Raw genomic sequence first — 72,089 nt, 5'->3', positions numbered from 1 at the left:
CGGGGTAGTAAGTAAGGAAGTAAGTATTGTTGAATAAGGCGGACTTAGCCTTGCATAGCTGCCGGCAATTGCTCCGCCTAATCGTCCCCAATACCATATCAAAACTCCCAAAGTCATCACACCTCACTTAGTCCTAAAATAACAGACACACAATGTCACCGCACCTCAATTAGTCCTGTGGACTGCAAGAATCCGAGTAGGAGATGAGACACCTCTCTCCGAACAATCCAGTGGTCCCTAGGAAAAATAATGTCCTCCAATGTAGCATGGGGTACTCTTAACTTCTGGAGATCACGAAAAAATCACGCCATATACACGGAATGAATGATGATAAGTGGGGCGAAGCTCGAGAGGGGGAGATCATCGGTAACCGTAACTCTCCCGTGAAAGTTCGCCCATTACATCATTAAGAAAGACGTAAGACTGTGTGCGTACATTGTACAAATCAACTTTTATTTTGTTCTTGTTCGTTTGTTGTTGTTGTTGTAGGGTTCGTGAGGCTGCAAGCAAGCGCTCGTATCGGCAGGCAAACCCCGATGCAGTGAGAGCTCGCGAGGCGGCTGCAAAACGCATCAAGCGAGCTCAGCCCGAAGCTGCCGACGCGCGGTTTAAGCGCGACTTTCTAGACGAGATGCTTCGGCCTCTCTTTCGCGCACGGTGGGATCCTGTCGGCGAGCGCGCGCTGCCGCCGCCCTGCGCGCCCTCCGCTCCGCAGCCTTGTCAACAACCACCTCCCCCATCCAGTGACTCGTTGCGAAAGAGGAAGCGCGTCAACAGCGATTGCCTTTTATAGTGTCAGTCACGTGCGAGTGACGTCATCATGACGTCACTCACACCAGCGCCACCTGCGAGTGAGTCATCGAACTAGGCGGTCACGTAGCGCCACCTGCGAGTGAGTCATCGAACTAGGCGGTCACGTAGCGCCACTTGCGAGTGAGTCATCGAACTAGGCGGTCACGTAACACGAGACACAAGGGATGGACCGGGATGGACAGACCAACGGCTTTAGGAGCTTCGCCCCTAAAAAGTTCGTCCGCTCAGTGTTGGTTTTGGAGCAGTTCATAATGAAGTGATCAATGGTGCAGGAGTTTGCCACAGTAATGTGTTGCCCGCCCTGCACTGCGGCAACAGGCCGGCTTCCCTGCCAGACAGCCAAGTCTTCACATTTCTTTCTTTTAAAAGCGGAGCTGTTTTACCAGCCGTACGTTCACCGTTGCAGGGAAAAATACCAAGAAAATGCGGAGCGCTCGTGAGCGCTTGCCTCGCGGCGACCGCCAAGCATCTGCGCGCAGTAGATTTAGCAAAAAAACAAGAACAAAACAGGAGCGACAAAATGCCAAGCGCTCGTGAGCGCGTGCTTCGCGGCGACGCCGGAAGCGTGTTTCCAAATGCTTCGCTGCAAAATAGCACCCACGTGACATGTGTGATGTCACTGCGCGCGATATCCTTTTAAGCGTCTGATACCAGCCCACCGTTTGGGCTCTGTCGCCTTGATGTAGAGTTCTGATTACTGCCGCTGACGGCTTGGGTTCGAACCCCAGCAGGTTTAGATGTTAGGTTTTTTTTTCGTTGCTTAATTTGTTTTACTAAAGTTATTTTTTTATAGTTTATTTTTTTAATTATGTTTTATTTTTTTATATTTGTAAGTAATGGTCATTTGGTATGTTTTAGGTCGCTTTAGGTTTGGGGTGCAGCCAATGACCGCATTAATGTTCTCCATCGCACGAACAGACATGTCACGTGGGTGCTCTGTGCAGCGAGGCGTTCGCACCCCGGAATCCCCAGCTCACGCAGTGTTTTTAACAAAAAGAAAAAGAAAAAGAAAAACCTCTACCGCTCTTGTCAAGCCCTACCGCGCATGTAATGCTTGGCATGAGGAACACGACGATATATATATTTTTATATATCGCGGTAGCTTTCTACTCAGCATAAAAACTATATATACGTATAGGCTCCGGATTCTCGAAGAAACCGAATTTCAAACTTGAAGAAATGCGTCGTGATGTGTCCTTCAGTGCTCACGTATAAAGGAATCCTGCAGCTTCGCTGTGGCTCGAGTCTTGCGTGACTATAGACCCTTTGCAAAATGGCCAAATCGTTGGCGGAAAAGCAGCAAGCCACTCTGGCAACACTGTGCACCCGCTGCGCCGCCATTAGAAAGGAAGCGAAAAGGCTGCGAGCACAAAGTTTCTATGGAGTAGCTACCGTCCACGCAATTGCATACTCGTCGTGGGGCAACAGACTCCTGAAGCCGTGGGCGGAAACGTGCCACCGCAACGGCATTGCTACGACCTGCTTCCTTTCTAATGGCGTCGTCACGTTCACCACCAGTGTTACCACCGCTGAATTCTCAGTGTTGACCGCCTTTTTGCAAAGGGTCTATAGCGCAAGCCTCGCTAGTTGAGCTGGTGAAAGTCTACAATCCTGAGGATGACTTTGCATCCACCACTCTCCGCGAAGACGATGACCTCTTTGATGCATGTGACGGCAATCACTAGCACCGCAACTACGCAAATTAACCATGGTACTGAAACATAACAATGCTATCCCACAACAGCTCCGCCATTAATCTTGCGCGTGGGTGCTAGCTTCGCTGATTTTTTTTAGAGCGAAAGCTCTGCTACGCCTCATATTTCAAGGTCATCCATCGCGTCGCAGTGACCTTCAGCAGCCGTCGCACAAGGTGTGCCTTTCTTATTGCCTCGATGTTGACTCACTGGTACACTTGACTAGGCTAGCGAAAACGGGTGTTTCACCTGTCCGTATACTGCCCACGGGCGGCTGGGCCACCTGCGCATGTTGTCAGCGCAAGAGATCCACGCGTATAGCGAATGTTTAACGGCCGATCTAGAAAAACACTGGGCTGACCGAGTTTAACACATGATACACGCATACGAAAGCGTTGCTGTGCCGGTGATTGGTTCCTCACTCTTGTATTCGTTCAAGGGACCCTGCAACACTTCCGATAAACGCTTTGCCTGTTTCCTTCGCGAGAGGAAGCGCAGCGAAATCTATATTTATCGCCAGCACGGAGTGGCACTGCGTCATTTGATCGTCGCAGCAGATACGCCTTCCGCTTCTTCCGCCTCTGCTTTGCTTTCGTGGCTTTCTTCAACAATTTTATTCAACAATACTAACCCCTCAAATATTTTGTCACAATTTCACACACACGCAGAAACAAAGTCAGCGGCAAATAACGCCATAATAACTTTTAGATCATTTGTATTTATCATTTTTCTGTAGTGAGTCATTTTCTGCGTAATTATCTTGTTTTATTACCTTTTTACATTGTTCTTATTTAAAATCCAAACACCCACTTTCAATTTATTTACTTTACCCGTTATACCTCATGTAACAGGAAGGGTTTCAGTTCATGAGAACGTTTAATAAAGTAGGTATCGTTGCACGGCGGGCTGCGAAATCTCAAGGAAAGGAAAACTTTTAGGAAACAGCATGCGCGTAGTCTGCTTTCGCTCGTACGAGGACGCAGGTTAGGTTCCCGGCCACGGCTGCCACTTTTATGATGGAGGGGAAATGCAACAACGCCCGTGTGTACGAGATTTCAGCGCACGTCACGACGGAGAACCCCTCTCTTTTTGGCCCGCGGGAGCCGCTCACGCGACCGGTTTTAGGCTGCGCCCCTCGGTGGGGATCGCCCGCGGATGCTCCGGGAAAGAAAATGCCACCGCATGTTTTCGCTCGGCGGCGGCGGCCCTCCGTAGGGAATGGAACCAGTTTTTGGCACATAGGGCGAGGCTCGCGGGGAGGAAGCGAGCCTCGCCCTCGCTTTCTCCGCGCTGTCGTCTGCTAGTCACTCCGCGCAGCTCCGCACGTGTGGATGCGCCACCAAGACGGAAAATCCGGTCACGTGGTGTTGACGTCACATATCCGTCCGCCTCCGTGAGAGGGTTCCTCCGTCGTGTGAACCCCGCTTAACGATCCCTAGGTGGTCAAAATTAATCCGGGGCCCTCCACTACGGCGCGCCTCATCGCCTGCGTTGCGTCAGCGCTTTAAACGCTACAATCAATCAATCAATCAATAAATAAATCAATCAATCAACCAATCAATCAATCAATGCTTTCGCTCGTGATAACTAGGTTTATATGCGTTAAACCTGAGATACTTTTCTCCCTCCTGACTCTAATTTACATTCTAAAATTTTATTTTGTTTTTTTTTTCTTATTTTGGCATCTAAAATATGCAGTGTCTAGAGATCCGTCCGATGGCACTGTAGCTGATCGCTGCAGGCATCGCTAGAATGCGGTCCGACGACATTCGAATATTTAATACTAAACTAGCACCGCCCAAAGCGTCCGTTGTTGTGATGTCGAGGATCTGTCTTTGCTCCTTTATATCACGGACGGCGGTTGGAGACCGGATTTTGCGTCGGTTTTTTTTTTTTCATCTATAAATTGAACTATAATTTTTGCGTTAGGTTAGATTTCGTGTTTTAAATTATTTATTTGAGTGCGTTAGGCCATGTTATCTTATGTTTGGGTTTGGTTGCCTAGCTTTACGCTATCTAGAGCGATGTAGTGCCAGACGCAGCAATTTTCTTACAAGACGCGGTTGGCCGTCGACGTAATGGAGCGTCCAACGGTATTATAATATAATACCTTTGGACGGCACTCTATACTTGCCTTCTAAAATAATCTAGCCAACTCCCCATCTGGTGGGCCATTCATCCCTAGAAGGAAATGAGGCGGATCACGCCGCGGCCCGCGCCCTTCCACACCGGGCATTTCCCTCACGGTCAGAACCCATGGCCCAGCCTCCTCCACCTCCGGCTGTTCCATCACGCTACTACGACATCCTCCAGCAGCAGTATCGCAACCTTCGCCTCACTTTGCCTCAACCTCACCCTCAACTAACCAAGGAGGAAACAATTATCCGGCGCCGATTACGAACAAACACTATTTCTTCTACCGAATAAACCCTCACCTGTCACTTCTGCCCCTCTCTTAATACTACCTACCACATGCGGGCCTGCCCAAACACCCAATCGCTTACCCCCAATCCCGACCCTTCCCCAGAGCAGTGGGAGTGTCTTCTGACCAGCTCTCGTCGCACCGGCCAGATCTTTCTGGTCACCCGTGCCAGGGCTGCAGCCACGGCCCAAGGGCACCTGGACTGAGGCGAACCCACCCCACCGAGTGACGACTCAACGACCACCATTTGCTCTATTAAACTTTCATTCTCTCTCTACTCAAGTGACAGACAGCTTCTCGGTCAATCCCTCGCGCGGGTATTTTTCATGGCCTGAGGCTACCGGCAAACCCACCAACCATGCACAACGGAACTACTATAAACGACGACGTTGATCGCCATACGACCATTTTGTTAGCATCCGACTCAGCGGCAAGAACAAGCAGATGCAAGCTATTTTGCCAGCAGCAGTTCTACAGAATGAGAGAGAAAGAGCTAGAGAGAGAGAATATATTTAATGTAAAACGGCGTTCGAGGACATTTGGCAGAAGCGGAACCTTGAGCTGGCTAGCTACGCCAAGTGATAATAAAAAAACAACGAAAGAAGTGTCATTGCAAACATGAAAAGATGCCGGACTATGCATACGGTCTAAATTTTGTCCCCATACTCGTCAGTTTTTGATGAGATTCTGTGCAGTCTTACAGCTGTTCTCTGACGAAACACCATAAGAGCTTTGGCTGCACGTGGAGCCTGTCTTGGGCACGACCATCGAGCCGAAGCAGTGCTCAACTTCCTGTAGATATTGTCAAAAGCTCAATGTGATGTGTCAAAAATGTTCGTGATACCTACACTCAAGGAACTGCCTTATGCGTTTGTAGTCATGGCAGCAAAAAAAAAAACACACACACACACGCCCTCCAACAAGAATACGGTGTTTGAAGAAAGTAAACGGAGGTGTGGAGCAGTTAGGACATTCGGCAAGCGGTCCTTACGGCGACCAATACAAGTCAAAAAGACAACGATGAGGCGGACCTAAACAAAAGATTTAAAAAATTCAGAAGCTATGCGACAAAACCAAATCAACATGGGTGCATCGAGCGCGATCAAGGCAAATTAAAGACATACTATGTGAACAACGGTAAGCTAATCTAAATGTAAATGCAGAGGTCCAAGGTGGTATAACCTGAGCTTATGTGCTTCCGGACCCTGAACAGGCACGCAACAGGTCTTCGTGCGGTACGGACACGTATGTTTGGCGCACCCTGCAGCCGCAATAAGGTGGCCCTTTCCGTCTGGCCGAGTGGCCCTCGACCAGACACAAACGCCTCTTGCGACACCATTGCCCTAGAGCGCCTGCAGCGTGCATGCGTCAGCCCCTCCGGCAGCAACCGTACGACCATTTCCACCCTGACCGCACAGCTCCGACTATATGGCTACGCAACTAGACACCCTTTGATCACAAGGACGCACCGATAGCTGGTCGCTGTGAGGTGGGGGCTGTAGCGGTAAGCCACATTGTCAGAGGCAGCAGCGTGACGTAGAACAATGAGCGTGCTCACCAGTGGGGAGGCTCGCGCGCCCCTGGCCTCAGCAGAGTGAGACCCCACTGCGTTCGGAACAAGCCTGCCTGTACACCGCGGTCTGCAGCCTCTCCTTCGACGTCTCCGTGACACGCGCTCTACAGAGAGGTTCACGGTCGGAGAACGTGTGCTCAAGACGAAGACATTGTTCGAAGGAAGGCCTGGGAGACGCCCAAACGGTGGAACCCGCGCTGCAGAAGCGGTGGGAGGCCCCGACGGCCTCGCTGTCCAGAGTCATACAGGCCCTGAGTATTCGCTTGGACCAGTTCGGGAGCGCGACCAACTCGCTCACTCCGGGCCCCAAAAAAGAACGGCCACCCCAACCGGGTGGCTGTAGAAGTCAAAAAACGCTGCTGACCCGCCACCAGTGCCACACTGCGCAACTTGAGACGCTGATGCGCATGCTCGACAGCGGCACCGGCGACGTCTCCAATATCAACGACATCAAGGAGGACGTCCAGCACTACATCGACTTCTGCCACGACTCGGGCCGCAAGAAGATCGTTTCCCCACACGGCAACGCTAGCTTGCGGCACTTACTGAGCTTCGTGACGAAGGCCGGCGTGTTCACCAACAGAGAGCACGTCAAAAACGACACTGTAAACGCCGCCGCCGTCACTAGCGACACCACCGGCGCGGAAGGAGACAGGCTTTCGGCGTCCACCAATCCCATTTCACTAGTGCCCACCGCTGTACTCAGGAGTCACTGGATGCTTGGCAAGGGCACTCAAGGCAACAAAAAAGCGCGGAGTGCGGCAAGACCTACAGTCAACGCAAGACCGATCGCCAAAAGCAAGACTGGAGCGCCTATGGCGGCTTGGAACAAACGTGCATCGTTAAAGGGCGGCAGTAACAGCTCGCCAGCCCCTTACCCTAATCAACGTCATGCAGTGGAGTCACCTCCTCTGACTTTTCATGCCGTCGCGGTGGCGGCTAATTCTAAGGACCCTGCCGGCTCTCCGTTGCTGACGGTGACGTGAACCAGTGAAAACACGGAAACCTGAGGAAGCCTCCAGGGGCAGGAGAAAAATGCACCCTTTTGAAGGAGAGAAAATGCACCGCCGACGATGTCTCGCTGAAACTGTGGACCGGTGGACCAGGGATGAACCGCGAAAGCTAAGCGCCAACGTACGCGGATGTCATTCTCCGTGGTCCGCCAGCCACCCCCGAAGATTGGCTCAGCTTGCAGGCGGCGCTGTCGTCACTAAGGTATAGCGACCCGCTGTGCGACAAGAGGGGTGACTCTGCGCCTCCATCGAAGTCGATAGCGGAGCAGGCGATTCCAAACCAGGGGCTCCATGGTCACTTGCGCCCGTCGTCACCACAACGGCAGAGCCTACAGCAAACGCCAGGTCAACAGGCAACTCGGCAGGCACGACCGCCGCGGCAAAAGCAAGTGCAGACTTTGTGCGAAAGAGGCGCGTTTGTGTCCACGGAGGGCTCCAAGAAACGTGCTGCGGTCGCCTTCTCCAGCCCCAACAAAGGCTCACTGGGCAACTTTAACAGGAGTGACAATGAGAAGACCCGCCCCACACCATTCTAAGGAGTGCCACAACAGACGCGTGTTCTCGAGGCGGCGTCCATGCATTTGCTTCTTAATACGAGTGACTGATAACCTGATAACCCGAGATCAAGCAGACGCCCATGATAGTTCCCAGCTTGCTTGTATGGCTGCGGCACCGCGGGTTCCTTCGAGAAACTCTCCATTGTAAGTCTCTTTTTTGCATTCTACCAAATTGAGGGATCCAAGGCACAGTAACTGGCAGCCAAGGCGTTGAAGCTTCAAGTCACATTGGTTCCATATATCAAGAACAAAACTTCGTCCCCAAGGCACGAGGACCCCAAGGCGTTCGCGGAAGACTACGATCACAGGACGTACATCCACTTCGATTTTGAGAAGTGGCGCCAGAAGCGCGTGGACAGTTTCCCCCTGTGGTACATGTACTTGAAGTACAGGGACCTGGACTGAGTGGTGCGCGAAGCCTCCGCTTCGGCCCTCGCGCTCTCGCCTGTCTTGTTTGATTAATTTGGAATAAGGGTTGTTTTTCTACATAGATATCGTGCGTGCCCGCTTCGCGCCATACAATTGTGCATTCGGTTTCACCAATAAAAAAAAATTCCCCGCATTTACCCGAGGGGAAGAATGTGAAAGTGCGAATGCAGGAGTTGAATTTGCGCGGTTCGGTAATGTTCGCGAAAGAGAGATCACACACACACACACACACACACACACAACTACAAAGAAAGAAAGATGCATTTATTCACAGACACCTATTTGTGTTGTCGTTGTACTTGATTGCTAGAGCGTATCTCAGCTTTGAAATTTCGTGTCAGTACTCCTTTAAGCGGGTGCATTAGCCCTTCTCACGCCCGATTCCTGGCCAATCCCCCACGTGGGTATGTGCCATGTCAGCGGCCAGGCAGCGCACGCCCATCTCCCCCCGTTGCCAAGGGATACGAGGAGCGCGCGCACCCGCAGCTGTTGCTATGCGGACGGCGGCGGAATGCGGACGGCGGCGGACGCTTCAGGCTCGCTTAAGAAGTGCATTCGCACTTAAAAAAACAATCGTCGCTGCTGCATTGTGTATGAACCCTTCATTCTGGGAAGCCTCTGAGCACAACCGTCACTTTTAGCCCTGGCTACGCACAAGGCCAGTAATTTCGGTGAGAAGCCGCCGAGGTTCCATTTCCGGGAGCGTTTTGGAGATTGCCCATTATATCCCACTTTCGAATTTGAGCGCTCTCCTGTAAGCTTCTTTTGCAGTTAATGCAGAGTGCAAGGCCCTGTGACGAAGAGCCCAGATAGACAAAGGGGGAATTTTATCCAGTCGCAAAAATAACTAAATGCTTTCGCCAAAAGGCCAGAGAACGATCCTCACTGATCTGAAGTTGAGCCAGCGAGTGGTTTGTCCATTATAACAGCAGAGCTGTTTACGCTCATTATTGCGTCATGAATGAACAGAAATAAAGATACAAGGAAGTCGCCGAGCGCACTGGCAAAAAGAAAAGAAATAACGAGCGTACGTGGCAGTCAGGGTCGCCGAAAAAACGACATCCCCCTTTAAATGTTTATCTACACAAAGGTGGTCAGGCTTAATCTCCTCGATGTTCTTTCTGCAAGGCCCCCGAAGCGATAGAGCACTTTCTTTTTAATTGCCGCAGCTTTTCTTCGATCCAGCGCACGCACCTTGAATACACGGTTAATCGGGCCCGTTATCTTCCAACGTTGCTCTTTCCCTGGGTGCTTCCGTCCTGGGAGTTTGCCTTAGAGATTTGTGATCGCCTTTCACTCCTTTGTTGCGGCGACCGGCCGGATGCCCTGCTAGACAGTTACGTCTTCATTTGTGATTTTTTTTTCTGACCCTTTTGTTATATCCAAGTAGTAGTAGTAGTAATATAAACTTTTATTTCGCCCGTGATGGGATTAAAAAGGAAAGGGACGAAGGAGAAGGTGGTTGCCTCTACTCGCCTTCCTCCTCTCTTCCTCAGTCCTCAGCCAGAAGTCCTTGGACTCTGGCGGCTGTCTCGGCCATCCGGACGACCCGATCGTTCAGTTGCACTTCCGGGTCGGGGATGGGCAAAGTGGTCTCCCATTGCCCCATGTTCGCTACAGTGAACGAGTTGCTCCTAGCATTTGCTGCAGCATTTTGATTCTGTCTTGCGGGCCACGACCATAACATGTGCATGGTCGTAAGACCCGCACATAGCTGTAAGACCCGCACATTGTAAGACCCGCGCATAGCTTACAATCTCGAGTATATTTCGGAATAGCAGCGACTGCGCGCAACCGGGTTTCGACACGTGTCCGTCTGTAACTGCCTCCACCATACCGAGTCCCGTTTAGTGAGGCAGCGGTGCGCTGTGGGATACTTCCGTCTTGCCGTCTTGCCAGTCTTGCCAGATACTTCCGTCTTGCCGTCTTCCGTCTTGCCAGTCTGTAGATCTATGATTTCTCTGTACGACACCATGCGTGAGGTGATTTCTCCGTACGACACGAGGTGGGGTGAGGTGGGGTCGACGTCTGCCTCGCTGATTAAACCTCGGACGGCGTCGTGGGCCCTCTCGTTTCCTGTCAGACCCGTGTGCTGGCGTCCACGTTATTTGAGTTTTTCTTACTTTTTTCGCTTTCGCGAGTATGCTCGTGGTTATATCCAAAGATTTCTTTTTCTTATCTGAACATTTTTCACTTACTTTACTCTTTTTTTCTCTCTCTAAAATAAACCGGGTCACAGCCCAATCATTACAGGCAGCTTCTTAGCCAATTCCCCGCGGTGGTATGCCCCGTGATTTAAGGGTCCAACAACCAACCAAAACGACTTCTGCTCCTGACGTCACTCGCTCCGCGTTGCTAGGGGCAACCTCCTGTGCTCATAGAACTCGGAGCGACGCGGCGGCGGCAGAGTTCTCTGCGACTCTGTGCCGTGCGTGTGGGCAACCGAATGACCAAAGAAGATGATCCGGACGCCTGAAAAAAGGAAGCTTATCAGGAGACGCACGTGGTTCCAAGCGGGAATCCAATCGCCCAAAACAACAAGATAGGTCAACGGCGAGGGATTACTCGACAAAGACTTTGCGGCGGCGGAAGATGAAGTTGTACCGTCACCATCGCAGTCGATTTCATCAGCGCCATCATTATCACTAGCGGACTGGACTGGCGCATGATATTTTCCACGCAAGAGATCGAACATGACCGCGCACCTGGGCTGTCGCTCAACTCCAGCGCGGCAGCCACACGTATACAAGGACGGGACTTGCAGCCGAGAACGTCTCGCACGCCCACCAGTCACACCTCACCTCGTCCGTTTCTACTACGCCATGCGGGGGCTCCGCTGAGCGACTTTGCTCCAATCCTCCCAAACCTCGCCGCGCGCTGCGCCTGTGTTGCACGTCAAGTCCACCACGACGTTAACACAGTGCCCCGCTCCACTGCAGTCGCAGCATCACTCGGGTGAAACGCAGATCGTGGCACCATCCGCGGACACCGACCACACAGCTGCGACTATTGCTCCACATCCGACACCCCGAGATGGTGCCATCACCTGCGACGTGCACGATGACCAGACACAGCCCGACCCATTGGTGCCAAACGTCCTCCGTCATAGCTCGCCGATGTCGCCACCACTGGAGTCTGTTACTACAATTCGACGCCGACGCCGCCATCGACGTCGTAAGCACCCGTCACAAGGACAAGTGTCATCGCTAGCACAACGACAACGCACAGCGATGAGCCGTCAGTTTCGGCCTGCCCAACGTCTCCTCCACGCACGCTGTCGATGACTCCCGTTTAGGGCTTATACTCGTCGGCGTTTCACGACCCCAGCGTCTCGCAGTAGTCACGGCAATCATGGGAATCGTACCACGGGTACACCTCGAACATCCATAACGATGCTCCACCAGGCACTGCACTCAAACTGCCATCCGAGGACACCAATCGCAGTCTACACTTCGCGGAAGGATGCTTCAGAAAGGATCTTCTGTGTTCCTATCATATATATGCTTGTCCTTTTCGAATAAATTCAGTTGTTAGAAGCGCCTGTCTCGTCCACCACCGTACTCGCCTTCTTGCGCTAAGCTTCCCATTCAGAAACGATGCTCCTAAAGCTCGGGTCCTACGAGCATCGCCACACCTTCTACACCGTGGTTGTGGCGAGCACCCTTGTCACGTGGGGACTTATACCCCGTACTCATACTCGTCCCCTGCTCCACTCCCAGCCAAGGGCCCCGACGCCCTTCTACTTGCCGCACGCTCTCACCGGACGGACCAGGTCTGCTCACAGTCTTAAATCAAATGCGGACAAATCTTTACAATTGGCTGTTTTGCACATAACTGTACATAGTTTTAAATGCGGAGCATTTCTTAGGCTCGCCAGGTCCTGCGTCGTTGATGGCGGCGCCGTCCACACGCTCACTGCGCATGCGCAACTCTCCTCCTTACGCCCACAGCTCCGCGATACTACACTATAAAAAAAAGAAATAGTTAGCGGCACCCGGTTTCGATCCCGCGACTCTCTGGCCGCAACGGGAGGTACGCGGTGCTCTTCCCACTAGGCTACAAATCTGGGACAGGAGCAAGTGCTACGAACGCGCCTTATGTCCTTGACTCATTCAAACTACGTCAAGAAGCTACTGATACAACGAAGGCACGCGAAGCTGAACGTCAACGGAAACGACGAACTGAAAACTTTAGAGGGGGATGCTGAATTTCCCGTGGGAAAGCTGTGGCGGGAAGCGCCACGCGCCTTGCAGCTTGTGGGGATCGCGACTTTCACGCGAACCCCTTTTCTGGCTACCTTCCCGTTGCGGCCGGCGGGCACACGCGCCTCGCTCACGCGACGGGAACCATACGGGAGGGCGCCAGCGACCGGACGGTTTGTTTTCGCCCTGGTGGAAGCGTTGACCCTTTTCCCCTCTGCCTTACCCGAGAACCAGTTCTTCCTCGATACTAGCGCCACCGTAAGGCGAAGTCTGGTGGGACGTAGCATGACGAGGGGACGCTCTCTTGTCTTGGGGATCCGGTAGCGCGCGGACGTTTCGGCGCGCTTGTCCTGACTTTGGGAACGCGCCACAATGGGACGCGTCCGGACGAGCTTGGAGACTGCAACCGCGCTCGCACTCCGCAGCGCTCCGCTGCTCCGGTATGCCATCGGTGAGTCGAAACATCTCGATCTCTAGCGTTGTTTAATGCCTCGCTCCCAATGTTACCGTTATGGCCTACGATTATTCTGTATGCAGTGTATTTGATTTGCACTTTGCAATAAATGCTGCCATTGATGTTTTGCCCTCGCCGCCTCCTGCCTTTGTCTGTCTCCGCAAACAACGGACCCGTCCGCAGCCGGCGCTCGCAAGGCATGTTTGCTGAGCGCGGATGGCTGCGGGGTGGGAAATCACTAGTGTGTGAAATGTAGAATCCCACATCTGGCGCCCCAACGTGAGGCCTTGTTTGCGGAGACGAGCAGGAGGCACGGCAGCATCCTTTGTTCTGGCGTCGGACGATCCGAGCACAGACAACAGACTTCAGGCCTAACTGATTGGAGCGAGTTATTAGCAGAGGCGAACTTTCCTGAGAGTGAGGCGAATTATTTATTGCTGCGGCGTTTTTAATTTGTTAAGCGCCGAGTTTGCAGCAATCGTGTATATGGCAGGACATCGCTGCCAGTTAACACGTGGTCGCCGAATTTTTGTCGGGACGTTGTTGTTTATGGAAACGAGGGTTTCCGAGTTTGCATCCACGCGAGGCCGGGAGCCCGCGCCGTTGTGTCAGCCCGAAGTGAGTGTGTACGGAAGCTGCAATTTGGGTCCGAGTTTTCTTTCGTTTTGTCGACTCCGGGAGTCGAGGCTCTGGGAGCCGTGTGGCCGGGCCACGTGTGCCGCAAAAGGCTAGCTGGTATTGCAGCCTGGCACGGGCGCTCCGATACCGCTGAATGCGGTAGGCGCCGTTCGCTCATAAGCTGCTTGTGTTGCAGCGAGCGAGTAGGACCCTAACAAAGCAGATGTCTCCTCACGGCTGCACGTACGGGCACGTTCAGGGTTTCTTTCGTTTGGTCTTTTATTTTGGTGTGTTGTTGGATGCGGGTCGTTTGCCGAAGTGAGTGACCCGAAGGCTTTCGCAGCCGGTCCTCCCAGACGAAGGCACGACCTTGGGAACAATGCGAGGGCGCATGGAGCGTTCCCCCTCTTTTGTTGATCGCCTCGCGCGAGAGAAAGGAATCTCTCCCGCCTCAGGAAAGACTTGCTTTGACCCCTCGCTGCTTGAAAAACTGCTTTCCGCAGCGTAGTTGTTTTTGTTGTCGCGCCACGCGGGCGACGGGACTGAAGGGGGGCCTCATCCCTCTTCCACTGACGGGGAGAATTACGCGAGGCAAACTTTGCGCCCGCTGATTGTAACGTCGCAGGAGCCCTCTTGTTCGGCTCGAGAGACCAAGCTCTGTTCACGTAAACTAAGCGCCAGTGTGTTGAAACGTATTTCAGCATTTTTACGCAAGCGGCGTTCATGTGTGTGAACATAGGGCTGTCGTTGGGAGCAAGTACTGTTTCCGCGTTCATGTGTATGAACGAAGTGTTACTGATGCGAGCAAATACTGCTTTCGCATTTGTGTGGTTAAGCATCGCGCCGGGCGGTCGATGCGACCGTGTGTGTTCTTTGTGCCCTGTACCGTATAGGGTTAGAACAGGTTCTAGCTCTGTGGACATTTCCAGAGCCGTTGCATTGCTGAGAAACTTAGCAGCTGAACCATCGGATTGTGTCACGTTATCGATGCAATCGAGTTCGTATTTTCCCTACCCTGCACGCTGCAGCGTTAGGACAATTTGGCGTGCTTTGTTGACGCTAACAAGCTGGTAATTATGCCGAAGCCTTGGCAGTTGTGATATTCGACATCGAACCACATGATCGATGGGATCAAAGGGCTACTGCAGCCTGTTTTTTCCTACCCTATACATTGTAGGGTTTGGACTATTTATTGGGCTTTGTTGACATTAACAGAGCGATGGCAATGCTGACAACTCGGCAGTTGTCGTTAGGATCGCGCCACAAAGGCGGTGCGATCGGAGAGCTATTTTTTCTGCCGTACACTGAAGGTGCGGGGAGTTGCTTTGTGCAGCTAAGCCACCCCGGCTTGGACCACATGACGGAGCGTGTTTATGCTGCTGTCGACTGTTCCGGGCGAGCTGCCGAGCCTGCTGAAGGGGTGCGGTGCGGCATGCCGTCACCAGCCTGGCTGAGAGAGTCGGCAGTCTGGTCGCTCGGCGGCCACGGGCCATCACGGATGTGCCGCCACTTGAGCAACGCTTGCTTGGGTTGGCTGGTGCGATTCTTCCCGGAGCTACCCGCCTGCAGACATCAGCGGGTGACGACCGGGCCTGCTGGTACACTACCAGCGGTGGCATTGGACGAGTGGAAGCCGGCGTAGGCAACACGATGCAGTGACTAACGATTTAATCGACGAACGAACTTTTCGTCGCCTCTAGTCCTGTACTCAGCTCTCACCGGCGTACGCAAGGAATTTAGGAGGGAGGGATGTGGGGATCGCGACTTTCACGCGAACCCCTTTTCTGGCTACCTTCCCGTTGCGGCCGGCGGGCACACGCGCCTCGCTCACGCGACGGGAACCATACGGGAGGGCGCCAGCGACCGGACGGTTTGTTTTCGCCCTGGTGGAAGCGTTGACCCTTTTCCCCTCTGCCTTACCCGAGAACCAGTTCTTCCTCGATACTAGCGCCACCGTAAGGCGAAGTCTGGTGGGACGTAGCATGACGAGGGGACGCTCTCTTGTCTTGGGGATCCGGTAGCGCGCGGACGTTTCGGCGCGCTTGTCCTGACTTTGGGAACGCGCCACAATGGGACGCGTCCGGACGAGCTTGGAGACTGCAACCGCGCTCGCACTCCGCAGCGCTCCGCTGCTCCGGTATGCCATCGGTGAGTCGAAACATCTCGATCTCTAGCGTTGTTTAATGCCTCGCTCCCAATGTTACCGTTATGGCCTACGATTATTCTGTATGCAGTGTATTTGATTTGCACTTTGCAATAAATGCTGCCATTGATGTTTTGCCCTCGCCGCCTCCTGCCTTTGTCTGTCTCCGCAAACAACGGACCCGTCCGCAGCCGGCGCTCGCAAGGCATGTTTGCTGAGCGCGGATGGCTGCGGGGTGGGAAATCACTAGTGTGTGAAATGTAGAATCCCACAAGCTCAACCAGCCCCGTCCGCAGCGCCTCTGATGCTGATTGTGGCAGGATGCCCCTAGGGATTGGCCAACCAAAGAATCCATCACGAGATAGGTTCGCGTTCAACCACCGTCGTAATCTTCCCGTAGGGGAACCGCCGAAGAAGAAGAAGAACGAGAAGACAAAGCTGCGAAGAGGAGGGCGTGTACATTGCTCTCAGCCGGTGCACCAATGTCAACAACTTTTACCTCACCAAAGCTGACGGAGACTACCGATTCTACCACAGAGACAACATCGACAAGAACATGATGGACGAGTTTCGGCGCCTCGAGAACCACCGCCTACTCACCGTAATACAACAGCACTTGCGTGTCTTTGCCACCGGTGTGGACCCGGACGCGGAATTCCCTCTGGCGCTAGTAAAAACCAGATCCACTCTAAACTTTTTTTCCACCCATATACTCCCTAGAGGTTCTTTTTCGCCTGTCCTCTAGTGATCCTCCTTGTAGTTTTTTTACTACATGGAACAGGGAGGTTTTGTTTACCTCCTCAAAACAGGGTGTTTTTAGGTGATAGAAAGGAGGTAGTTAGGGAGTGTTAAGAAATGTTAGGGAGAATTTAAGGAGATCAAAATGGAGTATTCTTTACTTCCTCAAGGCGTTTTTAAGTGATGTTTATGGACTTTTTAGGCGGTTGAATAGGAGCCTATTATGGCTCCCTTGGGAAGTACTTATGTTATTTTAGGGGCGTTTTGAGGAGGTTCAAGGGAAGCATTTACTTCTTTTGCATGGAGTTTTACGTTTTGTAGGCCTCGCGAGGGAGTTTTTAGGAGGTTCAAGGGAAGCATATATTTCTTTTGAATGGAGTTTTGCAAAGTTGGGGCGGTTTTGTAGGCCTTCCGAAAGGAGTTTTTTCAAGGCCACAAGGGAGAGTTTCTAGTTCCCTGCGGGAGTACTGATTTCACACGGTTTTTCTCGGTTTCAGGTTTATTTCAAACGAACTTTCGCATACAAGTTTACATGGTACATGGTGTACACAAGGAGGCTCCGAAATAAAAACTTTGGGCGACCTCCTATAAGAAAGCAAAAATGGTAAATTGCTAAAAACACGCCAGTTAGGAATGGAAGACAGCAATAGAATGCTAGTTGAACAAACCGTAGAATTAATATTACTACAAGAACTGGAAATACGCGAAAAACAAAGATAGGCGCAAACACAACCACATCGTAAGTGAAATCATTATATAATAATAGCGGGTAGGGAACGCGTCAGCACTTATCAGAACGCATCAGCACTCAGTACAGAAAGTGAAAAAAATGGTTTCAGTGGTTTACAACAACAAAAAAATTTCAGTTGGTGGTGAAATGAGCGATCTGTGTGCTAGTTGAACAAACTGTAGAAACAATATTACTACAAGAACTGGAAATACGCGAAAAACATATAGGCACAAACACAACGGCATGGTAAGTGACATCATTATATAATACTAGAGGATTGAGAACGCGTGAGTACTTATCAGTGCGCATCAGTACTCAGTACACAAAGTGAAAAAAAATGGTTGCAGTGGTTTACAACAACAAAAAATTTTTTCAATTGGTGGTGAAATGAGCGAGAGCTGTGTAACGATTTGATATTGAAAGGTAACGAGCATTTTGTAGATGGTAAAGGCACAAGAGATAAATGATGTAGGAGACAGACAGCAATGAGATGGCTATGGATAAATGAGTAATATAAAGAACGAGAAATATGCTGCGGAAAATACCAGTGCGTTTTGATAAAGACACAAATGCGCTAAGAAAAGTGACCCAGTCTGAGGGGTTAATTGCAAGGGTATAGAACAGAATGCGTGGTTTTGCGACAGCTTCGTCAGAGTGAGAAGAAAAAGCCATGTAATTCGTGTTTTTCCGATAATTTTAAGTTGATTCATTTGGCACCAGTTGCCAACATTATTTAGATAATTGTTTCAAGTTATATTAGTTGGTTAATATTATTGCTCACTAAAAGATAGCTGTATTATCAGCATACTGAAGGGCCCATCAAATATCCCCTGTTCAGTAAAAAAAAAAAAAGAAAACGTCAGAAACATAATACGAAATTCTTTAAACTACTATCCAGGATTGAAAACAAATAAAATATTGGTGAGGGATATTGATGCGATAAAAGTTAATTAGTTCTAAATCCTTCACACGTGGTTTGGTGCTGGCAAGGTCCAAAAAGGCATGTTCCACAAACGTTAGAGCTCTGTGTGCCTTCTTGGGATATTGAATGTTGAAAACCCAGAACGATGCAAACAGACTACACAGTCCTCCCAGTAAAGATGATGCAGTCAAGACAATCTGGCCATCGATGCGGAGGCTAATTTCCCCGTTCGCGGAATGCAGGCAGGGAGTCAAAGGAACATCTACCTGAAAAAGCAAAAAAGAAAAAAAGAATGACCCACATGTAAAATTCAAAACAGACACTATGGTTAAATGAACTTAATAATTCGGTGCAGTAATAAAATTGTTATGCCAGGTTCCCTGCGAAGATTCAGTACTTAAATTAGGAATGCAAAGGCTTCATAAAACCAAGTGCCAGTGGCTTTTGCAGCAATAAAAAAGATATTACTTCCGCACAATACACTCGAGCACAACTTTAAATGACAGTGAAGTTAAAATGCAAGTCTCTCTAGGTTGATAGATTAGCTCACGGAGAACACTATGATACCCCTCTTACACCTGGCATTTTTTTTTAAAATAAGGTTGAAACTAGCAAAAACACGTTTTCACCGGAAGGGCTTAAGTGGCCTGACGCGCACAACTTCTTTCTTGGCTGCCGCTGGATGGTGCTACTCGTCCATACTTGGGGTGGCAGTACCGCTTTCCAAGGGAGCATGCGAGCTACGCATGAGAAAATCGTTCGACGCCAAAACTTGCGGGGCCTCAAAAGGCCAATGTTTTTCTTCAGTGAAGCATAAATACTGATCACCGGTCCAATGGAGAAACATTTTGCTTAGTGGTCTCGAACGGCAAATGACAGGGGAGTTTGGGGAAGCAGAGCGATTTGACCGGAACTGACCAAACTGCTTGGTACGTGGTAATGTTGTATTCAGTTGCTTGTATACTGCTATTAATCACCGCTGCTTCACTTGCTTCCGGTTTATCCTGATGCAAACAGCGACTGCAGTCGTGTTTGCGTCACGTTTGATGAGCAGTTGAACAGCGATTTCTCAGCACTTAAGGGATCTTGGCACTAAATCAATGCTGAAATGGCTATGCGGAGGTCCGACTTCCGTTTGAAATCAACTTGCTGGTTGTCTTCAATGACCCTTTAACAACAAGTTACCCTTATGCCTCATCACTGCAACCGATTGTTCCTCCGTGTGGTGCAAAGTGTGCTACTGTGAGTATTTTCAACGTGAAACGAACCGTTTCTGTGATTTGTAGGACTGATTCTGCTATTAATTACTGCAGTGACAACACGCTATGAAAGAAAATCCCGCCATCTCCACGAAGTGAATGATGATGAGAGGGGCGAATCTAAAATGCTTATCAGCAGACAATGTGACGCATTAAGTGCAAGCTGCTTTCATAGTGTGTGCATTGACATTAGGATATGGCCCCCTGGCAGAATGATGCGCTGCGCGAGATTTTGCCGTACCTAAAAGGACAGGCAACTCATTTTTACGGAGTATAGGATCTGTAAAAGGGTTGCGAGTTGGGCGAGTTGGTAATTATGCATTGCGAAAAATAAACTGCGCGCAAATTAACGAGGACCAGAACACATGAAGACGGCACAAGCGCACACTCGCAACTAGTTTATTATTGCACAATTCAAAGCTTTATATGCCCAAGCGCCCAATTGCCGCGCCCCCAATGCGTCACAGTTCTCGGCGCACTCAGCCGAAAATACTAAAAAACCGTAACAACAAAACCACAAAACGAACTTTGAGGCGCAGGAAAGGCGAAAAATCAGCAAAGATAACCGCATCATACATGGATTAAGACCCCCCCTCCCACCCCCAACACGCATTCCCAGAAGAAGCACCGAAATAGCGCTCAATGTGCGTCTAAATATGCGACTTCTCGATTAAGCAGGGCGATAGAGGGATGACTGATACATTCGGAACCAGCCTTTCTGATGTGGCTGGCTTCTACAATTTCTCACGTTCGCTGGTTCTTATGTCGCAAAAGGATGGCTGTGCGCTCAAACACAGGGACACAATCAGGTCTGCATGCGCGGCAATGAGAAGATAAGTGGCTCAGGTCACGTTGAAAAATGAAAAAATATATATATATATATATATACGGTACTTTTAGACGTCGTACGCTCGAGTTTGTGACAACGTACCCGTGTGCGGCTCTGTCCTGAAGTTCGGAGAAATGCAGGCGGGTTGTGTTACATTTCTCGTCTTGAATTACGCTTTCTTTTATATATTAGCGCCCTCTTTCCCGATCTCTCTACCTTCCTTCCCGCTTCCGTCTGACTGCGCTGATTTTCGCCAGCACGAAGTAACCGTCACGTTGCTTTGAAACGACGCCGCGCGCGACAAACGATTTTATCTCGAATGCCCTGTTACAAACCGGCCTACAAAAGAATGCGAACGCATACCCCAAAATCCACAAACAAGTAAAATAATACGAGTGTGCGCTTTTTTCTTTGCCCGTGCGTGTACGAGCTGTGAGCGGCACGGGTACCCGGGTACTTCGCTGTTAACCCTATCCAAACGTTTGACAAACGCATCGACTGATGAAAGACCACTTACCAGCGAGCTGTCCACACCTGTCGCCGTATCCAAATGCTGTTTGCGGCCGTTCCTCGTGTGACAGGGGCAAATGAAAATCTTTCCACCAAATGGCACTACTAGTCCTTCACAAATAAGAAAAAACGACGGCCCAAGGCGAGGCTTGAAGCTCCGGCCGCGCCGAGTCACAGGCCGCGCTGCGTTGATAGTTGTTTACATCCGGGCAGCCAGTCGTGCCGCCAGGGCAAGTTGAGTCGCTGCAGTCGGGTGCGTTGGCGCGCTGGCACGAGAATTTAAATCGTCTATGTATGCGCAAGCAAGCGAAGCAGATGAACATTGCAATTGTTTGCAACGGCGAGAACTGCATCTTCGTTAGCAGCAGAGTTTGACAACACCTATCGCCAAAATAAACAGATTGAGACAACACGGCCGCGCTCTCTGCCTGTGATCGCGCTGGTTGAAGCATCTATACGGGTATACGTACGGTATTGGTTTTGTAGCTGCGTGCAACCGTCGCGTCCTGCTTACTCGTTCTAATTAGCATTAGGCCACGGTTGAAGTGCTGGTGCACGGAGACAACAGAAGACTAACATGGCGACCGCCCGCTTGAGATGATTACCTCAGATAGGGCGTTTATTGTGGACGTGGTAGTATACAAGGAACGGAACGCCATCTCACAAATGGTGTTAAGTCGTTCTAAATCCTCCCTTTTGCTACCCGGATGGGCAACGGTACTACCATGGAGGTTCGTCCACTTCTTTAGATCATGCCTAGGGAGTACATTTTTTGCTATAGGTACTTTTCAGGGCACATTACTTGATTAAAACTCCATTTCCGGCTAGTTTGCGTTTACAGTGAACATAACAGCAACACAATGGAACCACACGGAAGCGCCACGATGCTTCGCATCCTCATCAGGGTTCCCCACGGGAAGATGGTGTAATTTTTTTTTGTTTCTCGCACCACATGTTCTGCATCTGTCTACACGCTAGGGGGGAGCCCTGTAGTGGCACCATCGCCATCGTTTTCATCAGCGCCATCATCATCATCAGCGGGCAGGACTCGCGCGTGATCTTTGGCTCGCAAGAGACCGAACGTGACTGCGCACCTGGGCGGTCGCTCGTCTTGAGCGCTTCCATTTCTGGCCGGGCCTACGCTCTTCAATAAACGTAGAAAGCCGCATCAGCTACAACTGAGTCTGCTACCTATGAAGACTAAAGAGGGCACTGTACAAATTACGCACTTATATACTAAACTGTGCGTTTGATTTCGTCTTCTGCTGACAATCACCATATATGTACACAGGGTAAATGGTTCTTTGTAAATTGTATGGCGCTTGTCGAGTTTAGGTTAGTGGGACTAAAACAGCTCTGCCATTTCATCGGGCTTTCACCGTTGTGCAAGCTAACTTTGATTTTCATTCTGGTGTTGTTGGCACGCCTATTGCACTCTCGGGTGATGTGGTATAATGTGGTAGTGCTGCTGCAGGTTGGACATTCTCGTCGGTATTTTGATTGATTGATTGATTGATTGATTGGTTGATTGATTGATTGATTGATTGATTGATTGATTGATTGATTGATTGATTGATTGATTGATTGATTGATTGATTGATTGATTGATAGGGTTTAACGCGCCGACGCAACGCAGGCGATGAGGCGCGCCGTAGTGGAGGGCTCCGGATTAATTTTGACCACCTGGGGATCTTTAACGTGCGCCGAAATCTCGAACACACGGGCGTTTTTGCTTTTCGCCTCCATCAGAAAAGCGGCCGCCGCGGCCGGGAATCGAACCCGCGACCTTGCGCTCAGCAGCGCAACGCCTTAGCCACTGAGCCACCGCGGCGGGTCGTCGGTATTTTCGGGTACCTGTGGAGGTTTGGATAGGTATTCGTTTGAATCTGTCTCCGGGAGGTGGCTTCCGCTGCGTTTAGCTCTTTGTGAGGGGGCGGGTAGAGTGCCCCGGCTGCCCTGAGAGCTTCCACTCTTTCCCCGTAGCCGTTGGGAAGTGGGGTGAAAAGCGGCGTGCTGTCACCCGCCCAGTTTGTCTGTTCAGGTGCAGTACTGTTACCCGCTTCGTTCCACGCCAATCCCTCGGTGCCGGTGGTCCAATCGTGGTATTCTTGTTTTAACGAAGTCGTAGCAAGCTTTCCTGGAGTACGTAATTAGGTGCAGGTTCTTCTACTGCGGGTGGAAGTAGAAGCTATTGCTCCTGCCTCCGGCTTCTCAGGATTCGTGTTCCATTAGGTCGTGGTTAGAACCTATGACAGTTGCCACTGCATCGCGGATGTTGCTGCGTCGGTGTAGATTGTGTAAAGCTCTCCTTGAAGTTTTCTTTCTAGATGTTCCTCTTGATTTTCTTATTCCTTGATGGTAGGTCTAGTGTCTAATTGGTAGTGGTGGTAAATTAATTTTCTGCGAACGTCTTTGTCAAGGTCGACTTTACCTGCGATGTTGGTTTTATTAGCGGGCGTGCCCCTCTTTCCAGTATGGCTCGGCCTGTTCCAGTATATTGCAGCCTCTTTCTGAGCGATCAGGGTGACTTCTTTAACCTCCTCGAAGGTGTTTCTTATGGTCAGTTTTTGTAGCTTATTCCTGGCTGTGCATTGGGGGAGTCCGATTGCTGTTTTTTAGCTCCCCTTAACATTGTTTAATTCTTGTTTGTTTAGCCAGTGATGTGGTAGGCTCTACGCCACTCTGCTGATCACCACGGCTTGAACTAGTGTCTTCTCTCATTCCTGTTTTGTTCCTTGTTCTTCTGACCATTCGTATTATTTGCTGTGTGGTCTTCTTGAGCATTTGTATAGTGCAGTGGCCTTAAAGTTGCTCTGCATCCAGAGTCAGAGTGATCCTGATTAATGGGACTTGAATTTTTTGTGACTTTTAAGTCTCCCGTGCTTTTGCACCTGCTGTCATGGATCCTGATTATTTATGACTTCACTGGAGCACACCGGAGGGAGGCCACTGTCTTCGCGGCCACGGATAAGCTTTTCTGTCAGACAGAACCGCAGCCATTTATATGGGAAGTCAGTTCAAAAGGGCTGAAAATGTCAAACAAACGCACGTCTGAAGGCTCGGGGATCTGTAATATCACCCCCACTTTTCAATATAACAATGATAAAGCTATATAGCAGAAAAAGAAAACTGCAGCCACAACTCACAGCAGACGGGATGGCCAAAGCCGCCCCGAGGATCCAAAGAATTCTGGCTCACGGTGGAGGAAGGGAGACCGTCCAAGTACGTCGTCTACCTTTCAGAACCCATTTCGGGCATCAAATAAAGTCATCTCTCTATCTCTTCACGAAATACCAAGCATTGCCATACGCTATATGAGGATGATATAACCATATGGACAACCATGAGGCTCATTGCCCAAAAAGGAAGGAGCACTTCAAGAGGCGGCGAACTGCATCGTTCCCTCCTGGACTACATCCGCGAAACAAACATTTCCTGCTCATTTAATCAACTTTCCTCATCATCAACTCATACTCCCTCATGCAAAAGAAACGCAAAACAAAACTGCAGAGAAAATTTGTGTAGAGCATGCAGTAATGAAGGAGAAAAACTTCATAGATTTTGTGATCCAATAAGGTGCGCAACATTTTCGGAATGTTTCAGGAGAATAAGAAGTAAAAACATGCGATGTTCGCATGTTTTTATCAAAAGAGCCGGCGACAAGTGTGTTAGCACGCCGTCACTAGCGTTTTATGTGAAAAAGAAATGTCATTTTTAAACCACAGCGTGTAGTTTAGCACGCGCAGCTGTCCTTCCCTCTTTTCGGTTTGGTCTGCGCCTGGATTGCACGCACACGCTATTGGACCATCTTGATTACTCTTGAGGCTGACGCGGATTTGTTGTCATTCTTTCAGCAGTGTTGTACTAATCCATTTTAGCCATTGTCACCACCTTTCACACTTGTTAACATGATTATACCTAGGTTGATTTTTTTTGTTTTGTTGTTGTTGTTTCTGCTTAGATAAGACTTGTATAAATTTCGCGTGGTTTGCTTCAAATAAACAGTTGGAAGTTGGCGCCTGTATATGTCTTACCTCGTTTCTTTCGTCTACGTCTAGTTTGCGCCACGTTTTCTTTTTCCTTAAAATATGTACCAACTAGCTCAGCAGCAAGTTTTGTTACATGCATGGACTGCGCTCCACAGCGAGGCGCTTTGCGAGTGACTACAGTGTCACCCCTGCCACCCCTGAGGAAAGGACCGAGCTGGCTCCCAAAGCGTCGGGTTCTTCATAAGTGCTTTCGGTTGGAGAACGCGATATCATTTCTTCGGCTTGGAGCCGCCTTGAGCTAGTAGGTTGTACGACGTGAATGAAATCGTTGTCAATGAAACATTGAAATGGGAGGTTTATGGAGAGTTCTTCCCTCCCCCATTACACATCCAGCTGCATGGCCCATGGCTGCAGCCAGCATGGCTGACATGCTGGATGGATGAAGACGCCGATACATTCGGGCTTGCATGCCATACAGATTGAAGGAGGTTCCCAAATGTTGGAGGAGAAGACATCATATTTAATCTGATTTTAAATGCAGAGCACTTCAGTAACTCGCGATGTCACCCGCGTTGACGTCCGTCGTAGTCCGCACCGTCGTTGTCCGCACCCCTCCTCCTACACTATATAAAAAAAAATACTATCCGGCGCCTGGTTTCGATCCCTCGACCCTGCGGGCGGAACGCAATGTACATGGTGCTCTACCCACACGCGCCACAAAGCCGACACAGAATGGGAGGCAACGAACGCGCCTTATATCCTTGACTCATTCAAACTACGTCAAGAAGCTGCTGATACAACGCATTCACTACCACCAACTCCCCAAACACTAAACATTAACGCAATACACCCACCCCCTATGTGACGCATTTACTCGAGTCCCCCTCGCGGGGAGATGGGACCGCCAAAAACAACGCGTTGTGGACTGCGCAGCAAGGTGCCGGCACGTGCGAGAACCGCTCGCGCTGTTCGTTTCAGGCAGGGTGCGCGCGAGCACTGCGAAGGCGGGAAATTTGAACTGCTCTGGACAAACCTCCGTTCAATTCATCAAGAGAGAAGTGAGACAGGGAGGCGAAGAGCGTGATGGGTAGTAGCAGTAAGCGGATAACGGTGCCACAGGCCGTTATGGCGAATCACTGCTCTGCATTTACGACAGCTTTCACGTTGAGTGGAACGGCTTTATTTTTGTTACTGAAGCGTTTCTGCATCGCTTGGGAACCTCCTTCAATCCGGATTAGCTCCATTAGTTGGTGGCTGCTGGCGGCACTGCCCCTGAACGCAACAACCCAATCCCAGCCTCTCAACTGGCAAGCCCGAACGTCAGATTTTATACTGTGTTAGTTTTTCCAAGGCCCCGGTCTCTGCCAATGTGTGATGGAATGAAGGCACAGCTATAATGTTTGGAAGGAAACGACAACATCATTGCAGACAAACGTACAAGCTACCAACCGTATGCACTGGTCATAGACGACTTGTGTACCACCATTTGTCGTTCTCCCCGTTAAACGTCATCTTCCTATCAGCTCTATTCGCGATAAGATAATGACAACTGAAGAGATAAGAATTGCCAATGTATCTACTTCAAGTGTAAACCTCCCGGTAAAGCGGATGCTTTTCGGCATATGAAATGTTCATCCAGAGGAATTTGCATGTGACCGCAGATGCTGTCTTCCAAAACAGACAAGTTTGTGTAGACAACTTCTGCAAGTCTCTAATGGGGGGGGGGGGTCATTTCCTTTTCCATTTTAGACCACACTTCCTGAACAATATTCCTAAAAGCCAGTCCAAATTGTAATTAATTACTACGATAACTTTTATTTCTCCCCCAGGGTTCCTTCACCGGGCTCCGTCTGTGGCCCTTTAACTTGATTTGTTTAGTATATTTAGGCTCTCAGACGCACGGAAAAAAATGAAGTGGATAAGAGTGTCGCACGTATTGCCTTTAATTAAACAGCTACATTGGCGCTGGCCATCCACCTGCAGCCCCCATAAAGTCTGCACGATTTAGCCGGCACTGCTGGCTGCAAAGCTTACCGAATGCCTCTGGCTTCCCCAACATCTATCACCTCCGAAGCCCTCGCAAGCATTCCTTCGCTTGGTAGAGACTAGGATGCGGTACTTGCTCGCTGCCCTGCACTAACCTTGACCTACTTCCCTCTTGCATGTTCCATTACACACTGTTGTGCCACAATGAGCAGCCCCTTCTTGCTCAGCTGCTAAGGGCTTTTTCGCACTCCACAAGCGACACATATTGGTGCTCTTTACTGTTTGGATTCTTATAAATGCTTTTAAATGCATAGCATTTTAGTAACTCACAATGTCACGCGGCGTTGGCGTGCCTTGTCGTAGTCCGCATGCGCGTCTTGTCGTAGTCCGCATGCGCGCCTTGTCGTAGTCCGCAGCCAGGAAGAAATAAAATAACAGTTTCCGGCGCCCGGTTTCGAACCCATGACGCCGCGGGCGGAACGCAAGGTGCCCGGCGCCCTACCGACCGAGCCACGAAACCTTTTTTTTTTTTTTGTTTGTTTTTATTGCCTGCTTTGACATTTGTACAGCACATCACACATCATGTCATGTAATGATCTGTCAACCCTACTTGGCTGACTACTTGGCTTTAAAACTTTCTAAGACACACTAAATCGTCAAGCACAGGCAACCACTCAGGGGGATCATCCTCAGCACGAAACACTTCCCGTATATACTGTACGCTTTCAATGAAATTTTCCCTGACAGGCCGGGCATTTATATCCGCATTCCTCACCGCCATTCTCGTCTTCCATATACTATGAAGGCTGAGGAGCATGATCAAATCGTACGGCACACCGCCCTCATTTTTTACAGGTAAGAACCGAATTCCACGCGGCGTTATGGGCAAGTCTTTCTTTAACGTACGTTGGAGGACGTCCCAGTGGAACACTGGGTCCCAACAGTCGATGAAGACATGATTAATAGTTTCCGGCTTTTTGCACAGTCTGCAGTCGGTTGTCCACGGCACAAAAATACCTCTTTCTGCTAACCAAGTATCTACGGGAAGGGTTTCACTGTGTAGTTTAAAGAAAAACGACTTCATTGCAGGCTTCACAGGCATACTTTTAACCCTCCTTAAAACATCAAGCCCTGTGCCCTCACCGTATAACGACCTATACAGTGGCACAGGTAAACAAACATCAACTAAATCTTTGTACAGGCGCTTCCTGGAAACACTACACAGGTAGTCGAAAGAAAATCGTACCTTCAAAAATTGAACAGACAGAGCCACTTCACGCAAATATCCTTTCACCCCCCTGCACACAATATCACTTGAAGACACAACAAAGTCAGGCAGCACATTTTTCAACCTCACTTGAATTACAGTGCGCAAGAAGGCGTCTTTTTGATCCACGAAACCGACACACATTTCGACGCACCGAACGCGCCTTATATCCTTCACTCATTTCTCGTTTGTTTCGAAAGCGCCACAAGTTGTCCCGCGCCTCCAAAAGATGGCGACACGGGTCCCGCAATCAAGAGATACGACTTGCCGGCGCACCCCCTCGGAAATGCTGTGCATTTGATCGTGCCCCTCGCGAGGGGGATGTTTATAAGACGGCTGATGTTGCTTTAAGGCTACCATCACTGCGTGCTTGTTGGCATGCATGTATGGGTGTATGCGTGTATGCATGTATGCGTGTGTGTAATTGTGTGCGTATGTGGGCGTGTGTGCGTGTTGCCATGGCCACCGTTGGTTTTGTTTTATGCACGCACACAGAAATACGCGTGTATGCATTCGTGCTAGCGTTCTTTTTTAATTTGCTTTTAATTTGGGCATTGCGAATATCATTTAGGTTGAGAATGTTTGCGGCACCGTTCCTTTTTTTCTAAACCGAGTCTGCACGCTCACACTAGTGCGCAATAAGACTTGAAGGTAGCCACGCTGTACGCAATCTTCACGACTATCAACACGGTGTAAGTCCACGATTGTAGCCCATATGCTTCTTCTTCGCTGCCGCAACGACCTTTACTCCATTTTTTTTTTTTTTTGCAAGTGGTAATCAATGGACATCACCTTGGAGGGGCATATGCTATGTCGCATATTTCTCGTTCAGTCCAAGTGCTTCGACGATTGCGGCAAATGCTGGAGTTATATTAGATGCGACGCTGAGAGGAACACCTCTTGCCGGCGTCCGTCCTGCGTGCGTCCGTCGTCCGCACAGCTGCGTCTCTCCTCCGCTCGCCTCCTCTCCGATAGTGAACACTCTCTGCGGTCACGCTGCGCGCGGCTGCGCACTGTGCGCATGTGCAGTACTCTCTCTCTCCGCTGTCTCCTCTCCTTCGGGCGCGCTGCGCATAGAAGCGGAGTGCCGCGCTCCGGCCGGTCTCCGAGTAGACGGTAGTTCGCGCTTGCGCTTGCTCTCTTGCCGTACCCGGCGACTGCTTGATGCAACGCCAGTGGAAACCCTTCAGCGTCACATCACACCAGGGTTCCCGCGAGGGGAGGTGGGCGTAATTTTTTTATTTTTTTTGCCAGTCTTGGCCAATCTCCCTAAGTGGGTATGCCTGGCTTGACAAGCGAGCCACAAGCTGCCAGGCGGTCGCCGCGAGGCACGCGCTCGTGCTCAGCATTTTCTCGGTATTTTTAACTGCGGACACGAAACTAACGATTTGCTAAGTAGCGTGTCGCTGTTAAAACTTAAATTTAGTGTCGCGATAGGCCGCATATGCAAATTTCGTTTTTAGACTACATTTCGTTTTCGTTGGGCCATCATTTCTGCTGTGTTACGGAGTTTTTCTGGGTGAATTATTTCCATTTCTCACTTCTCTGCTTCCCCCTTTTCGCAACACGCATTTCCAGTTAGACAGCACTTCCAAGTTGTGCGTATCCACAGCGGACAAGATGCGTACAGTCGTCAAAACAACAACAAAGAACGAGGTGCCAGCGTATGCACAAAGCGGCAGCTTACGATAGCACTCGGGCTACTATGCTGTGCGCATGCGCTGAAGCACCCGAGTGCAGTAGGGCAGCATCGTGAGTGCTGATAACCAGGCGCCGAAGATGCGGCTGTAGCTATCGTGAGCTGCCACTCTGTGCGTAGGCAGGCACCTCGTGTTTTGTTGTTGTTAACAGTTTTGACGACTGTACATGACGAGTGCTGTGGGGGAGACATCGTGTTGGAGATTTTCTGACCACGCCAACTACTAAAAGCCACTGGCATGCATCAGACTGTAACAAAGTCTGCAGGCTGTACTAAAACTTCCACAGTATATACTGCGTATCTAATCTTAAAACATGAGCGTTCTCCCTCGATTGATTTAACCGTGTTTTCATCAGGGGCATCATGCGAATGAAGCTTCTCCGAAAGAAGCTTCTCGAAAGATAGATCTAACCTGACAATACTGTCAATAAAGAGAAATTAGGTGACTATAAATTTTGACATCACAGAAAAATTCTTGGAAGTAAAGAGATGCAGAAAACAAACACGTCAATTCTGGCTTTTGTTCAACTAATCATGGTTTCTTTCCTGCCTTTGAAACCATTGTGGCCATTCGCTCTTCTGTTTCCCTTTCTTTTCTATATTAGTGGTCATGGCAAGTTTCTTGTCTATTAAGTTTCCGGATTTGGCTCGTGTAACATTATAACTTGAAAACAAGTCAATTTACATCTCTATTTCTTAATGCATCGCACAGAGGAGCTTCTTTATGCTTTAGTAGGTGCCACACACTTCTCAAAACTGGACTTGGCCTACCACCAGGATCTCTTGCATCCTGACTACAGGGACCTGACAGCCTTCATCATTTGTGATGGGCTTTTTCGTTTCAAAAGGGTTTGCTTTGGTTTAGCTTATGCCCCAGTGGCATTTCGCGACAATTCTTGAGGGCTGCCCTGGGGCGTTGTCCAACATTTCTGACGTGATCAACTGTGGCAAGACCACACAACACCTTTTGAACTTAAAAACCGTGCTGAAAAAGATTAAGGACGCAGGCCTGAAATTGAACAATCTAGAACTTGCATTTATAGGACACGAGGCCACTTCGCGAGGTATTTCGCCACTCCCAGCGAAGGTAGACTACATAGTTAACACTCCTGTCCCAGATGATGTTGTTTGTTCCATGCTAAGCACAAGTTGTAGAGCCGATGAGAGTTCTACTTCACAAAAATGAGCCATTCATTGGGTCAGTAGGAGCACACGACACTTCCAGGAGGGTCAAAGAGACGCTTTCGTCGAGATGCTTTCATCAAGTACAGTCCTCGAGATTTTTGTGATCCAGAACTCTAAGTCAGTGTGTTGACCACCATTTGGACAGTGGGTGGGAAGAGTCCTGCAGCAGCAAGAAGGCCAGGAGCTCCGCACTGTCACTTTTGCATCTGGTACACATTGTTCTTATTTCTTAAGGGGGGACACTGGCCTTAAAACAACTTCTTTTAGTTTTCAAGTAAACTTTGTGAAACGTGTCAGACTTACTACTTTTTCCCCACTGATTTCAAATATGCCATAATTTCTTCAGTTGGTCAATTAGTTTCCACGATAATTAGAAATAATTAGCCATTTTCGGTCAAACAATAGACAAAACTGTAATCTTTATATTTTCCGATACAGCACAGCCCACTTATAGTGAATACGGTTTTAACGAAATAAATGGTGGCTATAACATAGAGATCTTTGTTTCCCATTACCATTTGTATACATAGATTTTGTGTCCACATGTGGCAAAAAGTGGATATAACGAACTGATTTCAGTTTCCCGATGTGTTCGTTATGAGCGGGCTTGTCTGTACTATAAACCCTGGTGAATGTAATAATCGAAGCAGTTTTTTTATTCACCACTTGGAATTAATTTTACAGCTCATTAAACTTGGTTGCACCAGTGGCAAGGTACCATTTCGAATGCCCATTTCAAACACTAAAGTTTAATGAGCTGTAAAATTAGTTCCAAGTGGTGAATCAAAAAACTGCTTCGATTATTGCATTCACCAGGGTTCATAGTACAGACAAGCCCGCTCATAACGAACACATCGGGAAACTGAAATCAGTTCGTTATATCCACTTTTTGCCACATGTGGACACAAAATCTATGTATACAAATGGTAATGGGAAACAAAGATCTCTATGTTATAGCCACCATTTATTTCGTTAAAACCGGATTCACTATAAGTGGGCTGTGCTGTATCGGAAAATACAAAGATTACAGTTTTGTCTATTGTTTGACTGAAAATAGCTTATTATCTCTAATAACTGATGAACTGAAAAAAAAAATGGCATATTTGAAATCAGTGCGGAAAAAAACAGCAAGATTGAGAAGTTTCACAAAGTTTGCTCGAAAATTAAAAGAAGTTTTAAGACCAGTCCCCCCCTTTCTTAGAGAAAAGCTCTTTTGCCACAAACGATGTGAAGCAATTGCTGGTCGCTGCTCTAGAGTCTCACATCAGCATAGGTCAGATCAGAAAGGAAAAGCGTTCCTCACAGGCGCTTGGGCTTCGATTCGGTCTGCACACACACGCGGAAGTTGAAGGCAGCTCTTGCCCGACGACGATCGTTGCAGAGTGAAGCCACGATGCTTCGGGCTACTAGTCTGCCATTTGCAGCGGAAAGGACTGCTTCTTTGGAACAAACTTTTTGGCGTACAATTTCGCATGCGCCTTTCCCATCACATGTTTGAGAAGCTGACTGTTATCCCAAAAGCCCTCTTGGCAAATATCACAGGTGAAGTATCTGTCGCCGGAATGCAACTCCATGTGTGCCCGCAAGTCCGTCCGTCTAAAAAACCGTTTCGTGCACACGCTGCAGACGTTGGGTTTCTTCCGGGAGTGAAACCTCTCGTGATAAGCCAGGCCTGATTTCGTCGACAACGCTGTCGGGCAGAAGGAGCAGCAAAACAGCTTCGATTCGCCGTGCAGACTCAGGTGAAGATTGAGGCTGTCTCGAGAAGCGAAGGTCTGGCTGCAGAACTGGCATCTGAACGGCTTGCTGACAGCGTGCATTTTCTCGTGGATCTCGAGGCACGTTTCTGAGCTGAAGCCTCTGTCGCAGGTGCTGCAGATAAACGGCTTTCCTCGCGCGTGCAGCTTCTCGTGCGCAAGGAGGGCGTTTTTGTCGGAGTAAGCCCGTGAGCAAAATTGGCAGCTGAAAGACTTCACGACGGCGTGCGTGCTCGTGTGTGCGCTGAAGTCCTCCTCCTGTACGAAGACTTTCTTGTGGGTGTGGCAGATGTACACCGGCTGTCCAGCAACGAGTTCCTTCTCGAGAAGTGTCTGGGGAGTTGTACTACTGCTCTGTGGCTCACAGGACTGGCCAGCACAAGGACCTTCGCCGATCTGCATCTCCCCGTGGTTTTGGGCAGACCTGGGGGGGAAACAAGGACAAAAAAAAAAAAAATTAAGATGTGCTGAGGGGGACACAAGCATACAGAAATCTAGAAACAAGTTTCTAAATTTGCTAGTATGCCAGCATGAATGCAAGCAGAGAGCCAAGAAAGAAAAGGACTACTAAAGCGCTAAGTTGGGCGAGTTGGTTACTGTATACTAAGGAATTCATCGTACTAGCGAACGTTAGGACAGGGACACAGCTAAAGAGAAGACGAAACACATGCTAGAACTTCAATTCAGTTTATGCCACATAAACAGGAAAACACCAATAAGTACATGAAAAAGGAACGGGTTATCGTAAAAAAACAAAAAAAAAAACATAATGAAGCACTACAGTCGAAACCCGCAATAACGAAATCGCCGGGGAAACCGGGAAAATTCGTTTTCGCGAGAATTTTGTTGCCGCGAGTACGAGACATAAAAACAGTGATATGGCCAGCAGAACGAAAATTTATTGCCAGAAGTCCGTCAACTTACTTTGCCGACCCTTGCCATGCAACAACTTCAAAGCTCTCCCTTCGCACTGAAAAAAGTGGTCCATTGCCACGTCGTCGTCATGTGCGGCGAAGAAGGACCGAAGAGTGTCGAGGGCATCCAAAACAACCCGCGGGTTGGGTTTCTCCGCGTGGTTGTCTTCTTGGTCCTCGGTGTCGTCAGCTTCGCGCACGCTTTCGATAATGGCCTCGTCGGTCATTTCTTCATGCACGACAACATCGTCATCGGCGCAAACGAACGCATCAACCGTGAGCCCATCTGGGATGTCGATGTCGATGGCTCGAAGTGCCCCCCAGGCGTTGGTCAGCGATAGCGGCACTGCGCTGCCAGCACTCTCGCCGTCAAGTGCACCTTCATCGAAATCTTCGTCTGGTGACGCTGAAGCGCAATCCGTGCGTGATGCTTGCATGGTGGTGGTGAAGCCCGCGTGCTTGAAGCAGTTCTCAATCAGCGAAGGGGATATCGCAACCCATGCGGCGGCCACCATCTCAAAGGCCATGCACAAATTCACGTCGGTGGGACGCTTGTGGTGGAGGTTGAGTAGCAGACGCTGGATCAACCTCTCCCTGTAGGCACACTTCACGCTGCGAATTACGCCTTGATCGAGCGGCTGCAGAACGGAGTGCAGTTTGGTGGAAAAAAAAAACCAAGCGCACGTTCGTCAGCTCCGTCTCGTCCATGTGGTGGGCGCTGCAGTTATCTAAAAAAAGGGCCACCGACCTGCCCGCCTTGCGCATGTCGGCATCGAACGCCTCAACCCAGCTGGAGAAAAGAGCGCGAGACATCCACGCCTTCTTGTTAGCGGCGTACTGAACGGGCAGCGATCGGCGGTTTCCTTTGAAGCAGCAGGGCTTCTCGCTCCGGCCGATGACTAGAAGTGGCCGCTTGTCCGTGCCGTCCATATTGCAGCACAACAAAATGGTTACGCGTTGCTTGCTGTGCTTGCCCCCATGGCATTTCTGGCCTTTCAATTCCAGGGTCTTCGACGGGAGCATTTGAAAGAACAACCCCGTCTCGTCCGCGTTGTACACGTCGCAGGGCTGGTACTGGTCCAGTACTTCTCTGTTGGTCAGCAGCCATGACGACATTGTTACAGGGTCAACGCTTGCTGCTTCTCCCGAAATCGCCTTGGCCACGATGTCGTGCCGTGCTTTAAAGCGGCCCAACCATCCAACGCTTGCTCGGAACTGGTCGTGCCCGAGGATGCAGGCAAAGTCCAGTGCCTTCTGCTGTAGGATTTTTCCCGACAGTGGCACTCTGTTGGCACGCTGTTCGCAAAACCACGCGAACACTGCCTTATCGACGTCCGGAAAGGCCGCCACGGTCACCGTCTTGTTCTGCGCACGTGCGCCATTACCAAGCGCAGCGAGAATGGCATCTTTGCCCTTCAATATGGTCGAAAGCGAGCTGCACGCAATTCCATACTCGTCGGCGATGTCTTTCTTTTTTCTGCCCTTTTCAACTTCCGCAATGATGGCAGCTTTATCGTGAAGCGTCAGAAACTTCCGCTTTTTTGGCTGGTGGAGGCATCTTAGCAAGATCCGATGGGCCGGTCGCCACACACACAACTTTCACGCAAACAGTGACACGTGACACTGGCCACACACAACGAACTCGCGTGTGCGAGGCTACGGAAGTGACGGAATGACGGAAGCAACGCAGGATAGGATCGTGTCGCCCCCTAGTGGTGTCGATCCAAGGCTGCCTAACATGATGATGATATTGTTGCCGTTCTTTTCTTTCTCCACGATAACGGAGAATTGCGGAGATTTCGTTATTGCGGGTTTCGACTGTATCACTCATATCACAGGCCACATTATACAGCGCCGGTCCATATCGCATGGCGGAAATTTTAACTGACACGTGCAAACAGCCTTCATCCTTCGCCCACGCTCAACCACCTTCCTCTCTCCAAAAAAATTGATTTCCTTTGCGGATAGTGCCAAGGACGGTGCGCTGACGCATCCTCCCCCCTCTCTTCCACAAGATCCACAAGATCTACAAAGGATCTTGTGTATCAGAATATGAAAGGATCCACAAGAGAGCATTACAAGATAAGCCTGGAGAATCCACTACTGTGAGCAGCATTAGGGAGATTCTGCAAAACTTCAGTTTGACGCAGGCGGGCATGCACAAAAAATAAATTCGGCCGCCTTCGCGATTGAGATGAGAAGGCTGAGGAAACGGTGGTTTCTCCTCACGCAAACTTAGTCAAATCACAGACCACCCTCCTAAAGTTCAAACTCCAAACTGCCAATATCCAAAGACAAAGCCCACACTACGAACCCAAAGGCAACGCTGACTGCCCCGAACGTGACGATAGTGCAATCGGGTACCGTAAAATCCCGAGAGATAGCCCACACAAGATCGAGAGCAAATCGAGTGAAAATAGGACGCGGGCTAACGTTCGGTGTGCAGTAAAAAAAAAAAGTTGAGAAATGTATCGCAGCCAAACAACGAACACGCGTTTACTAGCGCTGTATTAATTCGTCGTCAAAACCGTCGAACGAACAGTCACTCTCACTGTCAAACAAAAGGTCGACCACCTCCTCACGTACGGCTTTCGACGTGGTTGGCAGGGCAGCAGAAAGAGGGATCGCTGGAGCGAGCCGCTCATGAATCTTTCCGTTTTCCGATCCATCGAGGTCTGTTGATATACCGCACCGTTTGAAGGAGCGGGTGACAACTTCCTCGTTCACGGCTGCCCAAGCCTTGGAAACAAAGTTCACATCTTGTCGAGATGGCTTCTTGAGGTTGCCCTTGGGCGTCACTGCCCGAGCTCGAATGAAGCTTGCCCCGGTCTCCCGAAGGCTGTCCTTCAATGGTTTCAGCCAGCTGATGTCTGCTGGCTGCACTATCGATTTCGTACGTAGAGTTCCACTGCCTTACTTGCTTACGATCCAGCCCAAATTGGCGTGCGGTCTTACTCACGGTTGCTGCCAGCCTTTCGGTGCCATCCGACAACCTCCACTTTTTTCGCCACGATGAAGCTTTGCCGCGTCCTTCCGTTCTTGCTTCGCGACGAAAGACGAACAACCGGAATGTTCAAGGATGTGTGGTGGTCGCGTTTCGGGTTCGGGATTTCGCTACGGTTCTACATGCGCATATGTTATTAGATGCAAGGCATCTCTTACACTCGGCCTGTCCCTCCATTCATCCGGTGTCCGTCCGCAACCCTCCTCCTTTCCCCTCACCCGCCAGCTGCGTTAGCACGTTCTCCTCGCCATGCCAGCTGTGCGTTAATGCGCATGCGTGTCTCTCTCTCATCACTCTCTCTCGGAGAGCGGCTATATAACCGCAGCATCTGCAGCGCGCTCCTCAGTCGCTCTTGCTGCTACTGCTCCGACTGCTGCTCCAATGAGTTGAAATGGACACTAACATGCCTGCTACCGCGTAATTGGAAATGTACGTGTGATTGAGCATCATTTAAGCTTCGCTACACTTCAACCACATTTGGGTAACCAACATAACGGAAACGTGAATTGAACCCCATGAGATGCCTTGCATCACCCCAGGGTTCCTCTCGCGGAAGATGGTGGCAATTTTTTTTTTAGATCCTGTGACCCGTTATCACAGCCAGGTTCCTGTGACCTGTTATTGCACCCTACCCACGCTTGCTAACCTCGTTTCCGTGGGTGTCATCCCCAGCTGGTGGGATGATGCTATGATCAGGGGTGGGTTATCTTTCGGTGTTTTTGAAAAAAAATGAAAAATCGTGCCAAAAACAGGGGTGGGTTACCTTTCGGGGGTGGGGCATCTCTCGGGATTTTACGGTACACAACTGCTTCATGATGCATGCAAGGGACTCAGGTTCAATTCCAACCCAGAAAGCGTTTTTTTTTCTTGAAGACTGCACTCCCCACACCTGCTTGTGGGCTCTCTCTGCCCCCTCGCCCATTCCCCTCATACTTCTTGGCCTAGCACTTTCCTCTTCTTCACTCTGCTGCACCAAGTTTTGAGTGACGCAAGCATGCATGAATTGAAAGCTTTTAAACAGCAACGGTGTTAGAACACTGGTCCCCAGTTCCAAGGGCTAGTAGTTAAAGGAGCCATGAAGAGAAGATACAACTTGGTTTAATTTGAAAGAACTAGGATTCAGTATCTTCCTCAGCTCCATTACAGCCACAAAAGGTGTTTTTTATAACGAAAAAAAAAAAGCAAGAAGTATTTAAAAACTTTCAAATTTTGTGCCACAGTGACGTGTTATGAGCAAGAATGACGTCATACGGGCCAACAATAAAATATAATTTTCAGTGCGTTAACTGCACGTTAGCATTCAAGTGATGCAGTCAAATGGAACTAGAGGCCCCATTACAGACGTCCAGTCATGTGTCGTCGCGACAGGTCAGTTTGAGCGGCCACCAATCGCACAAACAAGGTTCCGTGACGTCGTAGAAAAGTTGCGGGAAATTGGCTAGGGGGTCACGACTGCTTCACACGTTTTCTTTAATTATCTCCGTTATTTGTTCGAAGATTGCGATGATATTGGTAACATTGTTATCGGGACTAAGCAGTCTTTCTAATAAACCCAACTTGTATTTTGTCTTCATGGCTTCTTTAATGACCGGCATTCTCCAAGGCGAGGTTTTCAGTGGCACTGAGGTAGGAGACTTGTTTTATCACCTTGTGACCCCTGCATCGAGCAAGCAATGACCATCAAAAACAAATGGAGGGAAATTTTGAAGACAAAGATGGCACAGGCCTTTGAAGACAAAGATGGCACAGGCCAACCCAGCCAGCACTTTGTTTGATAAAGTATGAAACTGAGAGGGGTTGCGCAGCACAGTCAAGCTTCAGATATTCAAGGGCAGGGCACCCACTTGTGTGGAAAAGCCCGAAAGCAACCTTGACAAAGTACTGTGGTCAAGGTTGCTTTCAAGGTAGGTACTGTTGTCAAAGTAACATATGTAACTGTAGCTGTAGCAACCTTGTTAAATAAGCTTATTTGTGGCAATTGACAAGGCATTCACGTAGGGTTTGAGGTTATACTCGAGCACAGACGCCGAGTTTGCGAAGCTAGTTGCAGCGGCTTGTAGTGCGTGCTAACACAGTCCACTCTGGTGAAGATGTGAACACCTGCGGACAAAACAATCTGGGCCTGCAGTCATGGAGAACATACAGCGGCAAGTTTGGAAATTTATGTAAGGTGCAACAGCCAGGCCTCCAATGAAGGGCGAGATGGGCAAACAGAACAACAGCATTATTCTCGAACAAAAAGAAGTGGTTTGTCGCACCGCCACTATTCCAGAACAGATGCGACGACTGATGCGCACGGCATGCCAGACGAAACTACATATACGGCCTCCGGCTCTCAAGCGCGTGGTGTGTTTACGTTTCACCTAAGGCCCCCGGCTCTCAAGCGCGTGGTGCGTTCACGTTTCGCCGAATGTGGCCTCTGGGACGTTTGCTGCGTGGCGGACTCCGGAAACCGAACTTTGCCCAGCCGCGTGGGCGGCGAAACACCGGGAGAGGCAGGCAAGCAGACGCCATCCAAGCCCCAACGAAGAAGCACCATTTGTATAGCGTTGAGTTCCTTACATTAAATAAGTTGTTTAGCTCATCAAAAGTGCATATGTTTGTGTTTTTTCTTAACGTCCTCGTCACGGACAACATTCTGGAGAAGAAACCCGTGGACTCATCGTGCCGTGGACTTTACATCAATGACACCACGCCCTAACGTCTCGACAACGACCGTGTGATGTGCTTTGGGTGAGCTGATCAAGGAACTGCGGTGCTCTTTGGTGAAGATGGAACGCAGGCGCAAGACACGTGCTGTTCTCCGGTCCCAGGCTACACGCCTCATCAACAAACGTCAGCAAGGCCTGCAAGGTAGCCTCCCACAGAACGAGGCGAGAGTGCTACATGCACGCTTGACATCTATTCAAAAGGAGCTCGACACTGTCAACAAGGAGATTGAGCCCCTCATTTCTGAGGACGACCTGGAGGAAGAATACAGCCAAGTATTGGAATACAAGGACCGCATTGTCCAATGCTTGGCACGGCTGGAGCAGCAGATTAACGGCGACCCAAGGCAAGACTCTCCAGATCAAGCAACGACAACTCAAGCAACAGTACCAACGAACGGTGACGGATCTCAACCAACGACGTCACAACGGATTAAAGGAGCCATGAAGAGAAAACAAAAGTTTGTTTTATTCGAAAGATTAGGTGTTTCATAGTACCCCAAGCGCTTTCCCGGAAGCAGGGGTGAGACAGCTGAATCAGATTTGGGAGCAGTTTTTGGAGCAGCGAAATATCGATTTTGGAGCAGAAGAACCTTAATTTGGAGCAGAAGAACGACATTTATTATATCACCTTAGGAGCTAAAAAGATCAAATTTTTGGCAACTCACGGGTGAAAGGTGCACTTTTTAACTGGTTTTGAACGTACATAACACTGAAACAGCCTTTCAATAAAGTTTTTTCTACCAGAGTATCAGAAGGTACGAACTGCACTACCTTTTTACTAGCCATTTTTGAATTCTTAGGCTCTATGCTTAGATAGCGTGGAGTTCCATTGATAATATCGAATTGAAAAACTTCTTAGTGATCGTAAGGCATTTTTATTATCATGTGAATGCCAAAATTGTTATTTTTGTAATCCCATGCAGACTCGTCTTTGCGCACAAGTGTAGAGCCACGGCCAAACCGAGGTCACAGTCATCGCACCCCACCAGCCCTCCCATTTCAATCCCCAAGGTGCATGTTCACTACGATCGTAATCTGAGTAACGTTGGTATGTTTATCCACCTCCCTTCTTTTGGCAATAAATTTCACTTCAGATAAATGAATTATTACTAGCGTGCAATAATAGCCCGTCCCGCTATCGAACACTGCTTGAACAATTCGCGGCGATGTAGCCTGCGCCGCCACTACTGCAACGATCGTCCCATTCCCGTCGCTCGCAAGTCCGCTGGGAAAGGCATCAATAACTCAGTGTTTTATAACACCGCAATGAGTCCGAAATTTCACTTCAAGCACGTAACGGCCTCACACTCAAGGCCGAAACACGGCGAATTCGCGGGCGCCATGTTGTTTTTGATGAGCTCCCGTCTTTTGAGTCGCGCCCCTTCCAGCAACCGATCAAACGACTAAATGTAAACCCATCCACCCCCATAACTAAAACCAAGGTAGAAATCAACGAAGAGCACTCTGCCTGAACCACAAGGAACTGCTTCGCCCGGCGGTCATGTTTTCGTATCTTCATCACGCAAAGGTGGCGGTGCCCAGTAATGTCGTCCCGGAGATACGGCGCTCCAAAAATTGCCGTTTTTAAATGCGGAGCATTTCTTAGGCTCGCGATGTCACTCGTCGATGTTGTCGGCGCCGTCCACACGCTCACTGCGCATGCGCGTCGCGTCGAGGCGCAGGTGCGCGTCTCTCCCCCGTACCCTCCTCGCTCTCAACAACAGGTGCGGCGGTGCGGGAGGAGCGCGTGTACCCCGTGCGCTCCGTCGCTCTCAACAACAGCTGCGGCGGTGCGGGGGGAGCGCGTCTGTGCGCGCATGCGTCGTAGCTACCCGTGCGCTGCGTCACGCTCAACAGTAACGGCGGCAGAGCGTGTACACGTGATAATGGCGTGGTGGGTGCGCGGAAAGTTCGCGAGCTTGTGTACGGAAGTGTGCGCATGCGCGTCTCTCCCCCGTACTCCTCTCCCTCGAATGCGGGCGGTGTGTATATAAGCGGCGGAGCGCGCGTTCAGAATTCAGTCAAGGGCGTCTTTGCTTGGCTTTCGCTTGACTTGACGCTTTGCTTGACGGCACCAAGCAATAAAGACAGACTTTAACTTTACACTCCTTGCCTTCGCTTCTCCTTCATTCAATAAATAAGAATAATAAAGACGAAATAACAATTAAGCATTCCCAAACCATACCCAATTACGCAACATTCCCGCGATACCCCCACCACTCTGCTACGCATTTACTCGAGTTCCCCCCGTGGGAAGATGCGGGCGGGTTTTTTTTCATCAACTTGCACAAGCGGTTTGACGCCTCAGTAGACCTAAGCATTTTTTCTACAGGACTTTGCAATGGTTTTCAATGAGAAAATTTTAAAAACGCACAGAATATAACATGTGCAACCCGACATTGTGACTTTCGAAAAAAACTACCTCGGGGACAATTTTAAGCAGGTTTTTTATGGCATGATAAATCAATTAAACCTTTACAAACAGCATCACCTTGGGGGTGCTGGAAAATTATGCCGTCAGTAAGCATTTTTCCGCACTGGAACTGGGGGGAGCGTTAAAATCCTTGGCTCTCGGACTGTTTTGGAGCAGTTTGGCGCAATTTTTGGATTTTCAAGCTTTTGGAGCAGCCTGGCGCAGGAAAACAAATTTGTATCAGATCTGCGCAATATGCGCAGCTGTCTCACCCCTGCGGAAGCAAATGATGCTTTATTCACTGAGAAATAAGGCAATTTAAGCCAAAATTTTAAATCTCCCGCTAAAATTGCACATTCCGTGACGTGAACAATGGCGTCATACGAGCCGGTCCATGAAACAGATACTTAGTATGTCGACTCCATATAGCACCCACACGCGGGAGTCGACCGAGACGGCGACCATTTTAAAAATACTAGTAAAACCTAGTGCACCCGCAGCCCTAGTCATGGAATCGCTTGATCCGGAGAACAAAACTCTCGCCAAGGAGCTCGGGCTTGCATTGAACAACTTCACACCACTTGAACGCTCAATGCTTCTAAGTGCACGAGCGGCAAGAGTTGTGGGATACGCGGTGGACGGGAAAGCGACCATTCCGCGATAGCCACAACAGACGAACGCCTGCAGCCGTCGGCACCGCTGCCTCGTCAGCCCCGTCGCGACGGACGAATACAGACTGGTACGTATGTGCCGTATTTTCAATTTCAGTAGCAGTATCGCTTATGCCAGTTGGCCGGTGTCGTGTATGGAAAGCCGTTCGCTCGAGCTCTCTGCTCCGACCAGAAAGATTCGAGCGTCAATGCGCGGTGTGTAGGCAATTTTTTCCCCCAAGGTCAGAGCGCTTTGAAAGGCGATTTGACGAAGTCGGCGACGAGCGCCAGCATGTCTGGGTCCCTGCCGTAATCACTTCCTCGGAAATGAAGCGAGCACACTCGTACTTCCTTTAGCTCTCTTTCTCCTCTGTTTGCAAAGTTCACAAAACGTAGCCACTTGCTTCACCGAGGTTCGTCGTTGGGCAGCACATGAAAGGAGATCTCTTCACCGGCGGGGATGTCGCACTCCCTCGACGATTTGCCCGTACTACATAGGAATTTCAAAACGTAGCAACGAAATTTCATTGTAAAGTACTTGAACAAACTGAAGTTTTCAGTGGTTGTAAACTGGAAACGAGCTCGTAACGACAGCAGTAAGCCAACACCATTCGAAACTTCTGCGACGACTGGCACTATCTCGTCGCTTCTTGCTGTTCCTTACTCCCCTCGTTTCTATTTTTACCTTTGCTGGTTGGCGATATGACGGCCAACCTCCTGTCAAGGGATTAAGATACCAAGCAAGGTCGCGGCTGTACGTGCTGGAACGGTTCGTTGGCCCCTAAGAGCCTCGAACCCGAAAATTCGTCTGCGAGACGGTGGCGACGGCGAGATGTCGAGTTCGGCCGGCGGTAGTTTCGTACGCATTGGCGCACACGCTTGAGTGTTCGTTCGGAACTTCAACCGTTTACTCCACCGTTCTTTGTCATAAAAAGAATGTGCAGTATGTTTCACGGGCATTTAGCTCGCTATGCAAACTGTAAGCCCTGCCTAACATGCGTTTGCTTTTGCCGGCCTCCGCCAATCGCAGAGCATTCTCGAGTGACATCATAGGTTCTGTTGCGGAAAATGAGCTGGTGGGTCGCATGGTCATTTCCATTTTTCCTAATTATGCAGCTTATTTGAGCGAAGTTTGCGTTATAAGTGGTGTCGTTATGGTTCTAACGAGGCAATCTTTCGAATGAACCAAACTTGTGTTTTCTCTTCACGGCTCCTTTAATGCAAAATTACCAAGAATCGAGCTGGGCAAGTTCAGCAGACGGCGGCATGAGTGGCAGCCCTTCTGGGAGCTGTTCGAGCAGATGTTGGACAGAAACGAACATCTCCCCACACTGGACAGGTTCCACTACCTGAAAGCATCCCTGACAGGTGATGCAGCTGCCGTGCTGACCGGTCCGCCGGCCACGTCCCGTTGCTACACTGACGCGACGAAGTTTCTGAAACAACGCTTCGGCAACGAAGAGCTCCTAATTCAGGAGCACATGAAGAAGCTCATCGACATACAGCCTGTGCGTGCCTCGGACGACGTGCGTGGACTTCGTCGTCTGTACGACACTGTGTCAGTGCATATTAGAGGACTCGAGACCCTCGGCCGAAAACTCGACACCTTCGCCTGTATGTTGCTTCCCGCCTTGCAGAGAGCGATTCCAAGAGACATTTTGCTGGACTTCAGCCGCAAGGGAGTAGTGGAAACGCGCAGCCCTAACAGCCAAACCCAGACGGTTCATCACCAACGTCAAGTGGAGAAAAGAAAGGTACCGTTTGCACGTTTTCAAGGCTCTTATCATTCCTTGGAGTTGAAGTGGAAAGCCGGGAAAACCTTGCTGCACTGCAATGCATGGACGTGAAACCGCCTACGAGGCACAACACCAAAGGAGGCTTCAAATCGCCGCAAAAGACCCACAAAAGCATGCTCCATCAGCTGCAATGCTACACCAAAATGCAACTCAAGAATATTGTTTTTTCTGTAAAACTAACGGCTATACGACGCAACACTGCGGAGGTTCAAAAACAACAGAAGAAAAGAAAAGGCTTTTGCTGTCCGAGGGAACGTGCTTCAGGCGCATGAAGAAAGGTCATCAGGCCCGCGCATGCAGGGCTAACGTTCGCTTTACCAAGTGTGAGAAGAGACATGCTAGCCCTATGTGCGATCCGACATACGCAAGGGCGAATGCAGGAGAAGCGAGCAACCCCGTAGCAAACGCGCACATGACTCTTGAGGCTGCTGTCACAGAAAGCGAAACCTTCACCAAACCGACGGTTTTGCTCCAGACTGCGACAGCTTGGTGTTGCGGAGAGGCTTCCAGAGCTCAGGTGCGAATCCTATTCAACGGCGGTAGTCAATGCTCTTACATAACATCGGCTACGTTGAGGAAATTGGGATGCAAATTGCTCGGAAGCGAGAAGCTTACAGTTGGTGTCTTCGGAGGTCACCAAGATGAGAAATTGTATAAGAGAGTGGCTGTAAAACTGCAAACCAAGGATCGAAAAGAACTTGAGTTAGATGTTCTGGGGACCGATGTAATTTGTGACCAAATTCTCCCTTCACCACCAAGTATGTGGACCGACCGTCTCACGGCCCTCGGCTACGATGTGGCTGACGTCAGTGGCCCAGAATGTATCGAGCTGCTCATCGGATCAGATCACTTCTGGCGGCTCACAACGGGCCGGACCACTAAGCTCAAAGGAAAGCTAAGGGCAGTGGAGACGGCGGTCAGCTGGAGTATTCAAGGACCTGTGGAGGGGAGTTATGCGTCGTCCCAGTGCACGCAAACAATTGCGCTGCGAATGTCTGTCATCAGAAGAAATGAGGCTGATGTGCTGACCAAGTTCTAGACACTGGAATCAATTGGAGTGAGCGACATCGAGGAAACGAAGAGCCCACATCCCACCCTTGAATTTTTCGAGGAGGCCATCAAACGAGTGGATGGACGTTACGAGGTGGCGCTTCCTTGGAAGCCAATAACGTCGCTACACCATAATAAGGAGATAGCCTTGAAGAGCTTACAGCACTTGGTAAGGTGCCTTCGAAATTCTCCAGACTTGTGTCAGGACTATGACGCGCAGTGATCAGAAACTACGACCGCCTGGGAATAATCGAAGACTGCATGAGTGAAGTTGATGCCGTTTACTATATGCCGCATCAGGCTGTTGTACGTGACTCCCACAAGCTTCGGGTGGTTTTTGACGCATCATCGCACAATAATTCAGCAAACTCACTCAACGACAACTTGGAAAGCGGGCCGAATCTGACCACCGATTTAGTCGGTCTACTGCTCAACTTCCGAAGACACCGAATCGCGCTGGTTGCAGATATCGAACAAGCATTTCTACAGGTTGGCATAAGATCGGTGGACAGAGACGCGTTGGGTTTTCTGTGGTTTCAAACAACACCAAAACCGGGTTAATCACTTCCACCGATTGCGACTTGGCACATGACCCGTAAACCTTTTGGAACGACGGCTAGCCAATTTCTGCTTTCCACAACGCTTCAACACCACTTGGGGAAATGCGAAGGACGGTACCTGCAAACTGCGAGTCAGATCACGAACAATCTTTACGTGAATGACTTTTAAACGGGGGCTGAAAGCAAGGAAGCAGCAATGAAGCTTTACAACGATGCAACGGAAATGTTTGAAGCGGCGAAAATGAAACTGCACAAATGGTCGTCTAACAGCGAAATGCTACGCCAGCAATTCCAGCGTGACCCCCGGGCCGCCATTCATCTCGGTTATCTGTCGGGAGTAGTGAAGGTTTTGGGACTTAAGTGGGACCCATGTGCTGACCAGCTAACGTCCTCTCCATGCACGGATCGCCTTCGTGACGTAGAACCACCCACAAAACGGTCCATGCTGCAAACAACAGCGCGGATATACGACCCACAAGGGTGGCTTTCTCTGTAACACAGATTGAAGGCGGGCCAGTTGGTACATAACTGAGCTATAAAACAGTGCGGGAAACAGGACTACAGAAAGGGCGCACAGACAGGGCGCTGACTAACAACTGAGTTTATTGTCGCTGAACGGACAATAAATACGAAAAGAGAGGGACACGTGAAGAAAGAAATAACTAAAGAATACAAAAACAAAAACAGTCAACTGTGCCGTAATGCCCTGAGGACACGGCAGAGCTAGAACCCTCATACAAGGGCTGCTTGTAACTGGGCTATGCCAGCCTTTAATCAGCGACACTTCATGCTCTGTTGCAAACTTCCAGGAAGGGTTGACCTACTGCATTACCTCTGTTTCGGTGTAGGGGGGCTAGACAACGACGCCTCACTGGCTATTAGCTTACACCAGCACTGTATTACTAAGCAGGCAATACCCCGTGTGCACTCCATTGATAAATTTCTGGTTATTGCTACAGTCCTCGCACTACATTACGAAAGATTTACGAGTTTGGTCAAAGTTGAAATGATAAATTATCCTGGATCATGTCTTTTTTTTTTTTTCCCTCTACGTATCCTGAAAAACATACCGACGAGGTTCAACTGTCAGCAAGGCAACTCACCCTATGGGGTCCGACAATCGGCGGTGAGGGCCTCTGTGGTCGTCCACCTCGCAATCTGCTTCAGGTCGGGAAACAAGGTTGGTGGTGCATCGCTCCGACAAGGCATAAGGTGGGAAGGTGTCCGATGCAACACCTGAGAGGAAACGAAAGGCCCAAATTGTCAAAGGCAAGTACTACTGTCAGTGCGCCTCTGTCACGCTATAGAAAAGAATCCATTTAGGACGTGTCCAACTGGATGACAAAGATACAAATGTAGACGAAACAGCAGCATAACTTAATTAAACAATTGCCACAAAAGTGGAAACGGTGGTTTCCAGATCTATGATGTTTACTCTTAAACCACAGACTACAGGGTGGCCAGTATTTGCCAACAAAGATTGTATTTTTTTATTTTTTATTCTTTAATTTATTTGTATTTTTTTTTAATTATGGGAACCTAACCCGGCAAAGCTACAGCTGGGCTCAGAGACGGGCCGTAGTGGATGCCTATGAATTAATTTTGAACACCTGGGGGTGCTAAAATTTCAATACTACATGGACATTTTCGCTTTTCGCCTCCATAAGTAGATCAGCCACAGAGGCCAAGATCAAACCTGCGTCTTTGGGCTCAGCAGCACGGCGTTCTTATCCGTCGCAGCATTGCAAACCCATTTGCAAATTTGTGATGAAAAAAATATTTAGGTAAAGGGTGCCACAATTTAGCGAATTGCATTCTTTCAGAAGCAAGTACCAAACAGGAGGAACACCTCTTAGCAGTTTGGCACTAGGTATTTTGGAGCAGAAAGCAGCAACACACATTGCCTAAATTCTACCATGTCCCAACTAGCACAAACTGTTTTCACAGAAGGCATGGGATTGGGTTTACTTTCTGGAGTGAAGAGGATAAGAGAGGAGGGGGCTGCATTGAGATTTGGATACTCGACCGCACACCAAAAGCAACTTGATAGCATGTGTGGAACACCACCTATCTAACAATGCACTAAGAAAATCAAGTAGACATGCGTAACTATAGTACATGATTAGCGGCTGTTTTCGCTTGTGATGCTGCACCAGCCTACCTCACAAGTGTACTGGTGGCTTGACTTTATTAAGGGGCCCGCAGTTTACTAAGTTAAAAAAAAAATCAGGCAACATTTGCACATTTTTATAAAAAAAAAACAGAAATATGGAAAGCTATGTGGAACAAGGACTCAACAGAGGAAGTCGCTGTTGCTATGCAGATCGTTAAAAAGAATACCCTCGCAACCCCACTCCACTCTTGTGCGACTTCCGACTTGGCTGCACGACGATTCCAAATTGTGATTCTTCGGAGTCTAACTTTGTGCCATAACAGAGGTAATATGAAAGGTTGAGTAGGTTTCATTCGAAGCCCACGAGCGTGATAAGACATGCCGGTCCCGTGAAAGTACAAGCTCGGCACTTCCGGTGCGATGCAAGTGAAATGTAGTGAAAGGCAGCACCATGCACTTACACTGGCCTTTTAGAACATATTAACGAACTGTTAGCCTGAATATATAGCCTGAAACTGATCTAGAAGAAAATTTTTAACATTGGGGGGAAAAAGAGAAGAGCTGGAACTCAAACCGCAGCCGCTACCGTCAAAACATAGAAGTTCACCACTAGATTACTAAGCTGAACAGCGAGCTTCTTTAAGCAGTAGCTTAAAAAAATACCATACAGCTGAACCTCGTTATAAGAGACACTGATGTAAGAGACAAATGGGTATAAGAGACACTATTCACCCACATGGTTGGCTGCCCTATCTTTCCCATTAAATCGACCTCTTTTATAACAGACATTGGATGTAGAAGATTGGTTATAAGGGACAAGTCATCCTTGAAGTTTAATCAATAATCTCGCTTGTAACAGACATTCTAACTTCAGATGCAGTGCCACCAGTCACTAATTGCAGTTGCTTTCATTGTGGAAACAGAGGTGGACGACAGGCAGGTGCAGTCGCTGTTTATTATAACTTTAGCAAACACAAAGTGGTTCAGTCAGCTATGAAATCACAATGAGAAGCCCTGCCAATGGAAATGCAACTGACAGAAGTAGTTGAAGCTTACTGCCGTTCATTGTATGGAGTGCGATCACACATGCGGGCTCTCCTACTCGCGTAGCTCCCAATCAAGAAGCACTGCAGACGTTGAGTCCTGCAAGCGTAATGAATAGCCTGAGCACACACGGGAAGAAGCTCTGCACTCTGGCTATTCATCAGGCTTGTGAACTCAACATCTACGATTCATCTTCCACAAACAAGGAAAGGAAAAAAAGCTTGCAGAATAGGTTGTAAAAAACAGTGTAAATACAGTCATGAAGCAAACAAAGTTTCATAAATTCTGGGACCAAACAATAATTAGAATGAATCTTTTGAAACATGCTGTAGCGTTCTTTTGAGCTTATTTTAGTTATACGGTGCCCACATTGAACTAGGGTCTGATTAGTAAGTGAAAACATGGTACCCTGCTTATAAGAGACATCTCGTATAAGAGACAGAAACTGCTCCCCGGTACGTGTCTCTTATAAAGGGGTTCAGCTGTATAAGGTGCTTTCAATAAGAACCAATATGTGGTGCTACATGCAACAGGAAGCGGAAGGCTTGTACCTCCACAAGAATGTAATGTCATAGTGTCAATCAAGAGCAGTGATGTTCCGTGCGGGGAATTTTCCCTTTTTTGAGGAATTTTCGGCTGCAGTTTTGGTAAATAGGGAAAAAGGGAATCATTAGTAGATTCAGGGAATTTTAGGAGTTGTGGAGCAAAAAATAAAAATAATGTCAGTAAACCGGACCTTGGATCATTTATTGCTTTTTTTTTAAGTTTCGCTTAACATACCCTCGGATTTGTGTTCAAATTTCCCCAGCTGTGTTACCACAAGCCGCAAGCATCCAAGACCGCTTCCAATCCAGTTCATATAAAACACGAGGGAGCATAGGAGGAAAGAATGCTCTGTGAAAACGAACTAAGTAAAGCATTGAGCAGTGGCGGATGAAGGAATGAAGCCTGTTTGCAAGTACTATTCCTGAGTAATACACAAAAAAGTATTTCGGATGTGCCTTAGTCCACAAGCCAGCAGTCAACAAGCAATGACGCCAGGAGTCCCAGCAGCGAGCAAAAATTACCTCGATTACCCAACAATGTCTTGTCCTTTTTCACACGGGCAGTTTGAACTGAAATCTTTAGCATGCAAAGTAAGCATGCTGCTTGGTACAAAACGCGAAATGCATACTCAAATGCTGCAGAGCGGCAGCTGTAGTGGAACCTAGTTCACACTGAAACTCCGATTTTCTGAACAGCATCTGAGTCCGGAAGGCTACCCCCCAAATCCAAACAGGAATCCACAATAGATCTATCAGCTGCAGAAAGAGAACTCAGGAGATTTTGCAGGGAATTCTTGAGAAGAAGCCCGCGGGGCAAATATGCTAAAAATAGGGAATTTCTCAACTGAGAAATGGGGAATTTTCCCCCCCAGAACGGAGCGTCACTGAGCACCAGATCAACACTTGGTGGTCAGTCTGAATGGAAATCAACGGAAAATTAGAGGAAGAGAGACAAACAGACGAACCTGCACAATCCTCACCCGTTTGACAGCCCATGCTCGCGAAGCTCTGAAGTCGACACTGCGCACCTAGAAAAGAAGAAGAAGCAGAGGTCGGCAACGGCCGCAGGTATGCCAAACAAATCGGCAAAGGTGTGAGAACAAATTGGTTACCTGCGTGAGAGGTGTGCACGGTGGCTTGTGTCTGGCGGCTGCGGGAAGCTGCATCGAAGGCAATGCCTGCTGGCGTGGCGAAGACAAAGCCCCCCACAACCGTTGACGTTGCTGCCAGTCATGTAAAAGAAGCACAGGGCGAGGGCAAAGCAATACAGAGACCATTGAAATCCAGACAAATGGCAGACAAGTGATATTTATATTGAGTAAAGCAGTGTAAACAGCTGCAGTGCTGAATTGTCTAACCTCATCGCCGAGCGTAAAAGCCAACAAATCAGGTTTTGAATGCTGTTAGTAAGACCTTTGTGAAGATACTGCAGCAAAAGAAACACAACAACAGCGCAGTTTAAATAAAAGGCTGCACCTTCAATCACTGGCAGCATAAATGAAGTGCCCAAAGAATCAGACTCCTTAGTTGCTGCCCACTCGTGCGTGAAAACGGTAGATGGGTCATTAGTGGTCTCCTCCAAGCATGCATTCTTCGGTAAGCAAAGAATTTTCACATGCTGTGAAACATTGTTCAAACAAGCACATAAGAAAGAAAGAGTACGGAATTCACTGTTAACTGCGCTGTGGTGGTGTCACAGACCGCTCTGCCGCTCAGTAAGGTGCACTGCAGGGTAGTTGTATAGTATTTGGAAATAAGCCTGATCTTTTTGTTAGTAACCCGCACGGCACAGTATTTGCAAGTGGCAGCATCGTTAAAATTTTGGTGACCACAGTTGCGGTGACCGCACAAAAAGGCTACAAGCAAAGCAACGCACAATCACTGTTTTACAAGGACACCATACAGTGTGTCAGAAATGTTACTCCATGTGCCATGTAAGGCAAGCACGCTCCAGAGACAACAAAAACCGAGTCACAACTTTGTAACAGACACGGACCAAATGAAGGCCTTCAGGCAAAGCATAGAAGGTTCACTTAAAGGAGTACTGACACCAAATTTTTACTTCATGTTTTTACTGGTTTGTCGAGACCTTCATGTTTATCGAGACCTACTGGCCTAACAACATCGAAACAGTGGTTAAAGGAGCCATGAAGACAAAATACAAGCTGGGTTAATAGAAAGACTGCTTAGTCCCGATAACAATGATACCAATATCATCGCAATCTTGGAACAAATAACGCAGATATTAAAGAAAATGTGTGAAGCAGTCGCGACGCCCTAGCCAATTTCCCGCAACTTTTCTACGACGTCACGGAACCTTGTTTGTGCGATTGGCGGCCGCCTAACTGGCCTGTCACGACGACACATGACTGGACGTCTGTAATGGGGCCTCCAGTTCCATTTGACCGCATCACTCGAATGCTAACGTGCAGTTAACGCACTCAAAATTGTGTTTTACTGTTGGCCCGTACTACGTCATTCTTGCTCATAACACGTTACTGTGGCGCAAAATTTGAAAGTTTTTAAATACTTTTTGCTTTTTTTTCGTTAGAAAACATCTTTTGTGGCTGTAATGGAGCTGAGTGAGATACTGAATCCTAGTTCTTTCAAATTACACGAAGTTGTATTTTCTCTTCATGGCTCCTTTAAGCAGCAGCGATTCAGACGGCAGCAACGGAAGCGACACCGACGCAAGCGACAGCCCTGAAGACAACAGGGCCGCACGCATCGGAAACGTGGAGTGGTAAGCTGTCTTGAAAAACATTGTACGAGCTTTACGCCGGCATTTTGTAGGAGCTGCGATGGCGATAGCATATGAATTCATAATTATTTGTCCAATCGTAACGGCATCATTGCAGTTGCAAGCGCTACCCGGCGCAGCGTTTTTACAACGCTGTACTGCACGAGGTGAACTCTATGTACGCCTAACGTCACAAGTTCATTTGCTCGCTGAACCTGCTGTGTAGATCGATGATGGAAAACGGCGATTCAGGGAGTAACTAAATGGAACCGCGACCTGGGCTGGCCGTGTCTTGCATGTAGGCCTGGTGCAGTGGTACATTTTTCACAGGTTCCAGTGCGGCCACTGCCGGCCTATGACCGACGGGCTGCAGTCCGTGTGCTGTAGGGAGGTGCTGGAACTAGACGCCGCCCTGGTGCCAGAGGGCGAGCCCTGCATTACCGCACACCCCACGTACCTCCATGGCTGCCTCAACATCCATGCGCTGGAAATTGTCTATTATGCGTTCTGGCAGAACCAGCCAAGCCTCGTGAACGCCCCAGATATCCACATGTAATAATTTTCGGATCTAATAACTTCGTTTACTCCTTCCAAGTGGCGTTCGTGCATGCCGCGACTACTAACTGCGCTGTCGTACCTTCAAAATCTGCTTGTTGCCTTGCGTTTGCTTCCCATGCGTTCACAGCACACACAATTAACGCGAGAGAGTGTACCATTACTGAATGAGAACCAGGCTGTACTTCATGAGAACAACAGTTCTGAAAAGTTAGGGGTGGAGAATAAAAGCCAGCACTCTGCATCGATATTTGTTGAACCTCTTCCCCTATTTCTTTATGTTTTATTGCTTGACCTTGCCCAGTCATTATTTTGATCACTGATTAATTAGAAATCAAGCTGTCATGCTCATTTAAAATTTGCTGTGTCTCATTCTCATTGACTGTCTACAGGCAGTTTGCCTGGTGGATATAGTACCACTACCTGGGTGCAGGGCACCGACAAGTCCTTCGAAGCTGCGCAGTTTGGAAGATTAGGGACACATTCCCATCTGAGGCTTACGCTGGGTTCAAGTACACAGAATATTAAAAGTGGTGGAGCAAAGACAGTGTTTTTTATTCCATACCAGTACACAGTGCAATGTCAGGCAGTATAACGCCTTCTCTCATGCCTCAACAAAAAAATGAATTTGAAGTAAACAGACATACACAAGAACGTATCCGCATCATCACTGCAATCATAATTTTAATGCCAAGGACACATGCACCACACATACTCAGTCATCATACTTCGCACAAGAAAAACAACGATACAATCACTTATCCTCAACACATCAATTCACGTATACAACTTTGCTGCTTGGCTCACACCAGCTGTACTGCAAAGCCTAAAGGCCCTTTCCTAGAATTCACATGGCCCTATGCGAAGCACGTAGAGTCTTGACTTTGCCGTCAGAATTTTTATGGCAGGTGCTGGTCAATAAGTTTTTCTATGCTAGCCACAATTAATCCGCATTCACATGCTTTTTAGTGGTGGCTGTGTATTTCAGAAGCAACATTCAGCCATACTCACCTAATACCTGACCCAATACTTGACCTAACACCTAATACTGACCTAACACTTGACCTTAGGCATGGAGCAAGAATATATAGGAGAGGAAACGTCCATTGCGGCCGGCGCGATCGAGCGACCAGATAATGTCACAATGATAACTACAGTGACCTACAGAGCTCCGCAGCTGCGGCAGCGAACAATTTTACAGCGGCACTTGGTTTAATGTATTAAAAGCAATACTGTTGTTTACAGCATTCGCCACAAGGCGTGAGTCGTCATGTGCTCGAGCTGCTGCGCGACGCGAGCACGGAACGCGCGTTTATCTCGGGCGTAGCGCGCGCACGTCATCGTCCTGCAACGTCGGTGATGCTGGCACTTTTCCGTGCACTGTCGCATAACCAATAAATTGGCCGGTCCACTCAACTCGCTTCGAGCGCATCGCACGCGAGACAAGGCCGTGGCGCCGCTCGCGGGAGCCCCGAAAAGTAGGAGCATCAACCAGCCTGGAATTGGAGCACATGAAACGCGCCTACAGTCTTACGCCTCAAATGTAACAGCTTGTTCTGTGCAAAACTGATCGCTCTTTTTGCACTGTTTTCCGAATGACCGGCTGCAAGGCCTATGACCGTCTCCAAGGTGTAGAAAAATGGGATGCAGGTTCTTTGTAACAAACTGTAAAAGTGGGCCCAGGGGGTGCAAAGAGACGGTGAGCACCTTCAGGGCACCCGATGATCCGCAACAATTGGAGGCATGGGCCACAGCCATTGGAGGCGACCGGAAGCTGACATCCAAGCACTACATCTGCGAGAAGCACTTCGCCAGCGACATGATAAAGCGGGACAAGTACTAGGGTGAGCTAGGAGGCGAAGTACTGCTAGACCACCCGAAAAGACTGAAGCTACTTCCTGGGACTGTTCCGTGCAAGCTTCTTTTTTGTCCACCTTCACCGAAAGAGAAACGGCCTCATCGGGTACCGTCAGCAAGCGACTCAACGGAACACCAAGAGAAGCAAGACAAGTATGCACGACCAGCCAAGAACACCTGCTTCAGTAAGCACCAGCGCTGCCAGCACTGGCCTGCAAGAGGACACCAATTATCCGCCTGGCTTCTGCGGGGCTTGCACGACGTCCGAACATTCTGCATTAGGCGGAAACCGCACCGATGCGTGTTCAGGCAATGAGTCTCGCGCGGATGCCAGCAACACTAGCCCTGGCGGGCTGCTCGGCCCTGAAGAAAAAGAATGCAGCAGTCGAGTGCCCGCTTTGACAGCCAGCCACCTGAGCAATGCTTGTCGCTTCATCAATATACGAAGGAGAGGGCCGTCACATTGCCCAGCTCAGCGTGGAATCGGCATGGAAGGATCGAAAGTGTTTGTTTCGCAGAACTGAGGAAGCCATTGCCAGCATCACCAGCTTTTCTGTTTAAGTTTAGAGGTAACCGTGCATGCACGACAGCTGAAGGTGAGCCAATACATTTTAGAACACGAAATTGGCAGCAAGATCTACCCATTGCCCTCCCACATCTCCGAGCAGCTAGACATAACAGGGATGCTCGCCGCTTTCCATGAATGTGTTGTACGCAGCGGTGGACCAGAAGGGAACAAGTTTCCTGGCATACAATTAGAATGCGCTGCAGTTGACAGGTTGGCAGTTTGGAGGCACAAAAATCGTTCCTTGGTTTTCTTGGCGCTCCTGAACTCCAATGCCAATCATGCAAATCTTTGGACAACACTCTGCGTGTTCACGAGGCACGAAAAGAAAAGCGCGTCAAACCAGCACGAATACGCGTAATGGCAAGTTCTTCGAAAAAAGCGAAATTGGAGGCTTTGTGAAAGCAGCGCATTGCCTGCTATTGCTCAAAGCGGAGGTTGCAAAGAAGAAAGGATGCACTGACTAGTGAGCCACGCAAATGCAAAGAGCGATTGAATGACCTCAAAGATAGCGACCTAGAAGACTTGGCGAAGAAAGCGGAGCTGCGGGAAGCGCAAATCGTGCTTTTGACGGAATGCGTAGCAACTGCGAAGGCAACGTCAAAACAGGCCGGGCGCTATACAGCCAACTGGCTGCTACTGTGTCTTCTTTTGCAGATTCGTTCGCCGGCCGCCTACCGATTTCTTCGGGATAGTCACATACTACCCTTGCCGTGTGTGAAGACCGTGAAAAAGTACATTACTACCATAGGGATGAAGTGTGGTTTTGATGCCGAGTTTTTTTCAGCCCTAAAAAAGAAGCTCGAAGCGAGATCCGAGTTCCAAAAGCACGGTATGCTTCTCTTCGACCAGATTCAAGTACGGGGAAGAAAATGTGTCGAGTCGAGAAAGCTAACCTACATTGGGCTCGTCGATAACGGTAATGGCAATGGGGAAACATCTGCCTTGGCCAACCACGCCCTCGTGCTTATGTTTTGCCCTTTCGGAGAAAACTACACCCAACCAATTGGAGTATTCGCATCAAGAGGGGCCACAAAAGGAACAGTGTTGAGCCAGTTGCTGCTGCAGGCTATTGTCATGTTAAAAGAGGCAGGAGCGATCATTGGCGGCATCATTTGCGATGGAGCAAGTACCAACAGGAAGATGTGGACCTGTCTTGGTGTCAGCGGTAAACTTGGCGCAACGAAGCACTTCTTTGAACACCCGATGTCTGAAGACAGAAAGGTGTACTACGTGTTCTCCGATGTACCGCACCTCTTTAAGCGCATCAGGAATAGACTACTGAGACGGTGCCTGCTCAAAGTAAAATGGGAGTGGGTGAAATGGTGGTTTTATGTTGCGGTCTAGAAAGAAGACCTGAAAAATGCAGGTGGCTTGAAGGTATGTCCTATAATAACATACCGCAATGTAAACCCCTCAAACATGGACCTAATGCGAGTCAAACTTGCAACTCAAGTGTTCAGCCGGTCTATGGCTTCGGCAGTCAAGTACTACACACAGCGCAATGTGTTCAATGGGGCGGAGGCTGCGGGCACCATCGCGTTTACTGAACGCATGATTGACCTATTTGACGCAATGAACAGGCGTCATCCTAGCGAGGCTGCGCGCAAAGGAAGCAAGGACATTTCTGTAATGATTGAATCCCTTCAGTGGCTTGCTGAATGGGAATGGGAACTGTTGTCTGGAGATATCATCAAGGACATGTTTCTTACTCCATCAACCGCCGAAGGCCTTAGGGTAACCATCTTGTCTACATTGGATCTGACAGAACGTCTGCTGACAGAATGTGGGTTCAAATATGTCCCTACGACAAAATTTAATCAGGATCCCGTCGAAAGATTTTTTTGGAAATCCCGCCAAGCAAGAGGTGATAACGACCACCCTGATATGCCGACGTTTCTTCAACTGTACAGAATGCTCGCCGTGTACGGCCTCCTAAAGCCGCCTGAATTCGGGAACTGCGAAGAACGACAAGAGAGGCCACTGCTGGATTTAGCTGCCTTTAGAGCCACATTCAGAAGCAAGAAATCTGACGAGGCGATTTTGAACCAGCCTAAGGCAAAGCTGGATGGCCTGATCGACACAGAAGAATGGGATTGCGACGACGTCATAGCAGAGGAGTGTGACCGCACCGAAGTGGTTGGCGCCATTTTGTACTATGTAACCAGATTTGTAAGCCGCAAAATGACAAAACTGCTGCCGTGCACAAAGTGCAGGCAGTCACTTTCTGTGGCAACTGCGACAAGGCAGGAGGCGTCCCTTACACTCTCCAAGACGCGAGGAGACCTGACGCGCCTTTATGGGATGCTTCACTGCGCTGAAGGATATTTTTCAGCAAACAGAAATAACCACGACATCTTTCGATCGACAATTGACCACGTTGTGGACAATTTTTCTCTCACCTTCCCATGCGACGAGCACAAGAATGAGGCTATAGCCAAGACATTGAGGTATTACGTCGCTATGCGCATGAGACAATACTGTCTCAATGAAGCCAGGAACTCTGCGAAGCCGTCACACGAACAAAAGAAACAATCAAGTCTTTTCTGCACGAAATGAGTGCGCCCTGTGCACGCTCTTTTATCTCTGGTCGTACTTGCTTATGATTCCGTTACATATTTATTTCATTCAGAGTATGCAGGTTTAGGTGACGTGTCGTGGAATGTTTCTACAAACAACGCTTGTTTATATTCTTTAGGTAAATATTTATTTCCCCACAGTTATGGGGGTTCAACGTCCTAAATTAAAAATATTTTCAGCGCACTGAAGCAGATGTGTTAAGTTCGGTGCCGTGGTGAGGTTCAACGAATTCACTTTTTACAGAAACAGCGTCGCACTGTGTCCTTTTAAAAAGGTGCTTTTATGATGCCAAAATGTCGGGCTATCCACTTCCTAAAGCACCCAGAACCTGACAACGCTCACCGTACTACACCTGACGTATGTCCCGCCGATTCACAAAGTACACAGACAACTCTGTCCACATTCATTAGACTGCAAACGTTCGATGGGCTTCTAGTAATGTATAACGTTAGCTGCGGTCAGAAAACCATTGACAGGAAATTAAACACCACCCAGCGGTCCGAAATTATATAAAAAATCTGAACTGCCCAAAAACTCGTGAGCACGGCTGCGGCGCTTTCCCTAATTTTTAACTTCTTTTCCCTTCGACCAATAATTTACATTTACACCATTATAGTTACTAAAAGTGTAACACCATCAATTGTGGGATTTTTGACGATATAGGTTGTTAAACAGTCGGTGGTTTCACGATTTTGTTCCGTATACAGGTTTGTATTTCGGGCTTGCTCCTCGCGCAACATTGCTTACGCATTAAAAGAAAATGCCCCTTTTATTCGCTCGTACCGGCCGGTTTAAATTTGAGCGAAAATTAATCGCGACGGCGGGCTCTTCAGCCAACGGAAGCGCAGAAGAGCGCACACAGTCTCGCTTCGGACACGGAATGTTTTGGCGGCCCGGCGAAATACCGACACGATGCCGCGGCCGGGTTGGACTGGGCGAGCGCGAACAGAACGCGCGCCGGCCGTGGCGATGACTGCGCACTTCCTTCGCTTGCCGCCAGATGCCGGAAAGTTGACGATCGCCAAGTGCTTGTGACATCATCGCGCTGCCCCAGGAAGCTCAGTTTCCCCTCCTATCTTATTCTTGCTTCTTGACCTAAAGTCAGCATTTGATTCAGTCTTACACATTGCAATTCCAGAGTCCTCAGCTACCAGTGGTCTCTGTGGAAGACTGTACACCTGGATTGTGAGCTACCTCAAAGGACGCGAAGTTTTCATGTGCATGCCAGAAGGCCCCACTACAACACAGCATACAGAAAGGAGTGCCTCAGGGAGCCATCTGTTATTCCTCTGCTATTCAATCCTCAAGTCCCCTGTTATTCAATGTTACGCTGACCCACATAAAGCATGTTCTCCTTCTGAGCGTGAAGGTTACACTATGTGGATAACATCTGCATTTGGTGTAGGGTTGCCACCTGCCCGGTTTTAGACCGGCCCGACCGGTTTTTTAATTAGCGGGCCGGTTGCCGCTCCATACTTGAAACCAACAGTCACAGGGCCGGTTTTCTGGCTCTTGTGCCGTGATTATGTCTGTTTTGGCGTTTTATAAGCGTCAATTCTACAACTTAGCCTACAAACATGTGTCAACAAGCTGCGCAAAGACGCAAAGACGCAAAGACACGCGAGCAGGGAAAATATGTGGGCGCATGTGCTGCCCGAAATGGAGGGGGACCTAAGGGAGGAACAAAACAACAAAATGCTGCCGCCGTGGTCAGCAATTGCGATTACTTTGCATTGAAGTACATACAGAGCAATAACCAAGCTCTCAATCCCTTTCAGTACAAACATTATATTGATTTCTCTCTAAGAAAACGCTACAATATGTCAAAAACGTGACGTCTTTTTTTCAACACAAACTAAACATTCCATATCCCTTCCCCCGAAGGGCCGTTTTTCTTTTTTCGGGGAAAGGTGGCAACCCTAATTTGGTGTGTGGCGAAGTCTCGCCGTACGACACAACAGAGACTACAAAAGCTTTGAGAAACATATCTGAGTACCTTAAAATGCCGCCTTTCTTTCGAGAAAAGCATTGCCATGGCAGTCGCCCACAAGCGGATGACCCAACACCCTCCAATCGTCGGCGGCCGTTGTCCGCGATACGTACGAACCCAAAAATACCTTGGGATCACCGTGGATCGAAACTTATCCTGGGTGCCCAAAGTCAAAAGATTCCTTACTCTTATTTCTGCGGTAGCACAAATTATCGGGTACCTTGCCGGAGGTTGATGGAGCAGAGACTGGTGGTTCTCTGCAAAGCATATGTAGATGGCTTGCGGCGCTACAGCCTGCCTGTTCTTCAGCATTGGCTGTCACCCACATGTGAACAGCAGCTCAATGCGGTAACGAATAATTGTCTGTGTACCTGTCTCGGCCTTTGTGAGGGCTCATCGTGTGCTGGCACTTTTGCAGAGGCTAGTTGCTTGCCTTTAGATACTCTTAGATAGCAGTAAACATTTCAAATACTCTCAAGGCATATGCTGCACACAAAAACCAAATTCTTTGCACGTACTGTACAATGCATGATGATGATGATTGTGGTGTTTAACGCGCCGACGCAACGAAGGCGATGAGGCGCGCTGTAGTGGAGGGCTCCGGATTAATTTTGACCACCTAGGGATCTTTAACGTGCGCCGAAATCTCGAACACACGGGCGTTTTTGCTTTTTGCCTCCATCAGAAAAGCGGCCGCCGCGGCCGGGAATCGAACCCGCGACCTCGAGCTCAGTAGCGCAACGCCTTAGCCACTGAGCCACCACGGCGGGTTACTGTACAATGCAACAAAAAATCAAGCTTTGAAGGAAGTATAAATACTATAAACATCTCCGTAACTCGCCAATGGCAACAAATCACACCATCTGATTTCCCCCCTTGGACTCTATCCCCCCTGTGCATAATATTTAACATACCTGGACTCATCTCAAAGAACGTTATGCCTCAAATGTGCCCCCCTCGATTTGCACTTGCCCATATAAGTAGCCAATACTCTCGTATGATCACATTTTCACTGATGGCTGACTGCGGTTCCTCTCGACTCATTTCTTCAACCGGCCAAGAACTGTGAGAGCAACTTACTGCTCATCTATTCAAAAGAGTGAAGAAAAAAAAAAGCTACTAAGAGGACTAGAAGCAATGAAAAAGAAATTCTTACGCTGTACCAAAATGCCTTTATAGTGTGAGTGTTTGAGGAAAATTTCTGAAAAATTGGTTTGGCTAAACACGCATTCGAATTTGGTACAGATGAGCTTTTTTTTTGGTAAACATTTCAGAGGGAACGCACCGGCATCTTGGGTTGCGGGGCCTCCGGCTTGCACACCAATTGAACGGGTTTCGGGCCTGTGGTTCACCTGCGTGCTTTTCACGGCTACGTGTGCGTGAGCCTGTGTCTGCGCATCCATGTGGCCAACTCTGGGGGGTGGAGTCCATGCCGCGTCGGCTGGACTGGCAGCGGATGATGCGGGTGCAATGGCTGAATGCAAAGGCAAGAAATGAACTATATCAAGCAAGAGCGGAAGCTTGGGCGAGTTGGTAATACATTGCATTGGCAGGAAGCGCAAATTAACACGAGGACAGAAAAGAGAACAACAACATAGAAAAGACGAAGCGGTACTATCAACTGAAATTATCGAAGCCGGGGAAATTCTTAGATTACGTGACGACTGCATCAGCGCTCCGTCCGTTTCACTGTCAGCAAAAGAACTGCAATATCTATGGGCTCGTGGCGAACTGGCGTGAAATGGCTTTGTGTTTTCTAGTGGCAATTTATAGTTTTAAGGCTATCTTTGAAGCTCCATGATATGTCCCGTGTGCTTCAGTAATGCCATGTTATTGTATATAAGTGGTGTCATTCCAAAATAAAATTTCAGTTGATAGTAGCGCTTCGTCTTGTCTATATTGTTGTTCTTTTCTCTGTCCTCGTGTTAATTTGTTCTTCCCGCCAATGCAATATATCAAGCAATTTTGGTACAATGGCTCGCACTTCGACGAGGAATGCTCAAGGATTGTTTGCTACGGCACACCTGGTGCTTTGGTCAAAAGACCTCGAGAAGGCTCTTACACGCAATCACCTCATACACGAAACACATTCAGTGCAGGGTACAACATCCATAAGCTTGCCTCAGGAGAGAGAGGAGGAGGAGGAGGAGGTTGGAGGAAGGGGTCACATTTACTTCGTGCCAGAATGCTGATCAAATGTGCTTATTATTATTATTAACATCACTAATACAAATATAAAATAAAGTTCATTTATCATATTTATTTCAGGAGGGCTAGAAACTTACACTAGAATGGTTTTTACAATATCTTGTGGCTATTACAATTTCTTGGTGTTCAAAAATCAGTGCACAAGTTTCCCACGGTAAGGTTTTGTAACTTTCATTTATTCATCGCCAATGCAAAGGCAATGAATAAAACATATGATTGAATGAAATGATTTTCTACCCAAATGTGGATGCCTCTCACACTGAATTTTTTTTTTCTCCTGAAACAAGCGCTGCCAGCTACAGACAGCCGTGTCTGCATGGTAACCCAGCAAAAAATTGCTATGTCCCTGTGCCTCACTGTCTCACAACTACAAACATGCCCCTGTCACTCCCACTAACAACAAGCAATTTAGCTGTCACTTGCAGTCCATATTTCTATACGTAAAAGCGCGACAAAGTAACCAAACACAGAAGAGGTGTGCTGTTTATGTTGCTTGTCCTTGGTTTTGAAATCGCCACTCAACTGGTCTAAATAGAGCACCGCAACAAGCAGGCCATTTACCGAAACCCAAGAGCGAGCTGTTCTTTTTCTCGTAGGTCTAAAGCTCTTATACCTTGCGAGCAGGTGCATTACTTTGTACAGAAAGCAGCTTAGCGTGTTTCAAACAAACCGCCGGAGCACTCGAAAGCACAGCGATATCCCGAGCGCGCGAGACAAGCGCCATCACAAACCTTCGCTCGCCGGTGCAATCGCGACGTCGGCGCTGTCGATAGCTCGTGCGTCGCTTTCTGCTGCTGCATCTTCCTGCATTAGGAACGCAGGCGATTAGGCCAACCGCTGTGTCAGAAATATATAATACAACGCGTGACATAAACAATCGGCGTACGAACCTCTCGCCTACGACGCTTGGGCGTCGCTGCTGCGCTCTCAGCCACAGGTGCGTCGGGAAGAATGGTTGGCAGTGACCCGGGAAAGATCCAGGCGCGAGTTTTTGAAAGCTTAAACATTGCCAGGTATTCCGGGTTCTCGGTGTAGCACTCGGTTGAAAAGTGGAGCGAACACAGTTCGCTGCTCTTCTTCGGAACCCACTCGGGGCGACCGCTGCGGCGCACGAATGCGACCCATTTATCACGCACCACCTCGTCGCGGGGAAAAGAAAAAAAAGAAACTGCACTGCCCGTTTTCGATGGACAGTTCTTCACTGCACACCAATGCATCGTGCACTGCTCACGGAACGAAATAGAAGGCTCGGAACTCGCTTCGTGCGACTGCCTCGCGATCCGCCGGTTGTTGTTACGCGACGTCACGGATTTGGGAATCTCGCGATGACGTCACCAGCTTTCGCTTTCACTGAGTGATGTCACGAGATGCCGATTTCGGTGGAAGTCGAAAGAAGAGAGGTCTCGTGGGGGCTACATTCACAAATTAAAACATGTTCCACTCGACACACGCTGTTCATACTTTACGCGTGATGTCGTGGTCTGTAAAGGAAGCAAACGGTACAATAATATCAGCCACAAAAATTGGTGCCAGTACTCCTTTAAGAGATGCATAGACGTGAAGTAAAGGGTGGTTTCAACTTAGCGTCCTTCCTGGATTGCCAAGAAAGGATGACTAACCTGATGTTCAGCTTTGAGAAGCAGTCACTTTTGTTGTGTGAATGAAACTAAAACCCGAGACATGAAAAACCATGTGTTTACTACTACTAAACGTTGAGTATGTGTCATGGCACAGTGGCTGGGAGGTTCTACAAACCACACCTTCACCAGAAAAGAAATCATGCCAGTACTGAGGTTGAGTCAAGCCAGAGCTGTTCATTCTTCCCAGCTTAGTGTGCTGTTGTCAGGCTGGCAGAAATTAATAAAAAAAACAATTTGCATGCCTATATAACTTGTGTGCTCAGTCTTAGGTGTTGTCGCTCTTGATGCAGTTAAGGTGAAGGACACAGACAAGTGAAGTGCAAATTGGTGCAGACGCCACTTGGTACAAGATGGCGCAGCCACTCCTTGTTCTTCTGAGGCCATAATTTTGGTGCTACTTTCTGTACACCTACACAGTACCAATTAAAGCATTGCCAACCAGTATGCAAACCAAGACATAATGAATTTCACTTTCTTTTGTCTTTTATGACGAAATCTCAGAGGAAGTTACAGGTGCATTAAAGCTTTCAAAGAGATTTCCACCCTGCACTACTCTGTGACAGGTTAACGCCCAAAGCTCATTCTGCGAGTAGATACCACATCATGCAAGTTGTGATCAGTACAACAGGCCCGCTTAGTTTTCAATTGCATGATCCTATGGAGCCTAACCTTGGGCCAAAATGTACGTAATGTGCAAGTACGATTGTTCATCACACAAGTGTCAGCCGACCCCCAGACCAAAACATGCTGGTCAGTCAAAATCCAAATCAATGCAAAATTACGCATGGTGAGAAAGGTTGACAAACATCCGGACCTGGGAAATCTGCCGTCTGGCATCCCGTGTCCTCAAAGCTCTGAAGATTGCACTGAGCACCTAGAAAAGAAGAGCACGGAGAGGTTGGCAATGGCCGTGGGCGTGGCAAAAGAGCTGGTGAAGGCGGTACAACCTGCGTGAGAGGTGGACAGTGTGGCTTGGATTTCGCGGCTGCAGGAGACCGCAGCGGTGGCGCTGGTTATGCCTGCCGCCATGGCGACCACACAGTCGCTCACAACCGTTGACTCTGCTGCCAATCACGTAAAACAGGCACACGGTAAGAGTAAGGTACAACAGGTAACAAAGTTCAGACAATGTCTGGAGGAACGACAAAGGAGATGTGCCCACATTTTTTGCTTACTGATTGTTCATTTACTTTATGGCCAAAGGAACAGCAATGGGCGGTTGTGAACAGTAGGTGAAACGACTACATCGAGAATGCAGCCGGAATCGGTTACATAATTTTTAAACGGCCAAAGTAGGCAACATACAGCAACATACCTGGATTATAAAAAATAGAAACAACATTACTCAAAGAAAACCTAGTGCACAATGTTTCCAGTACAGTGGAGTAGTGGCCAATGAGATTTAATTAGGTAATTGTAATTAATTATCCAACTCGAGAAGTACTGTTGCAATCATTATACACAGTATCAATGAGGCACTTTGTAGGTACCCATCGGGCACATCTAATACCCCGGCTACACTAGGGTCTGAATGAACCAAATGTCACTTGACTCAAATGGGGTGCTCCAAATGCCATTCAGAATCCCCCGAGGTACACTACAATTTCAATGGCATTTGAAAGCTCTCGCAATTGCTCGCCGTGCCGTAGTGGCGCTGTTGTCGCCCCGTTCCGTTTTCGTACTATAATACAACAATCAAATTTAGGAGCAGTCTAAGGCAGTAAAAAGATATCAAATTAAAAAAGACACCAGTTTTGACTCTAGTGTAGTTGCTGTTTGCGTAGTTTTATTTTATTTTTATTTTTTGCAACTGACCGACTGGTTTTGAGAGTATGAAAATTAAACATGTTGATTTCATATTTTAATTAAATGAACAGTGAACAAAGTCCCACAAACAACAATATTTTTTTTTGTTTTATGTACGGATGTATTACATTTTTTATTCCCAATCGAAGACGCTGCGTGCGAGAGTGATAGAAATGGCATTTGAAATCCCAATTGTCTCTCTCGGTGCTCATTTGGCTCGAATGTCATTTGAGCTGAATAGCATTTCAAAACCTAGTGTAGCAGCCCAACTTGGCATTCGAGTCAAATGACATGTGGTTCAAATGACATCCGGACGCTAGTGTAAGGGGTATAACTGCGCTGTTTGTAGTGGAACACTAATTGCGTACTCATTAATACTGTCTGATATAGAAATCCTGCAGAACATGAAAAATACGTGACAGTACTCCCGACTGCATCACAAGGCAGACATCTGCAGGCTTCCTGTTATTGCAAAGAACTGCTGATTGTTTGTTTCGCTTTTATTTGTGATGTTTTCTTCTCTTACTTGTGCCGTATCATGTTTTCCTAGTACGCTGCTTAAAAACGTGTTCTTGGCTTTGGGGGGGGGGGGGGCAAGAGCTAGTGAAGCTGTTAGTACGGCTTTTGAACACGAAAGTGTTTTATTCCGGGATTTATGAAGGTTTCACTGATGTCACATCCGTCACGGAAATGACGCCAGTACACCTTTGCCGAAGCGACCCGCCAGCAGGACGTCGATCGCCAAGCGCACCCACAAGACAGCTGCCGACCCGCAAATCATGCTCAGCTGCAGATTTCGCTGCATGTTTCACTTTCGTGTTTTACCGACTCCTACGACAGAGGAGTCAACCACAGTTTTTTTTTTTCTTGCCTCCTTCATCTTGAAGGATGGAAAATAAAGGAATTATTATTACTATTCCTTGCTTTTTTAACAGGGGTTTAACAGTGACTGTAGCTAGTCAGTGAGCAGAGGTAGTCTGGCCTGCTGGAGGAAAGTAAAGCCAGGCAGCTAGTACCAATGTCAGGAGTTGTGAAGTGAATGGCGTGAATGGAGCGCCACCGGACTTATCAGGATATACCAGCAAGTGCATCTGACGGCCGGTTGATATTAAAAGGGCCATGGCGACAAAATACAAGTTTGGTTCACTCGAAAGATTGCCTCGCTAGGATAATGCCGACACCACTTTTAACGAAAACCACTCAAGGAAGCAATATAATTAGGAAAAAAGAGAATGGCCATGGGAACCACGGGACCACAGGCTTGTTTCCCGCACTAGAACCTATCACATATTATGAGCTGCTGTGCGATTGGCTGAGGCCGGCAAAAGCAAATGCAAGTTAGGCAGGGCTTATAAGCTTGCAGAACGAGCTATTTGCGCTTAAGTGTATTGCATATTCTTTTTATAGCAGTAAGAATAGTGGGGTGAACAATGGAAGTTATGAACGCACACGTAAACATCAAAGGACCAGTGCAAATTCCGCACACTATGCCAGTTATAGCTGCACACTCATACGGTGCGTTCAACTTACACTTACCAACTGGCATAAGGAACAGCGTCTTGTGTGACTCTGTTTGCCAAGTACGCCCGATGTTTCACGAAATGACTACTATCCACGGTAGCAAAAACAAGCCAGGTACAAATCCGATCTAAGCTAGTGTGGACTGCAGTCCTTAGCCAACTCGTAGCGCCATCTAGAAGGGCTGATAGCAAACAACACCTTTCTCCGTTCGCTGCACCCAAGTTAGTGTACTAACATTAGCTTAAGTATCTGCCTTGCATACGTCACAAGACACACGATTCAGCAGGAGAATCAAAATTTTGGCTTCAACTGTTTAATTTCTCAGTGAATAAAGCACTAGTGTTTGCTGCTGGATAAGCGCTGGGGGCACTATAAAGCACCAAATCTTTTGCTAAAACAAACTTGTGTTTTGTATTTATGGCTCCTTCAACCAGCTATGTGCTATGTCTTTAACGACTTCCAGGTACGTCTGACGTCTCCAACCTCTGGGGTCCAGGTATGTCTGACGCGCCTTCAGCCACTTCAATGCAAGGTGAATTGGCACAGCCCAGGATATATCATTCACCGAAGGATGCACATTCCGGCAGCATTACATACCTAAAAACATAAAGCATGTTATCTGACAGCGACTGATGACTATGGCTGTCCGGATGGTAAGTACAGCAAAAGTCGTTTTCGTGATATACACAAGTGCCTAGAGTGAACGGAGGGGAACTAGGCTGCACCTGCGCTAGTAAGGCTCACCGAAGTGGAGGCCCACTGATTAGTTTAGACCACCTGGGGAACTTTTAATGTGCGCCAAAATATGGGCACAGAGGAGTTTTCGTTTTTTGCCTCCACCAATGCTCAACAGCACAACGGCTCTGCCACCAACCAGCCAGTCAACAAAACGCACACGAAGGAAGCCGCTTCGAGCACCTGCGGCAGTCGGCACGCCCCCCCTCCTTCTCCCCACAACCCGAACCCGCTCTCTCAACTATTTTCTCTCTCTTGCACGCTACGGGCGCCAAATTTCGGTCGGCGCTCCGTATTTTTCTCGCTGTCAACACCTGACTACAACTAATTTCACGTCTAATTAAGCATCGCCAAATCTCCTACTACACCAGCGTCACACCCTGTTCTGGATGTTTACCTGATCGGCAAAACCGCTTGCGCTTACCGGAGAACAACCAAACTAAGGAACGCGGCGAGCTGCCTCAAAGAGCGAACGCAGGCAGCGTTACCTCTTCAAACACTGCAGTCGGACTCTCACGGCTCCCAGGAGTATTTACTACGTCACCCAACCAAAGTGTCGCGGGGTCTGGCGTTCTAGCAGCCAGTGGCGAGAACCGCACGCGCTAACCTCGCGCACAAACACGAAGCAGCTGATGTGCGGCTTGTTTTCGGTTCATGTTGCTCTCACTCCGAACAACTGCACGGGAACGGCACGTACGCAGGCACGACGAACACAAATGAATCGAAACCCCGAAACACGCGCATTGCAACTTTTTCGCATCTTTTTCGTTCCGAGTGTTTACCTCACCGAACAGGGTCTGTTTACCCGGCTACAGCTGCTGCAGCCATATTGCGTCTTCCCGTCGACCAATCAAGCCGCGGCATTGCAGGCACGTCATTTTAAGCGCGACTTTTGAAGAGGGACCTCGTCCACGTCGGACTCGTTTCCGTCAGCGGCAACTGCGTCGCTGTCAACGCCGGTGCGGGCCGCTTGTGCCCTACGTCGGTGCGCTAAAATCGCGTTCATTTCGGCGAAATAGACCCACGCGGAGGGCTCTGCGCCACTCTTGCTTACTCCGTACAGTTCCTGGCGGAAGAAAAAGGAAACCGCCGGACATTGCACAAAAACGCTACACCGAATGACCGTACCTTGTTGTATTTCGCCTTGAGGTTTTTCCAGTGGGTCCTCAGCTGCTGCCAACTCCACCGGTAACCCAGCTCCTGCATCTTTTCCTTGATTTGGAAAAAATACTTTTGGTTCCTTTGACGGCGTGTCTAGCAGCGCTCCCAAGTCCATCTCGCTTATTATGGCGTTTAAATGGTAAGTTTCCTGGCTCGAAAATGTTGCGCGCCGATGCGGGTGCATTGGAGGCGGACGCCATGTTCTGCTGCGAATTCCTCAGTGCGCGCGCGCGGGTGAGAGGGAGAGCGAGCCGCTCCGCTCCGAATAGTCCGCGCGGCACTCGTGGGCGGCGCGGCGGGCGCCTTCCCGCCAGAGCCTTCTAGGCTCTGCTTCCCGCAATTCACCAGTTCCGCAAATACGATGCGACCACAGATGTGACTGCCGCTACATGCGTTCGGGAAGTCGCATTTGCATTCTCGATCTACCCTGGTGTAGCGCATCGGATGCGACGCGTCCTCCAAGCGCATTGGCCTGCTTACATGCGATGCGATGCGCTACGGCAATGCGACAAATCCAATGCGATACGTTACTGTCGCATTCATGTAAACGCGCTTATTTGTGTTACTGAGTCCGGTTTGCGCCGCAGCGCTTGATAACCGCTGCAGCTAGTGGGCAGCATACCAAGCGCGTAGCCTAGGTGTGTTATTTCGGTGTCAGAACAGCCCCTGAAATTTTGTGAGCGACGCACCCCTCTTTTTTTCGGACATCGTTCACCCATGCATATATATTAAAGCCTAAGAACAAATGACTAGATGAAGCAAAAAGGATTAAGATGCTGCTTGGCTGCAAGCTCTCCTCTTTTTAATGTTTTTTACTGGCGGTGTATATAACCCCCCCCCCCCCCCCCCCTCACAAGGAGGAGGAAAAAACTATTTATCCCATCCGCTGCACGTCCATACAGCAAATATGCTACCGATCGTCTGGATATTTTGTGATTTCACCCTGCAACAAAAGATAATTTAAATGGTTTAATTCAAATATTGTTATCATGCAGGAAGCTAAACGGTTTAAGCTATTAGAATATAACACCTATATGATATCAATACCGAACTTTCACAAAAATGTTTTAATAACATTCTCGAATAACTTCATTCTTAATAACTTCATGCCAGGATCGTTCTCTTTTAACAGAATTTCTTCAGGCAATATTGGCCGGCGTTTATAAAATCTGGACATTCATTGCACAATACTTTTGTAGCCGCTATTAAATTGTGGAATGGAGTTACATTTTTATAAAAATTTTCTACCTAAACAACAGCTAGAGTGTGAAAAATAGGTATGCGCTTCACAGAAATTCAACCTTGAAATGGGGCGTGTATACATGTATTACCATGTTTTCTCTTTTTGTTCATTTTTTAAGGAAAAAAAAAGGTATGCACATTTCTGCTAGCTTAATTTTCTACAAGCGTTGCCGAGATCTCAAACACTGACACCTTCAATGAATCCCAGTCCGGCTGCTCTGTCTATCCACCATGCTGGAACAGTCCCCTCGCTGTATATGCGAAGCATAGTTTTTGTGCGAGTGCAACGTTTTCACCTCGGACTGAAGAACTGTGAGCTGGCCTGGGGAAATTATGCACATTGAACAACGAACAGCCGTTTCGAAGCCTCCATTATCGAAATAGATAACCTCTTTTTCAATCCGGGGAAATTAGCAGAGGCTTAGACGTTTCCAGGCCAAACCATGAAGTCTGCCATTTTTTCCGGCCCTTGGGCTTACCCGGGGGATCCGGTTCACTTGAACCCTTAGAACCATGGATAATCCACCCTTAGCTGTCGGTCATGCGTCTCGCAGGGGCAGGAGGTAATGGTGATGATAATTAGAGGCTCTCTTTGAAGACCGGTGAAACCCAGCCTTGAAGACGTGTACACGAGGAGAGAGTAGACAATTGCACACACGCTGCGTTGTCTACACACACAAGTATGTAGTACCGACAGGCCCAACCCCAAACTCTTCCAGAGGCTCTCCCTTGTATCGCGACATTTATCCAAAATATTTGTGCAAGCCCTAACCTCATTGTGCGATAAGAATGTTGGGAAGCAAATTGCAGAGCGTCCTCCCTGTTCCATTAGCCCCTCCTCGTGGTTTAAACTCTTATCACTCTTGACCACCATTCTGGCCCTTGGGCATTTTTTCTTACCTTTTCTAAATTCTCATCCGTTCGATTACCTCTCCTACGCCACCATTTTTTTCCCTACTTTTTTTCTTCCGCTCACACCAAGTCCCAAAGCCTCCATTGATGTCATTTTCTCATCGTCCTACCATCGTTCCCAAATCCACCGATAGATGGTGCAGTGGTCTTACAGTGGCGGTTTCCTCTCCCTCTCGGTGTTGTTTCTCTCCGATCCAATGGCAATGTAGTAGTGCTGAGATTTCACCGTGGTTTATCACGGGATTTTTATGTGTGAGGCTGTCCAGTATCTCTTCTTGCTTGGTAGTTACCACAGAGGCAATCATTGTGCCATCGTAGTTGGCTACATTGACGTACAAGCCTATACATTATAATGGACTCCCAAAATACAATGACTTATCCCAGCCAGGTGAGTTCCAAAAACACTTCGGAACATACTTCCCGATAAACTGGAGAAGGCCTCCAACATCACGTGGACGGTCGAACCCAGGCCACGAAGTTCTAGAAGACAATGAAGCAGCGAACTTGGCAATGTGCGGACTCACATACCACATTACCGAGGAAGTCTACACATGACCCTTAATGGGTGCGTGGAGAAACAACCCAAACCAACAAGACGTGGAGAAACACTCCTAGTCAAGAGCTTTCTTCCCAGCTCCACGCCAACAACTCACGGCACAGCTCCTACGGGCAATACAGAAAAATACCTTCATCCACAATTCCACGTGGGCGAAGATCCTGCAGCACAACACCCGGAATGCACAGAAAACTGCAGCGCTTTTCCACGCAACTTGGGCATGCCTCTGAATCTGGGGATCTGACCAAAGCCCCAAAAATTCTCTATACCCTATACCACGACTCTGCTGAGCACCTCACTCCAGGACCAGCTAGACTTGATACAGAGAGCCGAGGCAGGAGTCATTGCTACTGGAGCCCTGGATCTAGGGATCCTCTTGCGACTCACCTTTTCTCTGTAACCTACTCCCTTACCCGGCCCCCCCCTAGTTTC

The 72,089-nt window shown here is 48.7% G+C and overlaps 1 protein-coding gene across 3 annotated transcripts; it reads right to left on the bottom strand.

The window, feature by feature from the left end:
• Nucleotides 1-31,749: 31,749 nt before the first annotated feature.
• On the bottom strand, nucleotides 31,750-69,000 carry LOC144141287 (uncharacterized). Of its 3 annotated transcripts, XM_077672865.1 has the most exons (8): nucleotides 68,915-69,000; nucleotides 64,539-64,598; nucleotides 62,816-62,888; nucleotides 61,162-61,350; nucleotides 50,702-50,812; nucleotides 50,555-50,617; nucleotides 46,991-47,123; nucleotides 31,750-33,213 (listed from the first exon to the last, which is right to left on the bottom strand). In XM_077672865.1, exons 1-8 carry the CDS (start codon nucleotides 68,990-68,992, stop codon nucleotides 32,439-32,441), a joined length of 1,482 nt encoding a protein of 493 aa, XP_077528991.1. In that variant the 5' UTR covers nucleotides 68,993-69,000; the 3' UTR covers nucleotides 31,750-32,438. The 3 variants fall into 3 exon arrangements, with proteins under 3 accessions (XP_077528991.1, XP_077528989.1, XP_077528990.1); XM_077672863.1 differs by lacking the exons at nucleotides 64,539-64,598; nucleotides 68,915-69,000 and adding an exon at nucleotides 62,975-63,540 and having other exon boundaries at nucleotides 31,784-33,213; XM_077672864.1 differs by lacking the exons at nucleotides 64,539-64,598; nucleotides 68,915-69,000 and adding an exon at nucleotides 62,975-63,538 and having other exon boundaries at nucleotides 31,790-33,213; nucleotides 50,570-50,617.
• Between the last annotated feature and the right edge of the window lie 3,089 nt (nucleotides 69,001-72,089).

The sequence above is a fragment of the Haemaphysalis longicornis genome, unplaced genomic scaffold (genome assembly GCF_048455015.1).
Source record: "Haemaphysalis longicornis isolate Haplotype H1 unplaced genomic scaffold, Haemaphysalis longicornis Haplotype H1 scaffold_6, whole genome shotgun sequence".
Classification (NCBI taxonomy): Eukaryota; Metazoa; Arthropoda; class Arachnida; order Ixodida; family Ixodidae; genus Haemaphysalis; species Haemaphysalis longicornis.
Note: the sequence above shows the minus strand (reverse complement) of the source record. Positions and strands in the feature narration are given on the sequence as shown.

Coding starts and splice junctions, on each gene's coding strand:
- LOC144141287 (XM_077672863.1), bottom strand. CDS start 63,301: ATGCATTGGTGTGCAGTGAAGAACTGTCCATCGAAAACGGGCAGTGCA. Junction 50,618..50,701: donor CGTGCACACCTCTCACGCAG/GTAACCAATTTG, acceptor CTTCTTTTCTAG/GTGCGCAGTGTCGACTTCAG. Junction 47,124..50,554: donor AACGGGTGAGGATTGTGCAG/GTTCGTCTGTTT, acceptor GTTTCCTCTCAG/GTGTTGCATCGGACACCTTC.